This window comes from Triticum aestivum, chromosome 6A (genome assembly GCF_018294505.1).
Source record: "Triticum aestivum cultivar Chinese Spring chromosome 6A, IWGSC CS RefSeq v2.1, whole genome shotgun sequence".
NCBI classification, from domain to species: Eukaryota; Viridiplantae; Streptophyta; class Magnoliopsida; order Poales; family Poaceae; genus Triticum; species Triticum aestivum.
The window spans coordinates 583,432,963-583,505,051 of record NC_057809.1 but is presented as its reverse complement, the minus strand read 5'-3'; the positions used below and the strand labels follow the sequence as shown (position 1 = coordinate 583,505,051).

At 46.5% G+C, this 72,089-nt stretch overlaps 1 protein-coding gene across 1 annotated transcript; it reads left to right on the top strand.

Moving 5' to 3' along the window:
• The first annotated feature begins 41,697 nt into the window (after positions 1–41,697).
• LOC123128700 (amino acid transporter AVT1A) lies at positions 41,698–46,686 on the top strand. Its single transcript, XM_044548776.1, has 12 exons — positions 41,698–42,008; positions 42,751–43,013; positions 43,103–43,317; positions 43,939–43,962; positions 44,117–44,297; positions 44,381–44,600; positions 44,684–44,819; positions 44,906–44,925; positions 45,040–45,185; positions 45,905–45,948; positions 46,229–46,291; positions 46,399–46,686. The coding sequence occupies exons 1-12, from the start codon at positions 41,824–41,826 to the stop codon at positions 46,489–46,491; spliced, it is 1,590 nt and encodes a 529-aa protein (XP_044404711.1). The 5' UTR covers positions 41,698–41,823; the 3' UTR covers positions 46,492–46,686.
• The last annotated feature ends 25,403 nt before the right edge of the window (positions 46,687–72,089 follow it).

The window sequence follows — 72,089 nt, the reverse complement described above, 5'->3', positions numbered from 1 at the left end:
AGGGAGAAAAGCTCAATTGTTGAGCTTGTGCTCAGATTGTCTGATTACAACAATCGCTTGAATCAAGTGGGAGTTGATCTTCCAGATGAAATAGTGATAGTTCTCCGAAGTCATTACCACCAAGCTGCTAGAGCTTCGTGATGAACTATAATATATCAGGGACATATATGATGATCCTTGAGATATTCGCGATGTTTGACACCACAAAAGTAGAAATCAAGAAGGAGCATCAATTGTTGATGGTTGGTGAAACCACTAGTTTCAAGAAGGGCAAGGGCAAGAAGGGATACTTCATGAAACGGCAATTCAGCTGCTGTTCTAGTGAAGAAACCCAAAGTTGAACCCAAGCCCGAGACTAAATGCTTCTGTAATAAGGGGAACAGTCACTGAAGCAGAACCACCCTAGATACTTGCTAGATGAGAAGGCTAGCAAGGTCGACAGAAGTATATTGGATATGCATTACAATGTGTACTTTACTAGTACTCCTGGTAGCACCAGGGTATTAGATACCGGTTCGGTTGCTAAGTGTTAGTAACTCGAAACAAAAGGCTACGGAATAAACGGAGACTAGCTAAAAGGTGAGATGACGATATGTGTTGGAAGTATTTCCAAGGTTGATCAAATATCGTACGCTCCCTCTACCATCGAGATTGGTATTAAAACCTAAATAATTGTTATTTGGTGTTTGCGTTGAGCATAGACATGATTGGATTACGTCTATCGCAATACGGTTATTCATTTAAGGAGAATAATGGTTACTCTGTTTATTTGAATAATACCTTCAATGGTCTTACACCTGAAATGAATGGTTTATGGAATCTCGATCGTAGTGATACACATGTTCATGCCAAAAGATATAAGATAGTAATGATAGTACTACCTACTTGTGGCACTGCCACTTAAGTCATATCAGTATAAAACGCATGAAGAAGCTCCATGTTGATGGATCTTTGAACTCACTCATTTTTGAAAGGATTGAGACATGCGAACCATGTTTGTTGGTAGATATGCATGAAGAAACTCTATACAGATGGATCATTTGGACTCACTTGATTTTGAATCACTTGAGACATGCAAATCATACCACATGGGCAAGATGACTGAAAGCCTCGTTTTCAGTAAAATGGAACAAGAAAGCAACTTGTTGGAAGTAATACATCTTGATGTGCGCAGTCCAATGAGTGCTGAGGCATGTAGTGGATATCGTTATGTTCTTACTTCACAGATGATTTGAGTAGATACTAAGTATATTACTTGATGAAACATAAGTCTGAATTATTGAAAGGTTCAAGTAATTTCATAGTGAAGTTGAACATCGTCGTGACAAGAGGATAAAATGTCTATGATATGATCGTAGAGATGAATATCTGAATTACGAGTTTGGCACAGAATTAAGACATTGTGGAAATTGTTTCACAACCAATACAGCCAGGAACACCATGGTGTGATGGTGTGTCCGTACATCATAACCGCACCCTATTGGATATGATGCATACCATGATGTCTCTTATCGAATTACCATGATAGTTTATGGGTTAGGCATTAGAGACAACCACATTCACTTTAAAAAGGGCACCACGTAATTCCGATGAGATGACACCGTATGAACTATGGTTTAGAGAAACCTAAGCTGTCATTTCTTAAAAGTTTGGGCCTGCGACGCTTATGTGAAAAAGTTTCAGGCTAATAAGCTCAAACCCAAAGCGGATAAATGCATATTCATAGGACACCCAAAACAGTTGGGTATACCTCCTGTCTCAGATTCGAAAGCAATAAGGGATTGTTTCTAGAATCGGGTCCTTTCTCGAGGAAAAGTTTCTCTCGAAAGAATTGAGTGGGAGGATGGTGGAGACTTGATGAGGTTATTGAACTGTCTCTTCAACTAGTGTGTGGCAGGGCACAGGAAGTTGTTCCTGTGGCACCTACACCAATTGAAGTGGAAGCTTATGATAGTGATCATGAAACTTCAGATCAAGTCACTACCAAACCTCGTAGGATGACAAGGATGCGTACTACTTCAGAGTGGTACATAATCCTGTCTTGGAAGTCATGTTGCTAGACAACAATGAACCTACGAGCTATGGAGAAGCGATGGTGGGCCTGGATTCCAAAATGGCTCGAGGCCATATAATCCGAGAGAGGATCCATATATGAAAACAAAGTGTAGACTTTGGCGGAATGGCTCGATGGTCGTAAGGTTGTTGAGTACAGATGGATTTTTAAAAGGAAGACGGATAATGATGGCAAGTATCACCATTAAGAAAGCTCGACTTGTCGTTAAGATGTTTTCCGACAAGTTCAAGGAGTTGACTACGATGAGACTTTCTCACTCGTAGCGATGCTAAGAGTCTGTTGGAATTATATTAGCAATTACTGCATTATTTATGAAATCTTGCAGATAGGATGTCAAAACATTGTTTCCTCGATGATTTTTGAGGAAAGGTTGTATGTGATACAACCGGAAGCTTTTGTCAATCCTGAAAGATGCTAACAAGTATGCAAAGCTCCAGCAATCCTTCTAAGGACTGGAGTAAGCATCTCGGAGTTGGAATGTATGCTTTGATGAGATGATCAAAGTTTTGGGTGTATACAAAGTTTATGAGAAACTTGTATTTCCAAAGAAGTGAGTGGGAGCACTATAGAATTTCTGATGAGTATATGTTGTTAACATATTGTTGATTGGAAATGATGTAGAATTTCTGGAAAGCATGCAGGGTTATTTGAAAAGTGTTTTTCAATGGAAAGCCTAGATTAAGCTACTTGAACATTGAGCATCAAGATCTATAAGGATAGATCAAAACGCTTAATGGTACTTTCAAATGAGCACATACCTTGACATGATCTTGAAGGTGTTCAAGATGGATCAGTCAAAGAAGGAGTTCTTGCCTGAGTTGTAAGGTATGAAGTTAAGACTTAAAGCTCGACCACGGCAGAAAAAAGAGGAAGGACGAAGGTCGTCCCCTATGCTTTTGTCATAGGCTCTCTACAGTATGCTATGCTGTGTGTCGCACCTGAAGTGTGACTTGCCATGAGTCAGTCAAGGGGTACAAGAGTGATCCAAGAATGGATCACAGGACAGCGGTCAAAGTTATCCTTAGTAACTAGTGGACTAAGGAATTTTCTCGATTATGGAGGTGGTAAAAGAGTTCGTCGTAAAGGGTTACGCCGATGCAAACTTTAACACTAATCCAGATTATTCTGAGTAGTAAACGGGATTCGTATAGTAGAACAGTTATTTGGAATAGCTCCAAATAGAATGTGGTAGCTGCATCTAGGAGATGACATAGAGATTTGTAAAGCACACACGGATCTGAAAGATTCAGACCCGTTGACTATAACATCTCTCACAAGCATAACATGATCAAACCCAGAACTCATCGAGTGTTAATCACATGGTAATGTGAACTAGATTATTGACTCTAGTAAACTCTTTGGGTGTTAGTCACATGGGGATGTGACCTTGAGTGTTAATCACATATCGATGTGAACTGGATTATTGACTCTAGTGCAAGTGGGAGACTGTTGGAAATATGCCCTAGAGGCAATAATAAATTGATTATTATTATATTTCCTTGTTCATGATAATCGTTTATTATCCATGCTAGAATTGTATTGATAGGAAACTCAGATACATGTGTGGATACATAGACAACACCATGTCCCTAGTAAGCCTCTAGCTGACTAGCTCGTTGATCAATAGATGGTTAGGGTTTCCTGACCATGGACATTAGATGTCATTGATAACGGGATCACATCATTAGGAGAATGATGTGATGGACAAGACCCAATCCTAAGCCTAGCACAAGATCATGTAGTTCGTATGCTAAAGCTTTTCTAATGTCAAGTATCATTTCCTTAGACCTTGAGATTGTGCAACTCCCGGATACCGTAGGAGTGCTTTGGGTGTGCAAAACGTCACAACGTAACTGGGTGGCTATAAAGGTACACTACAGGTATCTCCGAAAGTGTCTGTTGGGTTGGCACGAATCGAGACTGGGATTTGTCACTCCGTGTAAACGGAGAGGTATCTCTGGGCCCACTCGGTAGGACATCATCATAATGTGCACAATGTGATCAAGGAGTTGATCACGGGATGATGTGTTACGGAACGAGTAAAGAGACTTGCCGGTAACGAGATTCAACAAGGTATCGGGATACCGTCGATCGAATCTCGGGCAAGTATCGTACCGCCAGACAAAGGGAATTGTATACGGGATTGATTAAGTCCATGACATCGTGGTTCATCCGATGAGATCATCGTTGAGCATGTGGGAGCCAACATGGGTATCCAAATCCCGCTATTGGTTATTGACCAGAGAGTTATCTCGGTCATGTCTGCATGTTTCCCGAACCCGTAGGGTCTACACACTTAAGGTTCGATGACGCTAGGGTTATAGGGAATAGATATACGTGGTTACAGAATATTGTTCGGAGTCCTGGATAAGATCCCGGACGTCACGAGGAGTTCCGGAATGGTCCGGAGGTAAAGATTTATATATGGGAAGTCCTGTTTTGGTCGCCGGAAAAGTTTTGGGGTTTATCGGTAACATACCGGGACCACCGGGAGAGTCCCGGGGGTCCACCAAGTGGGGTCACAAGCCCCGGAGGGCTACATGGGCCAAGTGTGGGAGGGGACCAGCCCCAGGTGGGCTGGTGCGCCCCCCCACAAGGGCCCAAGGCGCCTCCAAGAGGGAAGGGGGGGCAAACCCTAGGGCAGATGGGCCCTAAGGCCCACCCCAGGTGCGCCTCCCCCTCTCCCCCTTGTGGCCGCCACCCAGATGGGATCTGGGGGCTGCCGCCACCCCTAGGGAGGGAACCCTAGGTGGGGTTGCAGCCCCTCCCCTCCCCCTATATATACTTGAGGTTTGGGCTGCCCAACACACATGAGTTCTTGACCTCTCCCTGGCGTAGCCCTACCCCTCTTTCTCCTCATATCTCGCGGTGCTTGGTGAAGCACTGCTGGAGTACGACGCTCCTCCACCACCACCACGCCGTCGTGCTGCTGCTGGATGGAGTCTTCCCCAACCTCTCCTTCTCCCCTTGCTGGATCAAGGCGTAGGAGACGTCACCGGGCTATACGTGTGTTGAACACGGAGGGGCCATCCGTTCGGCACTAGGATCATCAGTGATTTGAATCGCGACGAGTACGACTCCATCAATCCCGTTCACTTGAACGCTTCCGCATAGCGATCTACAAGGGTATGTAGATGCACTCTCCTTCCCCTCGTTGTTGGTTTCTCCATAGATAGATCTTGGTGACACATAGGAAAATTTTGAATGTCTGCTACGTTCCCCAACAAGAACTGCATTCACCTCGCGAGCAAACTGCTTGAAGATGCGATGTGGGGTTGGGGCCTGCACGCCACCCAAGATGCAAGCGATCGCGCGCGGCTCCTGGAAGCCCCCAGCCCCCTCGTCTTGATGTTGGTCTTCGTTCCTCCTTGGCGGTGGCGGCAGAGGAGGAAGGCCTGCGTTGCCGTGCGGGCGATCCTCACGAGGCTAATCTCTCCAGCCTCCCTCGCGAGGCTGGTCCTGCCAGCGATCCTCGCGAGGTCGGTCACGCCATCCTTGGCGAGGGCCATGGTCTTCCCATCGTCCGCCACCTCTTCCTCCTCCTCGGCCATAGCCCCTGTCATTGCACTCGGGGCGTCGGCCGACACGCCCATCTCTCACGGCACTGAGCTCTTGACATTCGTTGGTGTTGTGGGTGTGGAGGTCGTGGTACACGCAATACCGGCTGCCCTTGGATGACTCAGGCTGATCCCTGCCTCGCTTGGTGTCTGGTTCCGCTGCAAGCACGGCAGCCCCCTTGCGCTTCACGTCCTTGGCCTTAGGCTTCTTCTCTTCTGGGTCGGCAGCCGGGAGTTCGAGGAGGGAAAGGCGCCCTTCCTCAGCCCTGGCGCACTTGGTCGCCAAGTTGAACAGCTCCAGGGATGTGCACAGGTCTTCATGGATTGCTAGCTCCTCCTTCATCTTGATGTCACATACGCCATCGGAGAAGGCCGAGATGATGGCTTCTTCAGTCACCTTGGGGATCTTGAGGCAAGCGTTGTTGAAGCGCTGGATGTATTTCTGCAGGGTTTCCCCTTGCTGCTGCTTGATGCGGCGCAGATCGCTCATGGCTGGGGGCCGGTGGCGAGTGCCCTGGAAGTTGGCGATGAAGCGAGTGCGCATCTCGTCCCAGGAGGAGATCGTGCCAGGAACCAGGTTCAGGAGCCAGGTGCGGGCTCCGTCCTTGAGCGCCATGGGAAACCAGTTCGCTATGACCCTTTCGTCTCCGTTGGCGGCTTTGATGCATAGTTCGTAGAGCTGTAGGAACTCCGCGGGGTCCGCCATGCCATCGTAGCGAGGGGGCAGATCAGGCTTGAACTTGCCTGGCCATGCGACGCCGCGTAGCTCGGGGGTGAGGGCGCGGCAGCCTGCTATGGCTACCGGTGCCCTTTGCTGGTACTGGGCTTGCTCCTGGGGATTACCGCGCGCCGCCGCTTGGAGTAGCACGGGGTCTTGGCGTGGAGGTGCAGGGACGCGATCTTGGTGCGCCGGTGCTGGAGCGCGCGAGCACCTTCTTGGGGACGAGGGATCTCTTAGCAGCTCCTTTCTTGTTGCGCAGGCGCCGGACGCGGAGGGTCTCGCCCTGGGGCTGCGCGCCTTGGAGCCAGGGCGCCTTCTTGGGGAGGAGGTGGTGGAGGCACCTCCTGATCCTCGCCTCCTGCGCGGAATGGAGGGCGAGGCAGCGAGAAAGACGGCAAGGGGGAGCCCCCTGCGGCGCTGACGAGCTCGGTGATGCGGGCGAGCCAGTCCTCGTAGAGGTCGTCGACGGGGCGGTAGTGCAGGAGCTCTCTTGCCAGGAGCAGCGCGGCGTGCGCGTCCGTGAGGGTGCGACGGGCGTGGGACGACGAAGCGGCTGGAGTCAGCGATGGTGTGGCGGTGCAGCCCTCTCGCCGCACTGAAGGATGCTGGGACAAGGCCTGGTGCTCGTTCCCTGCCGGGCCGGTGGCAGCGTTGGCGGCACGCGACGGGGAACGACGAGGGCGTCCGCCGATGGGCGCCGTCTGGGCGACGCGGGTGGCGAGAGCAGCCCGGCGCTTGGCGCGAGCCCGACGAGCATCAGCCATGGACACGACGGAAGATCACACGCGAACAGCGGAAGAAAGATTCCGGCACACCCCTACCTGGCGCGCCAAATGTCGGATTTCCGGTTCCGGTAGACCCTTGAGGTTTGAACACTGGGGTGCATGCGGAGATCTCTCCCCTACCGATCTACATCCAATCTCCTCGTGTGATCTAAGCTGGAAACAACGAACAACACAAGGGACACGAGGTTTATACAGGTTCGGGCGACCGTTGTGGTGTAATACCCTACTCCAGTGTGTGGTGTGGTGGATTGCCTTAGGGGCAGATGATGAACAGTACAAGGGAAGAACAGCCTCGCGAGAGGTGTTCTTGAGCTGGTGCGTTGAACTGCTTGGGTGAGTTCAATCGCCTCTCTCTCTCTCTCTGCTAGGGCTCTATCAGATTTCTAGATGTCCATGGATCTCTCTAGGTGTCTCTGGATGTCTCTCTCTCGATCCCCCCTTACTCTGTGGTGACTAGCTCTATTTATAGAGGCCCTGGGCCTCTCTCCAAATAAATGAGCGGGAAGGGCGCCAACAACTGGTCATTTTGAAGGGGAACATCTAGTACAAGTTATCCTGACCAAAGGTGGTCTTCGGCTGCCAAAAGCACTGTGATGACGCCGTCTTGGGCTCCACAGTGACCTCCGTCCTGCCGCTCTGCTGTTCTTGGTCTCGTTGCACCGGAATGGTAACCTTTGCCCGATGCCTTGGCATGTGCTTGCCCCCTTTGCAGCAAAGGGGAAACAAGGACACTGCGCAGGCCGGCACCCGCCTGGTCTCGATCGTCATGGCTTGCGTCACGGGCTCCTCGCGAGGTAACCCTGCCTTGATTTCTCCGCCTCCTCGCGAGCCTGCCTGATGAGGCTGCCTCTGAGGAAGTTTCCGGTCGTCCGACCCGCGAGGCTTGGCCCCTCGCGAGGGTCTTGAGCTTTAGTTGATGAAGATGGGCCGTGTTGGGCCCCCTCAACCTCACCGCGCTGGGCCACGCCGCAGGCCGCAGGCAGGCAAGTCTGGGGACCCCCGTTCCCAGAACGCCGACAATACCGACGGATTATACGCTCGCTGTGTCGACGTATAGCTTCGTATATTGTTTAGTTGACTGGTCAACCAATCCACATGCTGCCTTGTCAGCTCGTGTTCTGTATCTTCGTGTGCTGGCCCATGTGGCAGTGGGTGAAAATAAGTAAACTAGAGGCCCATCTGACACGCGGTGAAGTAAACAAAGTTGAAACCACTCGGGGTAGCACCCCGCACACTAGTAAATTGAGGGTGCATTGAGGACAAACTTCTTGCGTGCGAAGGACGCACTCGCGCACAATTCACCACTGTCCGGCGGCATGCACAGAAGGATGCACTCGCGCACACCCAGCACACGTGTACACCGGCGTCACCGCCCCTTGAGATGGACGGCGAGGCAGCCAACAAGCGGAGGCGGCTTGAGCCAAAACCGCATCCGGCGAGCCTGGACTTCATCAGCAGCCTCCCGACAACATGTTGCTTATCATCATCGGCCTCCTCCCCACATAATCTGCTGTGCGGACCGCCCTGCTCTCCCGGCGGCGGTGCCCCCTCTGGCGCTGCCTCCCCCTCAACCTCACCGTCGACAGCTGCCTCTGTGACGGAGATTGCAAATGCATGGCCGCAGTCTCCAAGATCCTTTCATTGCACCCTGGGCCAGCCAGACGCCTTGACATCCGCATGTTCAGTACCAACTGCAAGGTCCAACCCAAGTTCGACGAGTGGTTCTTATCCCCCGCCCTAGATCAGCTCGAGGAGCTCAGCTTTGAAGCTGGACGATGTCGCTCTCTGCCGCCGTCCGCGCTCCACCTCACGCCAACGTTGCGCCGCGCCAGCTTCAGCTCTTGCTATCTTCCCCAGATTAATGTCGCGCCCTCCCTTCTTCTCCCTCAACTCAAGCAGCTCGACCTCTTCGAAGAAGGCTATGGAGCACCTACTCCGTAGCTGTACTGCGCTCGAGTACCTTCATCTTGAGCAGATCCACGGGTTCATTAGCCTCCACATCGCCTCGACGAATCTCCGATGGATTTATGTGTCTTGCTGGCCCCGCAACAAGACATCAATTGGGAAGAGATCACTCCAACTGTTCCACATTATGGTCATTGAGAATGGGCCTTTCCTTGAGAGATTGCTTGTATCGGATCTAGAAGGTCCAACCAAAATCAGGGTCATTGACGCGCCGAAATTGACAGCGTTGGTGTACTCATCTGCCAAATTCTCCGAACTCTTTATTGAATCCGTAATCGTTCAGGTATAACACTCATCTTCTTCTCCGTCTTCTTGAAATTCACATTTTTTAATTTCTTCTTGATGTATTTACGACCTTCTTCCAGAAAATGATTCCCACAAGCTTGACCCGGTCCATGCGCACAGTGAAGATCTTAGCAATAAAATCTATCGGCCCCAATCTGGATCAAGTTGTTGGATTCCTTACATGCTTTCCGTGCACGGAGAAGCTACTCATCGAGGTGAAACTTCTTTCCTATAAGTAAACGGTAATCACAACGTAGCTCAATTTTTTCGTAATTTTCCCAAATTACGATGACAAGTGTAGTGTTCAAAACTGCATCTACGCACTGCACTGAAAGAAATGTTTTTCAGTATTTTTTCTCACATGATCACCTGCATCGTTTTTATGTTGTACTACTATAGTAGCCTAGGCTAGTCATAGTGGAAAGTAACTTAGACTACTCCAGTAACTCTATGGTTACCCTAAGAGCAAGTACTACCTCCGTCCTGGTTTACTCTTCAAATTTTGTAGTATCAAAATTTGACCATAGATTTAACTGACAAAATGTTAATGCATGTCACTAAGAACTACATCGTTGGATTCGTATTTGAACATAATTTCAAATGGTGTAATTTTTAGTGACATGCATTGGCATTTTCTTAGGTAAATCTATGGTCAAAATTTTATACTAAATACAAGGTAGTATTCCCTCCGTCCCAAATTCCTGTCTTACATTTGTTTAGATACGGATGTATCTAACACTAAAATGTAACTAGATACATCCGTATTTAGACAAATTTAAGACAAGAATTTTGGGACGGAGGGAGTACAAAAGTGGGCTATGTACGCCAAAACATGTACCAAATTCACTTGTGATGCATTTGGCATCGATGCCCCTCCATTCACCGGTGCCCCAATCTGGATCATCTACTTTGCTCTGGTGCCAAATTAACTCACGCAATGAAAAAACACTGCGTGGGAGAGAGAGGACTGAGGCAATAAAAAACACTTGTTTGGGAGAGTGAGAGGCTGGTGTAGTTGGTTTGATTGATTTTTTTATACATGTGGGTCTGTGTGCATAGCGGTGCCAACTCTCTCACATCACGAGAGCGGTGCCAAAATCTTTTGATTTGACATCGATGCATATTATGTGGCATACTTTTGTGAAATATGGCATCGACCACATAGTGGAAGGCAACAAATGCCCAAGCTCTTCACGTGCTCCTAGTTAAATGAGAGGAAACAGAGAGAGAGAGAGAGAGAGAGAGAGAAAATATCACTAGCCAGCCAACCCTATCGTATGAGCGAATGATATCAGTACCTCTTGATGACATGAGAATCTTATGCAGCCAGCTGCTCTAATATGTTCTCTTCTTTTGCAGATAAAAAAAGACCCGGAAGTGAAAAATGTGTTGCACTATAACAATCTCATCGAATGCCTTGATCTCTATCTTTCAGAAATTGATTTGACCGACTATCGAGCCAGCACATCCGAGATTAAATTGGCCAGGTTCTTTGTTCTGGAGGCAAGTGTGCTCAAGGTAATGAGGTTTGGCATTCTCTGGCGCAACAATGAATGGCGTGCTGATCACCGCAAGTGTCTAAGCCTAAATGACAAAGTCTCCGCAGAAGCTGAATTTGTTTTTGAAACATCAAGTGGCCAGAGACTCGAAAACTTATTTACCCATTAGTGACTTGTTAGGGCGGTGGATTTTAGTTTGTACGATAATGTTGCATCCACCTAAAGTAACGAAAGTTCTTACGTAAACTTCCTAGTAATTCCCTCTTCGTAGGTGCAGCATTACACCTAACATTTGTAATATCAGTTTGAAACTTGTAATATTGCCGTGTCCTATTCCTACGTTTTCAAAATCATGCGAATCAAACAGGTCCTGAGTTGGTGATGATGTTGTGCCTCCCATCTTTCACCAATAGCCATCGGATCTAGATCTGACACATACAAACCAAGGTTCTCCATTTTTGCAAAAAGATGCCCGCACTTGTTCTCTATTTACAAACAACTCCTTGTCTCTCACAATCAGACTTATGTCCTCCCCACCACATCTAGGAGGCCGTGAAAAAATCTGGCGCGATGGCCACTGCCGGAGCCGTCCACCCCCAATCTTGGTGTTCCGTGCAATGCACGGGCATCTACGCACGGGAAATTATGTCGAACATGGCTAGTTGTAAGCAGGCTAGCTCTACAGCCATGATGATAGTGACTGCAGACGGTGAGGCTGACTATGGTATGCCGAACACGGCGCCTATACTTAGGTGTCATCTCCGGCGCAGGGTCTTGTCACTTCACTGTGAGGAGCAGCACGTAATAATTTGACCAACGGGCAGTACAGTGCTAGTACTCATACTACTACATTGGTAGTACTACTACTAGTACTAGTAGCACCACCGTCTGGATTTAGGAGTACTACCACGTCCATCTGGATTTTAGTATTTGACTAGCAATATCTAGTAATGCATGTCACAAAAAATGTACTACTCCCTCTGTAAATAAATACATGGTGTTTTATTCCTATCGGCGAGAGAACTTAATGTTTTTTGCTAACTAGAGTACTAATAGGATTACATGCAATGAACTAAACACTGCATGTCATGTTTGGTGGTCTCAAGTCATTGAAAGCATGCATGACCCACATCTCTCATTGGTTGATATGTCACGAAATAAGAAACAAGGAGGGAGTTAATGCACTATGCCTAAGTATTTTGGGATTATTTGGTTTTCGTAAGGTGACTTACACAACATTTTTGTTTACATGCATTAACATTTTATTAGTTAAATCAAAGGTCAAAACTTGGCGTAAAATTCAAAGGGGGCCAATAAACTAGTAAACATCAAACTTCTCTCATTTGGCCCTAACTAGAGGTCCAGTGAGATGACTATACTGCACCGGCACGGAGGGGGACGCAGCTTCATTGACTTACGGCAACTGCCTTTGGGTGAATGACACGTGGGCCCAGGGGGTGGCTGGCCCACCTATCATACAGCCAAAGGCAGGTGCAGTAGAGGGCCAAGGAGTAGTATGAAATCCTACGCACCTACGCACGCTAACCAAGGGCAAGAGTGATCACTCGAATCGCAAGATCAGTTGACTAGAAGCTAAGCTAGACCCATGGAGGCGATGAGCAAGAGCATCAGCCGGCTATGCCAGATGGTCCACGACGCCGGCCTGCGGCCCGGCACTAAGGAACGTCTCCAGGTAGTATTGCTTGAGGCCGCCAGGGCGAGGGGCCGCTTGGACGACAGCTTCGTCTCCTTGTTCGACGAGGTCCTCGTCGGTTTCCTTGACAAGTTCACCGTCGTCAAGAAGCTTGCGGACGACTTTGATGTAAGCCTCCAACTGACGCACCCAGGCTCTGCGATGCCCGCCACCCTCAACGGCCAATATGGTGACAACCTCTTTGACGCACTGGTGGCCCTGCGACTGCCCGCCGTCGCGCCGGAGAATGTCCACCTCGAGGTCGTGCTTGCCGCGCAGCGCCTGGCGCAGCAAGACACCAGCGACATAATCACCCACGGCTGCGCGCAAATCCTCCACAAGGACTACTACATGCAAGAGGAGGACGATAGGACACTGGCCTTCTTGGACCGCAGGGCAACCTCGGACGGCACTGTTCAGAAGCACGTTGAGCTCACCGCCAACGTCGCTACTCCTCACACGTCGGTTGGTGACCCGGCGCACTAGGGCGTGAGGATGTCGTTGATGGATCCATATGTATTTTTATCTTTCTGTCAAATCCATGTAGTAGTATATGATACTACGGTAATTATCTTACCTTTCGCATCAACTACATAATTTTCGTATGTACTCCATGCATGAACGGTGCCAGAACGAAACTTCTCATTACTCTAGGCAAAATCGTTATTTTCTATCTATCGGTCGCGCCATGGAGCAGAACCAAATTTTACAAGTTACGAGTTCAAAAGGAAAAGCCTGCCGTGTTCGCTCGCACCCCCACACGGTTGGTCTGGCACGCCGCTCAAGCGGGAATGCGTGCGGTGTTGCATTTTCACTTACAAGTGGGACCGTAGTTGAGCAAACTGACTATCAGCAAACCCCCACCCCACCCACCGCGCGATGGCTGAGGAAACAGGAGGGAGAAGAGATGGCTGTAGCACGGACTCCAAGAAAATTGGTGTCGGATGGGACTCATGTGGGTGGCGTGTGTCGTACTACTAGACATGAATGCTGCCCATGCCACCCCACTATATCGAGGTACGTAAAACAAATTTCCTGCAGTCCGTGCTCAACCCTCCTCTATCTCTCTTCTCAGCCAGCCAGCGGATGCGCGGAGCCCATCATCTGTTTGCTCACATGCGGCCCAACATGTCAGTGAAAATGCAAGAGGCCCCACTGAACCTGCACATCTTTCACCTCGATGTGCTGGTGATGAAAAACAAATCCAATAAAGATCTTCGGTGGCCGCTTTTGGAGTTACTCAAGAATAGTAAGATTCTATTTACAGTTTAACACAAGATGCACCTCTCGTGGCTTCAACTAACACTCTATTTTCTTTCATGACACGACCTGGATGCTGGATGTCCCACGTGTCGGCAAAAGGAGGAAGAACCCGACCAAATCTTCGGTTGTGCTCTCAGATTAGACTAGTTGTGCTAACTTAAAAAATTTATTGTGTACTCCCTCCGTTCCAAAATACTTGACTTCCATTTGTCCAAAAATGGATGTACCTATATACTAAAACATGTCTAGATACATATATATTTTGAGAAATAGAAGGCATGTATTGTGCAACGGAGAGAGTAGAATGGATGCAAGTTTTTGTATTGGGAAGAAGAGTACATCCATATATTGATAGAGCGCAATTTAGTAGATGTTCTATCACTTTTAGCTAGCATAGAGGCTAGAGATGAGATTAGTGCACTTGTTGATACTCCTACTAGAATAGAGGCTAGACATGAGACTAGATGCGAGGAAGCAACGTCTACTTCTTTAAACTCGAAGAAGAAAGAAGCACGCAAGATCGAGCCTCCGCAGATCAACAATGAATGCATCGAGAAGGCACTAATACATCTTACGGGAATAGTAAAATGTATTCTTGTGGTTCTTGTTTTCTTTGGTCTTGCTTTTCTAGTCAAAATTATCGTTGGAGTTCATGCAAAATGGAGGTCCATTTGGGGTCGTGCGTTGGAGTTGGCCTTACAAGTGGGACCGCAGTTAAGGAAACTAACTATCGGCAAACCCCCACCTCGCCCGCCGCGCGATGGCCGAAGTTAGAGAAACAACAAGGTTGAAGAGATTGCTCTAGCACGGACTCCAAGAAATAATATGGTGTCAGATGGATGTCGTAGTGGTGGCGTGTGCCGTACTCCTGGACGTGAATACTTATTCTGGCCCATGCCACCCTACTACTCCTACTACTTACTCCTACTATATAGTACTAGTATCAAGGATTCGAGGTGCTAGTTACATACAGCGAACACATTAACATATGGCTACAGAAAAACACCCACCCGACGCGCGAAGCATGTAAAGCTAGTACAAATAGTGTGCTACTATTGTTGATTGGCCTCATGCGATAACCTGTTGCAATGCACGTACAATTATGTATTCAGAAAATATTTTTTGCCTCGTCGCACCACTCACTCAGAGAAGCGACTCGAAAGCCATTCATAAATTTAGTAACTTTATCACAGGCATATCATTTTATTACATACAACAGGTCATCAACCCACATTGACAACGAGGATACATTATAAATACTAAAGTTTTCACCACACAACAAATAACAAGCAATGAAATGAACTTCAGCTCAACCATTCCTCGGTGTTAGAAATGCTTGCTTTGAACCACAAGTGATTCTCTAGGATGGGCCATCGATTGTCGATCTGGAAACCAACGCAGGACTGATCATCCAGGCTGAAGCGGCCTACTATATCACTACCAGGGTAGGGAACCACCCAAATGTCCGAGGTATAGACACAGTTGCTTCTCATAAATGGTATTGTTAACGTTGTGTCAACGGCAGTTGGATCGCCTTTCACCATCATCGGATAGTTTTGTCCAAGGAAGAGCGAGTGTCCGCAATTCTGTACCAGGGAGAAGGAGTTGGCGCTAGCACACTAGTACCCATCCCGAATACCATGCAACGGGTGTTGGAATAGGTCTGGAGAGTGTGACTGAGGGAGTCCTGGATTAGGGGGTATCCGGACAGCCGGACTATATCCTTTGGCCGGACTGTTGGACTATGAAGATACAAGATTGAAGACTTCGTCCCGTGTCCGGATGGGACTCTCCTTGGCGTGGAAGGCAAGCTTGGCAGTACGGATATGTACATCTCCTTCCTTGTAACCGACTCTGTGTAACCCTAGCCCCCTCCGGTGTCTATATAAACCGGAGGGTTTAGTCCATAGGACCAACAACAACAATCATACCATAGGCCAGCTTCTAGGGTTTAGCCTCTTCGATATTGTGGTAGATCAACTCTTGTACTACTCATATTATCAAGAACAATCAAGAAGGACGTAGGGTGTTACATCCATTAAGAGGGCCCGAACCTGGGTGAAACATCATGTCCCTTGCCTCCTGTTACCATCCTCCTAGACGCACAGTTCGGAACCCCCTACCCGAGATCTGCCGGTTTTGACACCGACATTGGTGCTTTCATTGAGAGTTCCTCTGTGTCGTCATCGTTAGGCTTGATGGCTCCTTCGATCATCGATAGCGATGTAGTCCAGGGTGAGACTTTTCTCCCCGGACAGATCTTTGTATTCGGCGACTTCGCGCTGTAGGCCAACTCGCTTGGCCATCTGGAGCAGATCGAGAGTTATGCCCCTGGCCACCAGGTTAGGTTTGGAAGCTTAAACTACATGGCCTACATCCGCGGAGACTTGATCTTCGATGGATTCGAGCCCTTGCCGAGTGTGCCGCATGGTCACGATGAGCATGATTTAGCTCTACCATCGGACAGTGTTCGGGTGATCACACCGGCGGCCGCTCCGACCCTCAATTCGGAGCCAATTGCGCCATCCATGGACGGGTGGATAGACCCCACCACGGAGGCCGCATTCTCAGCGGCAATCGAGCCGAGTATCGACCTTACCCTTCACGAGAGTCGTGATGCCAAACTGTCATATTCTCCCCCGGCCACGGACTCCGAACCGCATGCGCCCGTGCCTATCGAATCCGACTGGGTGCCGATCATGGAGTTCACCTCCGCGGATATCTTTCAGCACTCGCCCTTCAGCGACATACTGAATTCATTAAGGTCTCTCTCCTTGTCAGGAGAGTCCTGGCCGAACTATGTCCGGCGGGATTGGGATGCGGATGACGAAGAAATTCGCCACCCACCCACCACCCACTTAGTAGCCACTGTCGACGATTTGACCGACATGCTCAACTTCGACTCCGAAGACATCGACGGTATGGATGACGATGCAGGAGATGAACAGGAACCACTGCCCGCAGGGCATTGGACAACCACCTCATCATATGATACATATATGGTGGACACACCCAAAGAAGGCAATGGCGACGGGACAGCGGAGGATGACCCCTCCAAGAAGCAACCCAAGCACCGACATCAGCGGCGCCGCTCTAAGTCTCGCCAAGGAAAAAGCGGTGATACCCGCACAGGAGATAATAGCACTCCGGACAGTGCCGAAGATGATGACAATCCCCTCCAGCAAGATTTAGAGCAGGAGGATGGAGAAGCCAGCCCTCCCGAGAGAGCGGCAGATGGAGAGGCGGAGGTTGATAATTTCATGCCTCCCTCCGAAGATGAGGCAAGCCTCGACGATGACGAATTTGTCGTGCCTGAGGATCCCGTCGAACAAGAGTGCTTCAAGCACTGGCTTATAGCCACGGCAAATAGCCTTAAGAAAAAGCAACAGCAGCTTCGAGCTGATCAAGATTTGCTAGCTGACAGATGGACTGAAGTCCTTGCGGCCAAGGAATATGAACTCGAACGCCCCTCCAAGAGTTACCCAAAGCACAGGTTGCTACCCCGACTGGAGGAGGATGCGTTAAAACCTACACCTCCAGTGTATGACGCGGCTGATCGACCACCTCATGGCCGTGACAGAGAGGCATTTCAGCCAAAAGCTCAGCCCGCACCCCGATGCCACTCAAATAAAAATGTCAAGGCACGGGGAAATACGCTAGACCTGTGAAACGTATTGGAGGACAAAGCAAAACACGCAAGATCGATCTATAGATCATGAGGGCGCGCCACTACGCGAGACGATAACCGTCACGCCGGATACATCAAAAGTAAATCCGGCCAGGCCGAACACAGCGGACAAGACTCACTTGAGCTGCGTTGCGATATAGCCCAGTACAGAGGCGCCGCACACCCCCTATGCTTCACAGACGAAGTAATGGATCATCAAATCCCAGAGGGTTTCAAACCCGTAAACATCGAATCATACGATGGTACAACAGATCCTGCGGTATGGATCGAGGACTTCCTCCTGCACATCCACAAGGCTCGCGGTGACGATCTACATGCCATCAAATACCTCCCACTCAAACTCAAAGGACCAGCTCGGCATTGGCTCAACAGCCTGCCAGCGGAATCCATTGACTGTTGGGAAGATCTGGAAGCCGCATTCCTCGACAACTTCCAGGGCACTTATGTGCGACCACCAGATGCCGATGACTTGAGCCACATAATTCAGCAGCCAGAGGAATCGGCCAGGCAATTCTGGACATGGTTCCTGACAAAGAAAAATCAAATCGTCGAATGTCCGGATGCAGAGGTCCTAGCAGCTTTTAAGCACAACATCCGCGATGAGTGGCTCGCCCGGCACCTTGGCCAGGAAAAGCCGAAATCTATGGCAGCCCTCATGACACTCATGACCTGCTTTTGCGCGGGAGAGGACAGGTGGCTGGCTCGCAGCAATAACATATCAAAGAACCATGGTACTTCGGATACCAAGGATAGCAATGGTAGGTCACGTCGCAACAAACACAAGCACTGCATAAACAACGATAATACTGAGGATACGGCAGTCAATGCCGGATTCGGAGGCTCTAAACCCGGTCAGCGGAAAAAGCCATTCAAAAGAAGCACTCTGGGCCCATCCAGTTTGGACCGTATACTCGATCGCTCGTGTCAAATACACGGCACCCCCGACAGGCCATCCGACCACACCAACAGGGAATGTTGGGCGTTCAAGCAGGCCGGCAAGTTAAATGCCGAAAACAAAGATAAGGGGTTACATAGCAATGACGAGGAGGAGCCCCGGCCGCCGAACACCGGAGGACAGAAGAGGTTCCCCCCACAAGTGCGGACGGTGAACATGATATACGCAACCCACATCCCCAAGAGGGAGTGGAAGCATGCGCTAAGGGACATATATGCGTTGGAGCCAGTCGCCCCAAAGTTCGACCCATGGTCCTCCTGTCCGATCACCTTCGATCGCAGGGACCACCCCACTAGTATTCGTCATGGCGGATTCGCCGCACTGGTCCTAGACCCAATCATCGATGGATTTCACCTCACTCGAGTCCTTATGGACGGCGGCAGCAGCCTGAACCTGCTTTATGAGGACACAGTGCGCAAAATGGATATAGACCCCTCAAGGATCAAACCCACAAAAATGACCTTCAAAGGCGTCATACCAGGTGTAGAGGCCCATTGCACAGGCTCAGTCTCACTGGAAGTGGTCTTCGGATCCCCGGAAAACTTCCGAAGCGAGGAGTTAATCTTCGATATAGTCTCGTTCCGCAGTGGCTATCACGCACTGCTCGGGCGAACCGCATTTGCGAGATTCAATGTGGTACCGCATTATGCATACCTCAAGCTCAAGATGCCAGGACCTCGAGGGGTCATCACAGTCAATGGAAACACAGAGCTCTCTCTCTGCACGAAGGAGCACACTGCGGCCCTTGCAGCAGAAGCACTAAGCAGCCTCTTAAGGCAATCCACCAGTTCGGCGATTAAACACCCGGACACCTTCAAGCGCGCCCGGAGTAATCTGCAACAAGACCCTCTGGCACATTCCGAGCTCGCATAGAAATGCGGCCCCCACCCTAGTCCCAGCCAAACGGTGAAATTCATGCCACGCTTACATAATTACGCATTAAAAATACCATGGGCATAGGTGGGGGCAGGCACGACTACGGCACGCCCCAAAACGCGGCTCAACCGCACTAGGAGCTTCCCACTTTGTTATTTTTTCTCTCTTTCAGGACTTTACTCTCTGGAAAACCCGTCCGGCAGTACGATTGCCGGACACATGATACAACAACCAAGGAGGCAGAAAGCTACGTCGCACCATGGAACTCCCAGGTGGTCTCTGATAACGAGTAAAATACCTGCTTTACTGCTTTAAATATCATTCCGCAGCTTGCCCTTGGAGGGGACATGTCAAATAGTCCTACTTTTTGCTTACCGCACTACTTGTATCATTCTGCTTCGACGCACCTTTTTTTTAAACAATGCATAGCACTAGACTATTACCGCATTCTCTATTCTTTCTTATATATATGTTCATTCATGACATTCGGCACCCGTACACTCTAGTACTGCCAATACGCTAGGGGCTTAAACATACCCCATAATACGGCGTGAGAAGTCTGAACACTTTTGACAGTGCGGCACCCCGAACTTATAGCATTATATGCATCAGCTCCGAATCATGTCTTGGGTCAATAGTTGGGTTTGCCCGGCTCCCATGTTTTGGTACCTTACGTTCCGCTATATTGGCTAAGGTAGCACCGGGAGAACTACTGCGATTGTGCCCCGGTTCATCTCGGCAAGCACCTCAGTAGAGAAAGCTAAAACTGACTGTCATGATAAGGCGAGAGCTGTTCACTGTTCGAGAGGTCTCGAGTCCCTAAAGACTTATGCCGCTTAGAGCGAGGAGTCGGCTTTGTCCGGCTTAGGCGTGTATAGCGCCCTGAATTCGGCCTTCCGAATACTAGGGGCTTCGCCAAAATTTAAAATTGTAGACTTCTATGGCTAAGTGGGAGTGATAAAGCATTATAGTCTGATTGCCTTGTTCGTTGTGCTGAGCACCTCCCTCAAAGGACCCAACAATGGGAAAAAGAGTGCTCAGATTTATCCCAAACACCCCAGCACTCGTGGCATGGGGGCAGAAGCCGATGACTGGCCATCTCTCAGATTTGATAAACAGCCGCACAGAAGGTAATATTTTAAATTCAAACAAGCGTTGCATAGCGCAAATGAACAAGTTTTCATAATACAGGATCACATGAGCAAGTTCATTCAAAAATTACATCCTTCGCACACTCGTCCACCATAAGACGGGCACCCTTCAGGACACCCTCATAATACATTTCAGGGTGCCGATGCGCCTTGCCCTGCGGCGGCCCCTCCTTCACCAGCTTCTCGGCGTCCACCTTGGCCCAGTGCACCTTCTCACGGGCAAAAGCCCGGCATGCACCTTCGATGCAGACAGACCGCTTTATGACTTCTAGCCGTGGGCAGGCATCCACAAGCCGCCTCACCAGGCCGAAGTGGCTGTTGGGAAGGGAGTCGCCAATCCATATCCGGACTATAAGGCCCCTCATGGCCTGTTCGGCCGCCTTGTGCAGCTCGACCAGTTGCTTCAGCTGGTCACTCACAGGCATCGGGTGTTCGGTCCCAGTATACTAAGACCAGAACAACTTCTCCGTCGAGCTTCCCTCCTCGGCCTGGTAGTACTTTGCGGCATCCGACAAGCTGCGGGGCAAATCTGCGAATGCTCCTGGAGAGCTCTGGACTCGGGTAAGTAACAAGTAATTTACTTTCACATGCTTGCTTTGCATAATGAATGCCTTACCCGCCGCTATCTTCCTATCGCCTCAATTTCCTGGAGGGCCTTTTGGGCTTCAGCCTTGGCACACTTTGTGCTCTCGAGGGTCGCGGCAAGCTCGGACTCTCGCGTCTTCGAGTCAAGCTCCAAAGCCTTGTGCTTCTTCACAAGAGCCTGGAGCTCTTGCTGCACCTCGCCCACCTGTGCCTCTTGTTTCTCCTGCTCGGTGCGCTCCTCGGCCGCTTTGTTTTCGGCCTCGGACAACGCTTACTTCAGGGTTGCCACTTCGGTCGTGGCCCCTGGCACATCCATGATGATCCTATCATTTTGCAACCACGTCTTTATATATATATATATATAGAGAGAGAGAGAGAGAGAGACAAGTTATTACTTACCTTTGTTCTCCTCGAGCTGCCTCTTGGCAAGGCCGAGCTCTTTCTCAGACCGCTCGAGGTTCTGCTTAGTGCGGCGACCTCTGCAGTCAGTGTGGCAGAGGTCAGCAGCGACCTCTGCAGTCAGTGCTTAGTGCTCAAGGCCGAGCTCTTGCCTATCATGTTCCGGATACACTTCTAGAGTCCGTCCAGCTCCATCGATGAGCCCCAGGACAGGCCCTTCTCCTTCCAGGAAGTGAGTCGCGTGGGGATTCCGCATGGAAACTCGGGGGCCGCCACCCAGTTGGTGTCAGGCGGCTCGGTGATGTAGAACCACCTTGATTGCCACCCCTTTATGGTCTCCACGAAGGAGCCCTCGAGCCATGTGACGTTGGGCATTTTGCCCACCATGTCTCCATCGCATTCCGCTTGTTGGCCGCCTACTACATTCGGTTTAACATTGAAGGTCTTCAGCCACAGGCCGAAGTGGGGCCGGATGCAGAGGAAAGCCTCGCACACGACGATGAACGCCAAGATGTTGAGGATGAAATTCGGAGCTAGATCATGGAAATCCAGCCCATAATAGAACATAAGGCCGCGGACGAATGGATGGAGGGGAAACTCCAGTCCACGAACGAAGTGGGTGAGGAAAACCACCCTTTCGTAAGGTTCCGGGGTAGGGACGATCTGCCCCGCGGCTGGCAGCCGGTGCGCAATATCTGCGACTAAGTATCCGGCCCCGCACAGCTTTTTGATGTCTCCCTCCGTAATGGAGGAGACCATCCACTTGCCTCCCGCTCCAGACATGTTTGGAGAGGGTTGAGGAGAAGGATGTGGACTTGGGCGCTGGAGCTCGAGTGTGCGAGAATGGATGAGCAAGGAGGAAGAAGGCGTGGGTAGAAAAAGGTGAACCCTTATCCCTTTATAAGGGCGGACGAAACTATGCGCCCCCACCAGCCTGGTAAAACTCGCTTATTCCCCAAGCGCCGTAATTGATGGCGCGGTTGGGTTACCCACGTCTGTATTGATGGGAATCCCGTAATAAGGGGACACGATCTCTGCTTCGACAAGACGTGCCAAGGAAACCGCCTCGCGAAACACGCTGAGGTTGGTTGTGAAAAACGATTCGAATGGTGACCTGGTTGTGGTGTGATGTCACACTGCGGAATGCGTCGGCAGATTAGATCTATGAAAATATTATTCTCTCTACGGTTGTATGTGGAACTTGTTTTGCAGAGCCAGACATGATCCTCGTGTTCAAAATCTTCTATGAAGTATTCGGAGGAGGAACCCGCCTTGCAATGCCGAAAACAATCTGTGCGCCGGACTCATCGTCATTGAAGCCTGGTTCAGGGGCTACTGAGGGAGTCCTGGATTTGGGGGTATCCGGACAGCCGGACTATATCCTTTGGCCGGACTGTTGGACTATGAAGATACAAGATTGAAGACTTCGTCCCGTATCCGGATGGGACTCTCCTTGGCGTGGAAGGCAAGCTTGGTAGTACGGATATGTAGATCTCCTTCCTTGTAACCGACTCTGTGTAACCCTAGCCCCCTCCATGTCTATATAAACCGGAGGGTTTAGTCCGTAAGACCAACAACAACAATCATACCATAGGCTAGCTTCTAGGGTTTAGCTTCTTCGATCTCGTGGTAGATCAACTCTTGTACTACTCATATTATCAAGAACAATCAAGCAGGACGTAGGGTATTACCTCCATCAAGAGGGCCCGAACCTGGGTAAGACATCGTGTCCCCTGTCTCCTGTCACCATCCGCCTAGACGCATAGTTTAGGACCCCCTACCCGAGATCTGACGGTTTTGACACCGACAGCGACCATGGGAGACTACACCTGCTTCCTTAGCAGTAACATCATCAGTGGGCTGTATACACACAAGAAGAGGTGATCCATCGGAATTAGTTGCCAGGCGCCACAGAGTATATGGGCGCTGCTCATCCTCATGCTTGTGATCATCACCATCGTCATATCCCCCTTGGTTATAAAAATTTTCAAGGATAGGTGGTGGGATGTTCATAGGACCATGGAAACACAAGAAGAAGGTTAATTAGTAAAGGGAAACTTGCTAACCCACATGCATGTGGATGAAACAATTGTAACGGTGGAAGACAAATGTACCAAAACTATGAGGATCCCATGCAAAAATAGTGCCATGAGTGGTGGCAGCAAACACAAGGCCCTCGTATTTAATTGCATCATAGTACTCATCCGTGTACAGAAACTGATTTTTGAGCAATATCCATCGAGTCGAACCACCAAGGACGGCAACAAGCTTGTCGAAGATAGCAACAACTCCATAGTTGTTGTAATTCCAAGAGCGGTTGGGAACTCGACAAATTGCTATCTTCCGTAGAAGACAGCCACCATGATCGTATTTGAACGTGCGTACAATACCGGTGTGCTCAACCTCTGGGCAGTCTGCTGAGATTTTTGGAAGTTGAACCCGGTCACGAGTGTACACATTCAATGTAAACAACCCAATCTCCATTTGCGCCCGCCCAAGCCTTGCCCTCAAGCGATGGCATCTTAACATCATATGTATCATTATCAAGCGGCATCAACTGGCACAGGGTGAGGTCTCCGTCGTGCCGGCGCCAGTCATCAGGGTCACGGCAAAGAAGATACGGGAGATCAAACCGCTCCTTGACTCTTGGGTTCTTTGTAATGATGTTATTAGTTGAGTCGAGAATGGGCTTGAATGAACCTGCCATGCTAGCTGAGGTGATGACGTCGCACCGATCAATGAGTTCCTCCACCACGTCATCTTTCAAATCGGGGCAAGAATAACGGGGTCGTTTCCAGCCTGTTCCCTCCATGGAGAAGACGATTGAACAATGGCAGAAGAAAGGGTGAAGGGCTGAAGGAAAATGGAGGAGGGAGAGGAAGAGCGTGCAACAGTAGTTCCAAATCGAAGGGGAAAGGCGAAGAGTCGGTGGACGGTTGAGAGTTTGCCACGGTTCACGAAGAGGCGTCCCGGCCTACATGTCCATTCAGAAATACTCCTACTACTCGCCGTCATCTCACTGATATGTTGGAACGGGACCACATGTCAATGAAACATGGTGTGTAATTTCTCGTGCAAAATGCGATCTGGCCGCGTTGGCCCGAGGTGCCGCATTAGTTATTGACCTTTATTTTTTTAATGGCGTGCCAATCAGTTTTGAAGCACAACTAACTGGTACTGTACGCAGAGAAAATATAAACTACTCTACCACTACTCCACCTCCAATACTAGTAGTATAAAAAAGATATATAGGCTGGAGCTTGAGTGCTTTCTTGCTAAGGGCTGCCCACTTGCTTCTCACACTACCACCCTCTCTCCAGATCTAAAAAAGACGGCCCCTCTCTCCCTCCTCACCGGTGGTCACAGATCCGTCGGGGAAGAAAAGGACGTGCAGCGTTGACGCACTCGTTGTCGGCGAGCGAGGTCACGCACTGACGACAAGGCCGTCCTCTCAGACCTAGCGCCCACGCGGGATGGCCTCCGTCCCCAAGCTCGCTGTCGTAGTGTGTGCGGAGGACGACGACCACGAGCGAAGCCACTTGTAACATCCCAAAATTTCAATTTGGAATGTTATATATTAGATCATCAATGCATATCATATTTTATTTACATTTTGGTTGATCCTAGAAATTCTACGCAACTCAATGACCCACGGAGAGAGTTGGGGATTTCGTTATTTTCATATTTGAGTTTTCTCAAATTTTGAAAATAGGATCATTTGATTTTATTTATTTTATCATCAATTATTTCTATTACAAAAATATGAGAGAGGGAATAAAATGACTTTCCCAAAATAAAGAAATATTGAGGATTTAATAATAGAATCAAATAGGATTTTATTCCGGAGTTTTTCGGTGTTTTATTTGAATTTAGGAAAAAAGTGCGTTTTTCAAAATTGCATTTAGGTCCCAAATAAATGTTCACCTTGTGAGCCTTGATTTTAGAAGCCCGTGAAAATTTATTTCGGAATTTTTGGAGTTTGTTTAGTATTTCTTTTTATTTTTCTTCCGAGCAGAATAAAAAAACGAACCGACCTACGGGTCGTGTCCGACTAGGACTCTGGCCCGAGGGGGCCTTTATAAGCCGGCCCAGCCCCCCGGGAGGAAACCCTAGCCGCCAGCCCCGCCCGCCCTCGATCCCCGCCGCCGCCGCGCCACCGCCGTTGCCGCCCCGCCGCGCCGCCGCCCTGCCGCCGCTGCCTGCCGCCGACGCCGCCGCCGCGCCGCCTGCCGGATGCTGTCGCCGCCGCCGAGGTTCGCCGCCACCCTCGTTTTCTGTGTCGTCTTTAAAAAAGCCGATCGGTTTTCGTCGGTTTTTGCCGGTTTATTAGATTCGGTTTTTTTTAAATAGATCGGTTTTCCGGTTTATTTTTTTAGCGAGCGTCCGTTGTTTTTCTTTTCCTCGGATTAAATCCGCGACTTTTCTGATCACGATTCCTGATCCGATTTTTGTTTTAGTTTAACTTTTCGCTCGTTTATCGGAATCAAGCGATTCAAGCGCCTAGAGTTTCGTCTCGAAACCCTCTATCCGTTTAACCAACTTAAAACAAGATTTTGCTACTGTAAAATTTGCCCTAGATCTAGATTACTAGAACGAAGTTGTTTTCTTTCGCCGTTTGACTTTCGTTGCTTTGTTCGATTTGATTCTTTTTGCTAACCGGAGTTCTTAAGTTGAACCTTCTGGTTAGATCCCTTATTTGAGTTTTACCTGTGCATTAGATGAGTACTTATTGTATGCTCATTTGTTTGTTTGCGATAGAGTATCCGGAGTGCGCCGCCTGTTACTTCGAATCGTTAGGTTTCCCGGATCATCAGCAAGGCAAGTAACACTTTGATCATACTTTTCTACTACCCGGTTTTATTGCATTAGATCAATCCTCACACATTGCATGATTAGGATCTAATTAAATTGTGGGATGGGAAGTAGATGAGGTAGTACCTATTACCAGTTTATTTTCAAACCTTTGGGAGTTATTTCTACGTTTGCTTGTCATGCCATGCTATGCTAGTAGACGTAGATTGGGTGAGTGAAATCCATTGACAGATGTGAGATTGTTAATTAATGGTTTATCTAAGGTGGCAACTTAAACACACATCTGGATGGATTGAGGCACCTGGTTATTCCAGGATTGCCTGTCTAGGCACCTGGGTAGACCAGGATTGCCTGTTTTTATGGACCGCCACCCAGGCTCAAAGGGATCATGAGATTATTCAGGCTAGAAACTTCCGTGTGCAGCCACAAGCTATTATGGGCTCTAGCATAGTTGATTAGGTCATGTGAACTCTTACAGTGGTAGACTAGCAGATGTAGGGGTTGTAGGTGGTACGGTCTACCCATCGTAAGGTGCAAATGCTTCTGAAAGACTATGTCTCGGTCATCCGTTTCTCAAACACCATGTAGTGCGAGAAATCCAACGGAGGAGATCGAGTCTTGTGGGGAAAAGTGCGCAAACCTCTGCAGAGTGTAACAAACTAATCATGATTAGCCGTGTCCCTGGTTATGGACATCTTGAGTATCTAGTACTTGGATTTTCATGTGAATCTCAACATGTTACTCTAAATTAATTTTGTTGGGTTATGTTTAATGATGATGCTTAATTGGGATTGAGAATGCTGTCAACCATTCTCAATGTTTAACAACTACCATGATAGTTAAATAAATTTATTCCTTTGAAGTAGGGAAAAATTGGCTTTACGCAAAAACTGTAACCATAGAGCTTTCCACCAGCCAAATATGCATATAGTGTAGCTGTTTCATTCCATTACTCTCTATGTGTTACCTTGCCAACATATTCCATGTGCTGACCCGTTTCAGGCTGCAACGTTAATGTTGCAGACTTTTCAGACGACGATTAAGGAGTTTTTAGGTCGTGGTTCTATACTCAGTGATGCCGTTGGAGTTGATGGACTAACTTATCTTCCAATCCTTCCGCTGTTATCGTTATTAGATGGCCTTAAGCCATATTTATTGTAATAAGTTCTCTCTTGAGACACTCGATGTAATAAGTGTGCAATTGCTACTCTACTATAAATCCTCCGAGTACTGTGTGGTGTCAGCATTACTGATCCAGGGATGACACCGGAGCACAGAGATCAGACTGTTTGAGGTCTGGTCGCTACACCACTTCCCGCCGACCCTTAGGTATGCTACCTCTTTTCGAACCATAACCTTGTTCTACTGCCCCATTTGCCACGTCATTGCATGTGGATCTTTTTCCACTCCACCATCTTCCCAATTTGCTATCCTCTGCTCCGCTGGCCACACAGACGAAAACCATAATTTGCACTATTAAAGGAAACCCTACTTCATGCAGACTAATCCATGTCTGGGTTGAATAAGGAAAGGAAGGGAGACTGTACTGTCCAAGAGAGTAGGCATCGAACCCACATCTAGGTTGAAAAGGGGAAATCAGTAGCTAAGGAACGAGTCTCGTGTCTCTTGATTGAAGAAGGGTAGAAAGGCATGACAACGCAATAGAGAATGAACAGGTCGATCGGTTTGTTGTCCTTGCATAGGAAAAGGTGTCTAAAGAGAACAAAAATGGGAGGTAATCCACATATGCTGCCTAGATATTTGTTGCTCTGGGAAACCATACCTCCCTCACCACTTTGTGTTCGTGGACGTACATCGTCCTGGTGCGCCCACTGTCCGAATGGGCCTCCCGTGCTCTTATTGCCACTTTTTTTGCTGTTAGTATAACGCCAGCAGTCAAGTCAAGCAATGCTACTGCTAAAGTGATGCCACATTTAACTAATGCCGCTCCCGGTCTAATGCCACCGATAAATTTAAGCAATGCCATTTAATATCACTGGATTATTTCAGGGTTAGCTGTTGATTGTGGATGTATTAAAGATTTTTCAGCTAAGGCATTCTAATGTTGTTGCATAGCCAGTATACCAACGATGAAACTTGTTACTACCTTCAGATTTTTGCACTGTTAATGCTTATAGATTACATACCTCACTTTCATGAGATAAGTTAATTTTTTTGTACAGTGTCACCAAAATGCCAAGGCGTTGATGTCATTTTATTTTGGTTAAACTGCACAGACAATTATGAAGACAAGAGGAAAGGTCAAGAGTGGGCACCTCCTCCTCCGGCTGTCTCTTGATTCGTTTAATCAAGTTTTTATGTTTGATCGATTATCAAGATTGGGGTAGAAATTTTTAAGGTCCCCCCGAGTTCGAAATGATATTTACCTTGGAGGTACATGGTTTACAATTTTTTATACTGTCATTAGTTAATAATGCTAGTTACCTTCAGACTTTTGTATTTGGTTTAATGCTCATGCACAGCTAGTATACAATGATGAAACTTGTTGCCTGTACATTTTGTATTGTTAATTCTTATAGAAACCTTCCAGTGCTAGAGTTTATTGAATCTGTTCAGTAAAACCATTGTACTGTACCCTATAATAAACTAACTACTCTATTGTTGCACTAACCACTGGATTAGTGTATATTTGTAGTATTCGAATGGTGTTGCATTAGCGTATGGACATAAATAAAGTGTGGCAAGCTTTCCCAGATATGTGCTCAAGAAAACTACTACCTGTTTTTCTAAATACTAGACGTTTGGGTACTTTAAATTGAACCGCGAAAATGTCTTATATTAAGGAACAAAGGGTGTAGAGTTCACTCAAATTATCCCGGTAAAGGTAGTCACACCTTTGTTAAAATTAATGTTCATTATGTTATCGGAGGAGGTCTGTTTGTTTGTCTCTAATGCCTGTCGACTACATACCTGACATCATGATGTGATGTTAAGTCATTTCCTTTTGTACAGTGTCACTGAATTGTCAAGGCGGTGATGGCATTTTATTTTAGTAGAACTGCACAAAATTTGCTTAAAAGAAGAGGAAAGGTCAGGAATGGCTCAATTTTTCAGAAAAAAACTATGTATGCCTTCCTGACATCAGCCGTTGTTGCTTTATTTATTCCTTCAAACAGGTGGTTAGAAACAGTCTTGCTACCTTTTCCCATTAAGAAATTGGAATGCTTATATTTGTGAGTCTATGCTTCAACTAGTGTCACTTTTAGAGTAATCACACTTTCAATATCTATGCAAACAGGGATGCTCGATTTTAGTGGAACTGCACAAAAAGTCCAACTGGTTCAACATTAGGAGCATGTTTTTTTCCAAACCTTTATATCCAATTGGTGGCACTATGAGCTGTTCATTACGAAGGTACATGGTTTGCTACTATCTTGCTACTCTTTTTGTACTGACATTAGGTAGTAATACTAGTGGTTTGCATGTGAATTTATTGGCAGGGTGGACCTACATTGGAGGTGCAGGACAGGATTCAATGATTGGATGCTCAATTTCGGTTGTATCGATTTCACCTCTTCCATCACTGCGAACATGGATATCCTTGGTCTGATGAAGAATAGGCGCTATATTTCTGCTCTGAACCAGCAAATCAATTCAGTATGAAATTGTCCAGGGCAAAACATAACTGTATCAGATTGTCTAGTGCAGAACATGACAGATGCTAAGCGGAAGAGACATGTTTAAACCGAAAATACAAGGTGTGGTATATGTTTACTAGCTACTTGATATTTGTGCAGACAGAGATGTATGCCCGTTGCTATTTGGCAAACAAACAAAGTGTCCGCAATTTTGGTTGAACTGCACAAGAGAATAGTATAGTCACTGCATGCAGTGACTTTTGAAAATAGACACAGAAAGATTGGATGGTCACTTCATGGACTGCAGAAAAGTAGTACAGTACTATTTATTGGCCAACACTAGGTGCTTCATTGCTTTGGTCTGATTATACAATGGGCATCATTTTACCTAAGTTAAAGTTTGTATTCCGAAAATAGTCTCGCGGTGTGATCAAAAGAAGACCAAATCATATTGCAGTGGATGTTCCTCCATCATGTGTGGTTCATTCTCATGGTTCCAGCTGTTGGTGAAACCACTTATGTTTGCAAGAGGAATTGTAGACTTCACAAACAAATTTGTCTTTCGGTCTGTACTGAATGTTGGCAAAGAGAAGCATCCATGTTAGTAGGAAGAATAGATGTTTTTTCTAGATCTTTGCTTTTGGAGCTACATATTTGTATATGATCTGTGAATCATTGAGATGCATTAACATGTTGGTCTTATGTATGGGAATCATACTAGTTAGTTTTAGTTGTGACGCAAGATCCGAAGTGGCTGATCTTTGCTTTTGGAGCTACATATTTGTATATGATCTGTGAATCATTGAGATGCATTAACAGTTACTTATTTCTGTTCGCTCAGTGTTTACAAGTTACTGATCGATCACTAGCTAGCCTACAAATGTGCTCCTGGCAGTTTTATTTGCGACGCAAGATGCAAAGTGGCAGTTTTTTGAATAAAAATTCCTACCTCTGAAGAAACTGACAAGCTACACTATCGATCCTACACAGATAAAAATGCCTACCTCTAAAGAAGTTTAAGCCTAATTAATTCCGTGAGCAAAGCAGCTAGACCAAGGCATGGCAATAATTAACGGCATGCAGAAGTTTAAGCCTAATTAATTCCAGCGATTTAAGTGGCTGCATGCGTACCCTCGGATGCGACTCGTTGCATGCTGCTTCGTGTACTGCCTGTGAGTGATTCTGAGTGCCTGCATGCGGCCGGCCGTAATTAAGGCAGCTAACTAATGCGAAAAAAGATACGCTTTAATTGTTGCGGGCTTTTTAAATCCGTGGAATCATTATTGACAAGGAGGGAGATGATTCGTGTGCACTCATTTGACCGCCATGCCGGCGTGCGACCCAGACGGGACGGGACGGCACAGTCATAATTTCAGTTTCTCTAGTTTTCCACGGCAAGCTGGCGCGCTAAGCCATTATGCATTGAATTCCGATGTCCGTCACGCAACCTTCCGCCTATAAGTACTGCTTCCCGGCCTTCTCCGGTGCCACCATGACCCAACTCGCCATATCCTCATAAGCCCCCACCGGCCCGACGTCGCACGCCACGTCCGCCATGCCCCCGCCCGTCCGCGGTAGGCGACGCCGGAGGCGGTCACCGCCGGAACTAGTGTTCGGGTCTTCACCGTAAAGTAGACGGAGGGAGGAGGCATTCTATCTATCTTTAGATGGCAATGCCGAGATCGAGGAGTTGTTGGAGCGCGACCGCATGGCGGAGGAGCAGGAGTTGTTGGAGCGCGACCGCCTGGCGGAGGAGCAGCGTATCGCCGATTTGCGCCGCCAGCGGGACATGGAGCAGCAGCGCACCGACGCTCTGAGTCGCGAGCAGAGTGCCAGCAACTGGGCCGACTACGTGGAGGCCGGCGCCCAGCAAATAGCCCTGGAGGCTGTCGGGCACGCACACGTTCGCGACGCCGATTTTTACTACCAACTCGTCAAGTGGGTTTCTCGCTTGGAAGCCGAAGCTTCGGTGGACCACGCCGGCAGGGAAAGGGCCAACGCGCGTGAGCAACGCGCCCTATCGCACCTCTTGCAAGTCTGAGGTGAGGCGCACGACGCCGGTTCCAGCGTTTAGCGTGTACCACAGATGGCGGCCGGCATCGTCTAGTTAGCTAAGAGTAAGTTAGTACATGTATGCTACTAGAGTATTAGTGGGAGTAGATAGTTAACTTGGCTATGATGGTTGTCAACGTGGAAGTTCAGTACTCTATATGTGGATCAAACCTGTTACTTTGCCCTGAATGTTGAACTTTCTGTTTGAACGTATGGAATGGGCTGTTATTTTTTTAAATGGGTTGTATTTGTCCTCCACGGGTTTAGAGGCTGACTTGTGGGCCTAGCAAGCTGACGCGTACACAATTAGGAGATGATTGTACGTGGAGAGGATGACAGCAGGGACCTGCCAAGGTCATGGCAGTATGCAAGTGAGTGCCTCCTTATTTCAAGCCAATAAAAAATGGCTCCTCCTAGTGGATTTCTGATATCTAGGTCCCATGCCATTGTCAACGTAGTCAATAAACGAGAGAATTGCACAACGAGCGACTGACACCAGGGACCCAGCAGCTCGCCCAGTTATTTTTGTTTTGGGTTAATTTGATAAATGCCACTCCAAATCTGGTGTATCCGAGAAATGCCATTGCAATTTCCAAACTTTGAAAAATGCCATTTCATGCCATTTCTAGTGGCATTTTTCGAAGTCTGGAGTGGCGTTTTTCAAAGTTTGCAAACTGCAGTGGCGTTTTTCAAAGTTTGCAAAAATTGCAGCGGCATTTTTCAGAGTTTGGAAATTGCAGTGGAATTTTTATGAATCACCATAATTGGAGTGGCATTTATCTATTTTGTTTTTGAGACGGAAGCAGGGTGTCAACTGGTCTGTGCGGGACACTCTGGCCTGTCTAGACAGTCTTTTTCTTTTATGTTTACCACATACTAGCCCAGTAGTTTTTTTCTTTCTGAAAATGGCTAGCCCAGTTTTTTTTGTGATTTGTCAAGTAAGTCGCTTTATCAGACCTGTTGGGCTGCGAATCTTTCAAGACGAGGAGAGCTTCATTCGGCTGGCCGAGAAAATGGCCTATTAGTAATGAGAAATGGGTTGTACATTTTTAAAACACATCAAACCGGCAATTAGTTTCAAATAATTTTTTTCATTTTGAGATTTTAAATTGCATTGATTTTTATGCGTGGATAATTTATTGGATTTTATATTGATATACATTTATTTTTAAAATCATTCTGAATGTGACTCGAAATTTCGGGATTAAAAACAGTTCAGACCGCACCGACATATGCAAAATTTCGTATAATTTTTTAACCGTGTCCACAATATGGGCTGTAATTCTAATAAAAAGAATATGGGCTCCAAAAAACCCGCAAGAATTAGCAAATGGGCTGTAAATTATTTGAAATAATGGCAGATGGGCTCTATGTTGTTTTCAACAGATTTGAGGCTTTCCACAGATGGCTTGTATACTGTTGGATGTCCATCCAACGGCCGTCGTGCTTCTTTAATCTCTCCTCTTCCTGCTCCAGCCGCTCAAACAAGTGTCGGCGGGACTGCCTGCTCCCTCCTCCCCGCGGCCGGCTGTGCTGCCGCACAGGCCTCACCTCCCCACCATACTCCCATCGCTGGCCTAGCCATCCCTCTACTCACCCACACCTATTGTTATTCTCCGGCGACGGCAGACGAACCAGTAAACCCTCGTACAGTCGTACTCCCCTCCGCGTGGGAAACAAAAACAACTGCCGAGTCTTCCCTGCCTCCGTGTCGTTCCCTTCCTAGGCCTCGCCGTCGTCCACCGCCCTGGTGCTCTCGGTGTGGCGTGGTCAACGTGATCAACGACCGACATGCATCTAAAGTGGACTGTATGTGGAGAGGCTGACAGCTGGGTCCACGGCCGCACGCAAGGAAATGCCTCCTTATTACACGAAAAATAATGATTCCTCCACCTGACATCTGGGACCCACCGAAAGGGCCTCTGTATTTCGTGAAAAAAATGTTACCGCCACTGATAGCTCAGACCCACCAGCTATATCTTCGCACGCAAAGAAGTGCCTCCTTATTACGCACAAAAAAAATGAATACTCCCCCTGCTAGCAGGGACCCAGTATAGTGGGCCTACTAAGTTGACGGGGACGAAGGGCTTTGTCAACTTAGTCAATATGCACGATTCTAGCTTGACTGACCGTACGATGTCCATCCAACGGCCGTAGTTCTTCTTCAACCTCTGGTCTTCTTGCTCCAGCCGCCCAAAGCAGTGCCGGCCGTGCCGCCTGCTCCTGCCTCCCGTGGTCGGCTATGCTACTGCGGAGGCCTCACTGCCCCCATACTACTCCCACCACTGGCCAGGCCATCCCTCCACTCCACTCACCCACACCCCCTGTTATTCTGCGGTGACAGCAGCGCAGCCGAACCAGTGAACCATCGTACTCCTCTCCGCGTGGGCATCCACTGCCGCGTCTTCCCTGGCTCCGTGTCGCCGCCTTCCTAGGCCTCGTCGTCGTCCACCACCGTGGTGCTCTCGGTGTGGCGTGGTCAATGTGGTCAACGACCGAATTCCATCGGAAGAATACTGTACGTGGAGAGGCTGACAGCTGGGTCCATGGCAGCCGCAAGGAAGTGCCTCCTTATTACCCGGAAAATAATTATTCCTCCACCTGACAGCAGGGACCCACCGGACGCCCACCAGTATTTTGCGAAAAAAACGTTTGCCCCTGACTGCTAGGACCCACCCGAGGGCCACCGTATTTCGCGAAAAAAATGTTCCCCCTGCTATCAGCTCGGACCCACCAGAAGTGCCTCCTTATTACGCACGAAAAAATGAATACCCCCTGCTAGCTGGGACCCACCTTGGTGGGAGGCTGACTTGTGGGCCTACTAAGTTGACGAGGACGGAGGGCTTTGTCAACTTAGTCAATATAAACGATTCTAGCTCCAGTGACCGTACGATGTCCATCCAACGGCCGTAGTGCTTCTTCAACCTCTGGTCTTCTTGCTCCAGCCGCCCAAAGCAGCGCCAGTCGTGCCGCATGCTCCTGCCTCCCGTGGCCGGCTAAGCTGCCGCGGAGGCCTCACCGCCCCCTACTATTCCCATCACTGGCCAGGCCCTGCGGCGACGGCAGCCTCACACCGCAGCCGAACCAGTGAACCCTCATACTCCTCTCCGCGCGGGCTTCCATTGTCGCGTCTTCCCCGGCTCCCCGTCGTCCCCTTCCTAGGCCTCGCTGTCGTCCACCGCCCTGGTGCTCTCGGCGCGGTGTGGTCAACGTGGTCAAGGAATGGCTTCCATCGGACGTGGACTGTACATGGAGAGGCTGACAGCTGGGTCCACGGCCGCAGCAAGGAAGTGCCTCCTTATTACGTGCAAAATAATTATTCCTCCACCTGACAGCAAGGACCCACCGGACGGGCCACCGTATTTCGCGAAAAAAACATTTGCCCCTAACTGCTCGGACCCACCAGCTACATCTTCGCATGCAAGGAAGTGCGTCCGGGTAAAAAAACGATTCGCCCCCCTGACTGCTAGGACCCACCAGCTACATCTTCACAGGCAAGGAAGTGCCTGACAGTCGGGACCTACCTGGTCGAAGCGTACGTAGCGTTGTCATTCTGGTCGCGAACGTGTACGTACATATATACTGGTGGATGTAGGGGCGCGCACGTGTCGTAGTAGAGGCGCGTACGTGTCGTAGTATAGGCGCGCACGTAGCATGTACACGTACGTACAGCAGCCAGGGTGCAAGAAAGAAAATATGGCCACGTATGTGTACATACGGGCGGGGTGTCGAACGCCTACTCGCGCATACGTACGGTCAGGGCTCGTGTACATGGCTGGGTCGGAACGGAGAAACAGCGTCGTCGTCGTGTTCATGGGGAGGCAACGGAATGCGTGGTGTTCATCGGGAGGCAACGTTACGCGTGGGAGCCAATCGGCTGGGACGGAACGGAATGCATGGTCGTGTTCATCGGGAGGGCTTGGACGGAACAAGCCATGGAAACGAGGCCTGGCGTACCGCACAACGGAGGAAATGGACCTCCTACGTTCGGAACGGGGTCCTGTTGATCGGGAGGGGACTGGCGTACCGCAAAACGGAGGAAACGGACCTCCTACGGTCGAAACGGGGGTCCTGTTGATCGGGAGGGGTGTGGCGTACTGCAAAACGGACGAAACAGACCTCCTACGGTCGAAACGGGGGTCCTGTTGATCGGGAGGGGTGTGGTATACCGCAAAACGGACGAAACGGACCTCCTACGGTCGAAACGGGGGTCATGTTCATCGGGAGGGGTGTGGCGTACCGCAAAACGGGACTCCACGGGATATTGTTCATCTCCACCGTCGACCTCCTCCAGCCTCCACGGGCTACCGTCGACCTCCTCCAGCCTCCACGGGCTCCTGTTCATCTAGCCTCCACCGCGCGCTACTCCACCGACTACTGTTCAACCACCCCTCCATCGTCTACTGTTCATCCAGCCCTCCACACCACGGAGTCCTGTTCAACCACCCCTCCACGGGCACCCCTCCACCGTCTACTGTTCATCCAGCCATCCACCACACCACGGGGTCCTGTTCATCCAGAGGCAATGCCACCGCTCGCTGTTCATCCAAACCCCCCGCAACGCTCACTATTCATCCCAGAGGCAGCATCGATCAGGTTCAGTTAACAACCATCAATCGATCGCTCGGGTTCAGTAACGCGTAACCTGCAGTGCAATCGCTCGGGTTCAGTTAGAGCCCAATGCCTCGCTCGGGTTCAGTTAGAGCCAACGCCTCGCACACACGCGTGTACGTGTACAAGAGAAACACGCATCGCTCGGCCCCCGATCTCCCACCGTAACCGGGAACTCCCTGAAATTTTCCTCCCCCTCGCTTCTACCATGGTTTTTTCCGTCATGGACGGCCCAAAGAATGTCATGCAGCTGCATCTCCGGCCCGCCAAGGATGAAAAGCCCATTTTCTGTCATGATTTTTTGTCATAGAAGTAGGAGCCGACCACATCTATGATGATACCGGGTTTTGTCACAATTATCGTCATAGAAGTATCATATGTATGACATAAAAAAATTCGTTCGGCCCAAAATGTCACGGATGTGTCTTTTTTTGTAGTGTGTGCGTGTCGCCAGCCAAGCTGGTGAACAAGACATAGGCTCCGTTCTCCTCAGGGTATTCTTCTTGTATCGCTCCGACTGGCCGTACCGCCGACTGCTGAGGAGGAGGAGGAGGTGGTGGCGGGCCGGCAGGTGGCGGGGGCTGGAGTCCATCGCCCTTGGCGATCCTGGTGAGCTAGTGGCACTTCCGAGTGGTGTGGTTGGACGGCTTCACGCCACTATGGAACTTGCAGGGTGCATCGAGGGTTTGCTCGTACGAGAAGGTGGGTAACCAGTTGGGCTTGCCACCCTTCTGACGCTTGGGAGGAGGCTGCCCCTCCGGCCGCTGATCTTCGATCGTTGCCACTTGCCGGCTGGTGGAAGCTTGCTGCATGGCCTTGCGCTTGTTGTCATTCGGTTGCTGTCGCCGACTGGAGTCACCAGCCGGGGTGCGCAGGGCCTGAGGGGCCACCTTGCCCGACACATTGACTTGAATTTCCGTCTTCATAGAGGAGTCGGCCATGGCGTATTTGTCTTCTATGACCAGCAGTTCGTCGAGGGTCGCCGGCTCATCGCATAGAAGCTTGTGTTTGAGGAGGGTGCCCTCTCGGCACCCGACGGTGAAGTATTCGATGGCCTGCACCTCGTGCACGTCTTCGCAAGAGTTGCGGAGCTCGGCCCAGCGCGTAAGGTAGTCGCGAGTCGATTCGTTGGGGCCTTGGACGCACAAGGAGAGCTGGCGAGGCTTGGGCGGCCGCTTGTACGTGTTGGTGAAGTTGCGGATGAAGGCTTCGGTGAAGTCGACCCAGCTGTTGATGCTGCGGGGTTTCAGGCTGTTCAGCCATGTCCGGGCCGTGCCTTGGAGCATGAGCGGAACGTACTTCACGGCAACCCGCTTGTTGCCGTTCGCGATGGTGACGGTTGTGGAGTAGTCGACCAGCCAGTCCTCCAGCTTCACGGAGCCGGTGTACTTGGCCATATCTCTCGGGAGCGTGAACCCTTTGGGGAAGGGCTCATCTCGGATGTGGGGGCCAAAACAAGGCGGACCCATCTCATCTTCTTCTTCTAGCATCAGGGATCGGTTGAGACGGTCGATCCGGTGGCGGGCATCATTCTCCCCTACTCCTTCTCGGCGGCCAAGGCGGTCGCCGAGTGTCGGGTGCTCAACAGGCGGCGGGGAGACGTGCCTCTCCCTGCGGGGGAGGGGGGGAGGCAGACAGTCATCCCATCGATCCACTGCTCTTGGGCGGCTGTCTTGGTCACGCTCGATAGTGATGCGAGTCGGCTGCGGCTGGCAGGCGGCTCCTTGTCTCTTCTTCCGTGGACGCCACCAGTCGGTGTCCGAGATGTCGTGCCTTGGTCTCGGCGGGGAGGCGGATCGTCGTTTCGCTGGTTGGGAGCTTCGGTCCGGCAGCCGCGTCGAGGAGCCGCTGAACTCGCTCCGTCATGTGGCAACGCTCGTCGCCCTCGAGCTTGTCTAACTCGTCCGCTGCTTCTTGGGCAGCTCGTATGTTCTCCGCGGGCGTGGCATAGACGGGACGATCTGTGTCAAACAAGCTGGCGATGGTCGCGTCACGCTGCTGGATCTGGCCAATGCGGCTAGGCCCACCAGGAACCGGCGTGCCACCGACGGCACGGTCCATCTCACGCTGGTAGGCCTCCGAAAGGCATCTCATGCTGGCCAGCCGGCTGGCGCTCTCGATGAGCTGGAGGCGGCGTGCCTCCAGCGTCTCGGCGTTAGCGTCTTCCGGGATGGGCACAATCAGGTCTTGTACGGCCACCCGCAACGGATCCTGGCTACCTCCGCCAGAGTGCTCGCCGTGGCTGATGACGAGCAGTTCCGTGACGGTGCTGTCGCAGCTGTCCGCATGAGGAAGCGGCTCGTCGTAGACCGCCACGTTGGAGGGGAACGCGTCGAGCGACGCCATGTCAGAGTCGACCAACATCGGGTCGGTGGAGCCAACTGACTCCAAATCAGCAGCAGACTCGCTGGCGACGTGGAGCTAATCGAGGAGGCTCACGAGGCGGCTCTCGGGGCCATCGGTGCCTGCATCAGACGTGGGCTCGTCGGAGAGGTGGATGTCGCCAACAAGATCGGCGAGGCAGCTCGCCGCGCAGGCGACCTCTGCACCGCGCAGCGTGTCGGCATAGACGTCGTCTGGCGTGCCGGGCTGGCTGTGCTCGCCAGGAAGGAACAAGGTTCCCGTCCAGAGCAGGTCTCCAGACGACGGTGCACCTCGCCCCACGGTGGGCACCAAATGTCGGGGGTTGGGTGCGACATATGCCAAAGGATGGCTTATCATGGTGGGAGCGAGTAGAACGTCGCCGGTGCCTGGAAGCGGGATGAGGCGTAAACACGTACGCCGGCGAACTTTACCCAAGTTCGGGGCTCTCCTAGAAGATAACACCCCTAGTCCTGCTCTGCGGGGTCTCCGCATGATCACTAAGGCACTAGTGATACAATGGTGCTCCTTGAGCTGTTTGCTAGAGGTGGAAGAAAGCTAGGCTAGCTCTCTCCTCTCTCTATGTATGAGTCTAGTTCTAACAACTTGGGAACCCTTTGCATGGGTGCCCTGGGGGGGTTTATATAGGCCAACCCCCAGGGGTACATTGGTAATCTCACCGGGTGTATGGGCCGGCTGTCAGTGTCTCTGGTCTCCGGCTTCTCCGCCGGCTGCTGGGGCCCGCCGTCTGGTGCGGAGCCGACAGGCCGACCCCGTCGCTTGCGGGTCGTGTCGGCTGCTGATCACTGTGGCCGTGATGCTAATGACGCAGGCTTGGTCAGGGGAGCATGGCTACAGTCCCGCCGCCTGGCGAGCGATCACTGTAGCCATTCCGTGTCTTGTCTGGCTAACGGCGCGTGGGCCCCGAGGGAGGGAGTAGGCCGCCTGCTGGAAGCCGGCCTCCCTCGGGTCCGACTGATCTAGCCTCTGCCGTCTTCTGGGCTCTCGCTGACTGGGAGGGCCCGCCGTCTCGGGCCGTACTGTCTGGCGGTCGTGGGAGCAGGGCTCTGCCTGACAGGAACGACGTCAGGGGCGGAGTGGCAACAGTGACGCGCCGTGCGGAGATCTCCGCCTGTACGGTGCACTGTGGTCATGCCCGGCCCTGAATTCGGGGGGATGGGCTACGCTGTAGCCGTACCCTGTCCTGTCTCCTTAATGAGGGTGCAGACTTCGAGGACGCCACAGGCCGGCTGCTAGGGGCCGACTTCTCTGGAAGCCGCCCACTAGGAGTCGACTTGTCTTGATGCCGGCTTCTGGAATTTGGCCGTCTACGGGTAGCCGACTATTCCTCCAGCCGGCCACCAGAAGGCGTCACTTCGCCCTGATGCCTTGAGGGGCACTGCCAGCCCCGATGTCTTGGAAGGTTCAGGGATTCGGGTTAGCCTACCCGTGGCCCATTACTCTGACATGGATGCAGGAACCCAAAAGATCAATTTTCAAGTAATTTATGATTTTTCCTGTAGATTTTCTAGTGCGTTTGTCTCTTCTGGATGTTCCATAGAGAACCCATGTATGTTGGAGAGTGGCTAAATGGCTCCCAAGCTCATCTGCACCTGCGCATGAGCAGTAAAATCAAATGAAATATTAGGAAATTTCAAAAACTTCCAATTTTCTTGCATGGAAGATGGTCTAGCGCGTGAGGTTCGTGTAAAATTTCAGCTCATTTGAACATGTCAGCAGCTCTCAGCAAAAAAAGAACAAAATTACGGTCTGTGAAAAAAGTTTACAGTTTTGCATTGTTCGGGACAATTTTTGTTATTTTTGCTGAGAGCAGCTAGGATATCCAAATAAGTTGAAATTTTGGATGGACCTCAGACAATAAAATATCTTTCACACAAAAAAATCTGGAATTTTTTCAATTTATTTAGTATTTGTTATGATTTGACTGTTCACTGAGATCAGATGAGCTCTGGAGCCGAAATGGATATTCGTGTATGTTGTACTCCCTCTGTTTCAAAATAGATGACTCAACTTTGTACTCTCTCCTTTCATCTATATAGGGCATAATGCGTTTTTTAAGACCACATTTGACTATTGACAAAATTAATAATACATGACATGTACAATGTGAAAATTATATCATTGAAAGATCCTTTCACACATGAATTTAACGATGTGCTTTGTGTAAGTTGCATGTCATATATTGTTGCTCTAATATTTGATCAAAGTTAGCCTCGAAAAACGCATTAGGCCCTATATAGATAGAAAGATGGAGTACTAACTTTATTATAAAGTTAGTACAAAGTTGGGTTATCTATTTTGAAACGGAGGGAGTATGTTTTTACTTTTATGAATGATGAATATATGGTATTTCTCCTAAAAAAGAAAGCCAGGCTTAGTCATGCTCATGCACGTGATAGGCAGTACACGTACGTGCGCTATAATAATTCAGGCAAGTCATTATCACGGCCCCACAGGTCAGAGAGAGACGAGACGTGCACCGCGCGCGGCGCCAGCGCCAGCGCACGCATTCCCGAACATGCCCGGTTTCACCGCCACGCAGGCGACAGACAGACAGGACACACCCTCAAATCGACCAACTACCTCCACCCCCAGCACTCCTCCCCCCACACGTGGAACCACGGCCCACACACCAGCCACAACAGCTACAACACGGCCGCGTGCGGTTCCCGTAAGCAAGCGCAGCTCACGCCGCCTTGTCGCGGCGCGCGCGAGCACATCATCTCCAACTATTTCATCCCCCGCTCCAACCCCGCCGCTCGCTCGTCCAAATAATTTACCTCCGTCCCCTACTATCTCCGTCTCCTCTGGAAGCGTCGCGTGTGGTCCTACCCAAATCCGCCACGCAACCCGGCATTTGCGCCACTTGTGATGGCGGCGGCGAGGCACCGGAAGGAGGAGGAGGACGAGATGCTGCTGGACGACGGCGACATCGAGGAGAGCCCCCGCGACAGCTTCCGCGACTCCGACGACGACGAGGCGGAGGAGGATGGGCGGGGCGAGGACGGCGACGGGATCGGCTCCTTCGAGTCGCACCAGTGGCCGCAGAGTTACCGGTACGTGCGCATTCTCTCCCGCTATTCAGTCAGATGGCTGTGTTATCAGAGTGGATTTGGTTGACTTCGGTGATTCGGAATGGCCGACAGAGCACTAGTTTGTTCTGCATGTGGATTCACTGGATTGGCACTGACGAGTCTGGTTGCACATCTGGGGCTAGCTGTCCATGTTTAATCGATTTTCGGGAGTGGCCTCGAGTTCACTGACACTTGGGGAATGGTCTGATCTGTTCGATCAGATGACCAAGGTTGACTGAAACCACTGACAATGATGAAAAAAGGGGTAGGAAATAGAGTATGTTTTCTCTAGCTTCTCCTAGCATCAGTACGATAATGTTGTAATAATTTATAAAATTTATAGTATTATTAAAGTGCAGCATTCAATGTTTGACACTACCTGTACACCTGGCAGCAGCAGTACTCTACTGTATTACCAGTATGTCATAAGTACGTTTTTGTACTGATTGTACACAAAAAGGAGTAGTATTATTTTGCTTCATCAATGGCTACCGCTTTTGTACTGATTGGTGTAACAGGAAATAAAGCATCATTAGTGGATGCCTTTGCTGGCATATCTCAGTATAGCTGTCCGTACTCAAGAATGCCAGCAGCTTTCCTTCTTGTGTACAGATTGCAGTTTTCCTTTTTGTGCACAAGACTACAGATGGCAGTTTTCCTGTTTGTGTGTGTACAGATACAGACGGCATGACCATGACGTGGTGTTTTTTTTTTTTTTTTGCAGGGAAACAACTGACACCTACACAATTGCTGCGTCTCCCATCTTCGGTTACCTGGGTCCTTCAACCAGCAAATACTCAATCGATGGTGGCCGCAGTGGCCTGGCTTCTGACATCAAGCTACCTTTCATCTCGGATAAGCTAGAGTCTGTCAAGAGCCTGAGGCGACATCTTCTTGGTTCAGTCAGAGATGAGAAGCTCTCATTTCAGTATACTGGAGAGATTTACGTCGGTCAAGGGTGCAGCGTGACACAGACAGTCTTCAATGGTAACTACAAATGTGGAAATGTAGAACAGGGGATGCTCAGTAACTTCCTTGCTAGTTGATCTTGATCAACCTATGTTTCTTTTCTGTAGGTATTAACGTACTCGCTGGTGTTGGCCTTCTTTCCGCTCCGTTCACGATTCATGAAGCTGGATGGGCTGGTCTTGCAGTTCTGTCTGTTTTTGCAATTATTTGCTGTTATACTGGAGTTCTTCTCAAACATTGCTTCGAGAGCAAAGACGGCATTGCAACCTATCCAGACATCGGGGAGGCCGCCTTTGGAAGAATTGGCCGCTTGATCATATCTGTAAGCCCTGCCTCCTGTAGAATATTCTACTGTGTTTGGCTATAAGGTTGTGTCCTCGATGCTATACTCACTTGATTAGTGAAAATGCATACATTTTTCTAGGTCGGGTATTATTCACTTTGTCGTAATAAACAAACTTAAATTATTTGACAAGTTTCACTTGGGAAAAACACAGACATATCTGCTGTGCCCGCTCCTCTTTTGCCATTTTGTTATGTGCTTGGTGTTAGTTTGACAAACTAATCCTTGCTGGCTCACTGCCACATCTGAAAAATTCACAAGCTAGCATAAACCTTTTCCTTGCTAGATCATTGCCGTATCTGAAAATTCACAAGCTATCATAAAAACCTGCTGATTCGATCTAATCTCTAGATCCCTATTCCTATTTTTAAATGATCGCTACCCACTTCAGATTTGTAAGGCAGAAGTTTCAGTCTTACTTTTTTTTAAAGGAGGGAATGCCTCCGGCCTCTGTCTATTTTCACTATTAACTACCCCTACCTCTAGGCTGAGAAGATGCGCATCTAAGTATATAACCCATTTGTCTTACCTTCATGCATAAATTGTTTTTTCTTTGGTAAGCGAAAAAACACTAACTGATCTTTAATCTCTTTTTTGCAGATTATTTTGTATACTGAATTATATGTAAGTGGCTTATTTCAATGTGACTTGTATTTTCCAAAGTTTTCCATCTAATAGCTTGATTATTGAGCAAATTACTGAACTGTTTTAGAAACTTATCTCATGTATACTTCTTGGGAAAGCAACATTTGTCTCATGCATAGTTTTTTGGATGCAGTCATACTGCGTGGAATTCATTATACTGGAAGGTGATAATATGACATCAATCTTTCCTGACGTCAATATTAATTTGTTTGGGATTCATGTCGACAGTAAACATTTCTTTGGAGTGTTAACTGCTCTGGTAGTTCTGCCCACAGTATGGCTGCGAGATCTTCGAGTGCTATCATATCTTTCAGGTCTCACTACTCCTAACCTGCTTAATTAATTCTGTTATGGCCATCGTTAGTTAGCTATTAACATGATTTAATTACTTGCACAGCGGGTGGTGTGATTGCAACTCTTGTGGTGTTTATATCTGTCACTTTAGTCGGTACTACTGAAGGTGTAGGGTTTCATCAGACCGGGGAAGCAGTAAAGTGGAGTGGCATGCCCTTTGCTATCGGTATTTATGGTTTCTGCTACTCTGGGCATTCGGTATTTCCTAATATCTACCAGTCAATGTCTGATCGCACAAAATTCCCTAAGGCACTTTTTATATGGTATGCATGAACAAATGTCTTACCTTGGCTAGTTTGATGTGTAATGGTCAAATTCCTCAAGTATGCATAATTGTATTTTGCAGCTTTGTAATTTGCACAGCGATATATGGCTCGTTTGCTATTATTGGCTATCTCATGTTTGGTGACAAGACTCTGTCGCAAATAACTTTGAATCTTCCGAAAGAGTCATTTGCCTCGAAAGTTGCTCTGTGGACCACGGTAACAATTATGCTCAACTTTATCTTAGTTCCTGGTACTGTAACTGTCTTTCCTTAATATTGATCTTTAAATTTTTGGTGTTTCAGGTGATCAACCCGTTCACCAAGTATCCTTTGGAATTTCTATCGTCAAACTTCGTAATGTCAAGGCTTCTAGGATTATGTTGATTTTCACTGTGCCTAACTCCATATAGAACAGCTTCATCCTTAACCATAAACAGATTTGCCTTGTTGTTAAACCCATTGGCTCGGAGTTTAGAAGAGTTGCGCCCTGAAGGATTTTTGAACGAAACAATCGTCTCTATTATACTGAGGACGAGCCTTGTGGCGTCAACTGTTGTCATTGCATTTGTTCTTCCATTCTTCGGTATGCTTATACCTTTGTTCAGCACTGATTATTTTTGCTATGCATTTTTTTAAGATTGTCAAATCTTATGCACATAGAATGCGTACTTACCATCCTTAGTTTTGTTGTCTTCTGCGAATGCAGTCTTCACTGTCAATTCATTGTACTTCTTGTAGTACATTTTATTTCCTTTGTTTTTCTTGAAAACCCAGTAAATTTCCTATGGACACACATTACTTTGGAATGATGGATGGCGCATAAACTTTACACGCAATTGTTTCCCTCAGAAATAGCTAAATGCAAAGTGGCTCATTACAAATAATGTAGTACCAAGATTAGTAGTTGAAAACAGCATCTAGATTCATTGCATTTTCAAGATTTTTTAACTCCATGCTCCTGGAAAATTAACACTTTCATAGTGTTAGGACTTGAGATCAATAATGGGCAGTGACCTGCTCAGATCGGTGTTTAGTTGAGGACTGGGTTATCTTCCTTTTAGGAAAAAATAATTGGGGACTGCTTGTAGGCTCCGTTACAAATCCAAATATTCCTAAAACACTTCCTTCTTTTAGGGAACTCCTAAAACACCTCTGCTTACTATAGTACTATGCACTTCAGCTGCTTAAGCTAATTATCTGCTTTGTAATCTTTATTATTGGCGACTCACAGAAGACTTCTTTGAGAACACATTACAGAAGAATTATACTGTGCATTCCTGATTTGCATGTTGCATATTTCAGGTTTGGTGATGGCTCTGATTGGATCCCTGCTCAGTATACTTGTGGTATGCCATTCTTTCCCCCACTTAATGGCCTATATAGCTGTACTAAGCTGCGCATAATAAGAAAATCTGTAAAAAGATCAAACTCGTCAAACAACATTTTTTGGTGTGCTAAAATTGACTACATCCATGTGGGCTGTTGATGAGAATAATAGTCTCATCCTCTAAAAACCAAAAACTACAGTTTCGTAAGAAATACAGATGACAAAGTAACAGATGTGCTCTTTTTTTTTTCCTTTTTTTTTGCGGGGGTGCTCCTTTTGACTTCATTGTACGATTACAGGCAGTCATAATGCCCGCCTTGTGCTTCTTGAAGATCACACAGAATAAAGCCACACGTACCCAGGTACGATATAATTCACCATAAGCTTTCCAAGCTTCCTTCTCTTCTGGAGATGATTTCTGGACATTCAAGATTTCTCTGTGCATACCCTGTGGGTACTCCAATTTCAGGTGATTGCAAGCGTCGCTATAATAGTGGTTGGAGTCGTCAGTGCTGCCCTCGGAACGTACTCCTCGTTGGCCAGCATAATCGGATACTACTGATTCTTCCAAAGCAATCTCTTAGACAGCTCTCAGCACCGTCACTCTTGCCAAGAGTTTTTGCTGTGTATCATCGAATTTTACAGTGCTCTATGTACATCCTTCGACCTAGTATAGTCGATTTATAAAGACTGCATCACTAGCAACAATGCATTATTGTTACCATTTAGCTGCTGCTATATCATTTTGTGTACCATATTTCTGCCAAGCCCTGCGGTTTAAATATTGCCTGTTTCTTTTAAGGGGAAAAGCCAACTTTATTAACCGGAAATATTGATTGTTGCTATTGAGGGGAAAAGCCAACTTTTTTTAGGGGAAAAGCCAGCTTTATTAACCCGAAATATTGCATGTTGCTCCGCTATTTATTTTTCTGAGTCGAAGTTGCTCCACTAGTTTTGCGGCCGAAATGGACACAGTAAAATGGGCCAGGATGCACTCTAAGGGCTTATGCCAGGTGGTTTCAGTAGGTGGGCTGGAATTTAGGGCTTGCGCCAGCTGGTGATATCTGTACGTGGGTTGGACCTTATTTTGTTTCTGCCTCCTGTGCACTTTGAACAACCAGTCGTGCAGACCATTCTGATTTCTGAGTTTCTAAAAAGCTGGAAAAAATCATGCAAAATCTTATAAAAATACGACCATTTGCGGTATGTACAATAAATCTCTATTATTAAAGAGGAGTTTGTTGGTTTTGCTTCTATCCCTCTAAGCATTTTTTTCTCAAACCATGCGATAACTTTCATTATTTATTTTTTCAAACCGACTCCACCTCCTTATTTCTGGGGCAAGAAATCTCTTGTAAGGCAATCAACAGAAATCAAATAAACCGCCAATCTATATCTATATTTATATCTATATCTATACCAATATAAAAAGACTCAAAGGGGCAGATCCGACTGATCTCAACCATCGAACTAAGTCAATCCAACGATCTAGACTGCTCCAATGGCGAGAGTTAAACATGTTTAACGTGCAATTAATATCATACCAAATATTGCACTAATTACATGATTAACACACAAATAATAGCATATCTAATATCCGCGCGCAATTAATATATTGCATAAATATTAATGTGTGTTGCACGTACACATTTACTAGTAACAAAAAATCCCTTGCAAGCAAGCCAAAAAAAGAACTCACATAGTTGTATGTATACAATCTCAATCACGTCGTATTTTCCCTTATCTTTTGAGTATGGATTCTCTAATCCTCACAACATATCTCAATCTCAGTCTAATCAAAAAAGTTATATGTTGACCCACTAGAATAAAGTTGCCCCCGTGAAACATGGGTATTTAGCTAGTAAAATTATAAGTGAGCAGTACCATGTCAACAAGATATGGGACAAGTTATATCCATGTTCTTATTTCAACTAGATAACTGTCGCAGCATGAGAATACATATTCTAGGGTAACCGGGGAACATTCCTGGTTAGGAGGTCCGAGGGAAATGTCCCACAACCATTGAATCCAAATCACGCAGTTGGTAATTTTCTTTAAAAATTGATCCCATTATTTTTTCAATCATATGGCAACTTCCTCTTCTAATCATGGCAATTCCTGTACACTTGCCATGACAAATTTAGTTGAAATTGCATGGCAATTCGAGCGTTCGCTGGGAAAATGGTCTCAAGAAACGTTTATCGAATATTGGCGTATTCTAGTAGGTTAGCTTGTGATTTACCTAACAATTTATTATTAATATGATTATATAAAAGAAATTTACATAGTAACACTTAGTTTTATCTAAAAACCATATTGTTATTTGGTAAATCAATAAGACATGGGGTAGTTGAGGCATTTTTAGAGGAAAACGGTAAAATAAAAACTAGAGAAGGGAGAAGAAAAATCAGAATGGGTAGAGTGAGGAGGGGAACGTACATACATGATGTGCTGGAGGGGGAAACCATCTTCATCATCACCAAACCTCGACTCTCAAGCTCCAAGATGAGTTGTGAGTAGTCAATCCCTTGGACTATGGGTTCATGACACTAGCCAAAGTTGTAAGCTCTCCATCTTGACGTGTTTAGATGTTCAGTACAATAGCTATATGAGCTACCATACATGATTATGGTTAATCTGATGGATTCATAGCAGCGATGTTGATCATGTGATGAATTATTTCTTTATGTTTATATTTATATCCATGCCATCTTGTTTGATTTATAGATGTATATTTCTCTCCGGTTACTTGTTCACTCTTGGTCAGTTCAGATCGGTAATCAGTAGTGAGAGAGGTATGCATTAGTTGGGTTCAACCTTGCAAGTAATCTACCGCGATAGAAAGTGAAAAGGCTTGTATAGAATTGTTGACACTAATGGTTGAGGTTTATCCAAGGGTTCATTGGAATCCCACATATACAAAAATATGTCATTTTGCTGCTCAAAGCAATTAGAATTCACACTTAATGTCTAGATGGTGCAAAGAGAAATAAACAAAAAGTACACAACTCTTGGACTAAGCCTTCAAGAAGGAATGACCGCATGCGTGCGGATAAGTTCAACCATAGGGCGGTCTTTGATTTTCATCCCCAAAGCCGAGCTTCAATCCACCACCTTCATCAAGGACACAACATAGGTGTGCGTCAACATAGTCCGATCAGAATCTTGTGTTTCCAACGTAGTGCATGTACTCATCGTCAAACGCCGCCTATACCATCATCCCTTGTCCAACTACCGGCACCTTGATAACCGGATACCTATGGAAGAGATATTGGAAGACAAAGACGTCTCGTACTGCCTGGCCTCCTCTCACAGTTGCATCACCTTCGACTATAAGGATAACTTGATGTATTATACATACCCTTGTTAGTTATCTTTCCATGTTATATGATTGGTTATGCTATTCATGCCATGTATTGAAGGAAATATGCCCTAGAAGGAATAATAAAGTTGTTATTTTATATTTCCTTATTCATGATAAATGTTTATTATTCATGCTAGAATTGTATTGATCGGAAACCTAAATACACGTGTGAACATATAGACAAACACTGTGTCCCTAGGTGAGCCTATACTTGACTAGCTCGTTGAACAAAGATGGTTTAGGTTTCCTAACCATGGACATGAGTTGTCATTTGATAACGGGATTATATCATTAGGAGAATGATGTGATGGACAAGACACATCTGTTAGCTTAGCATAATGATTGTTCATTTTTATTGCTATTGCTTTCTTCATGACAAATACATATTCCTTCGACTATGAGATTATGCAACTCGCGGACACTAGAGGAATACCTTGTATGCTATCAAACGTCACAACGTAACTGGGTGATTATAAAGATGTTCTACAAGTATTGTTGGGGAACGCAGTATTTCAAAAAAAAATCCTACGATCACACAAGATCTATCTAGGAGATGCATAGCAATGAGAGGGGGAGAGTGTGTCTACGTACCCTCGTGGACCGAAAGCGAAAGCATTTAGTAACGCGATTGATGTAGTCGAACGTCTTCGCGATCCAACCGGTCAAGTACCGAACGCATGACACCTCCACGATCTGCACACGTTCAGCTCGGTGACGTCCCTCGAAATCTTGATCCAGTTGAGGCCGAGGGAGAGTTTCGTCAGCATGATGGCGTGGTGACGGTGATGATGAAGTTACCGACGCAGGGCTTCGCCTAAGCACTACGACAATATGACCGAGGTGTAAAACTGTGGAGGGGGGCACCGCACACGGCTAAAGATCAACTTGTGTGTCTATGGGGTGCCCCCTTCCCCCGTATATAAAGGAGGGGAGGAGGAGGCCGGCCAGCCCTAAGGGGGCGCGCCCAAGGGGGGGAATCCTACTCCAAGTAGGAATAGGTCCCCCCTTTCCTAGTCCAAGTAGGAGAAGAAGGAAGGAGAGGGAAAAAGGGGCCGCGCCCCCTCCCCTAGTCCTATTCAGACTTCCCTTGGGAGGGGGCGCCACCTCCTGGCTGTTGCCCTCTCTCTCCCCTAAGGCCCACTAAGGCCCATTACTTCCCCGGGGGGTTCTGGTAACCTCTCCGGCACTCCAGTTTTATCCGAAACCACCCGGAACACTTCCGGTGTCTGAATGTAACCTTCCAATATATCAATCTTTATGTCTCAACCATTTCGAGACTCCTCGTCACGTCCGTGATCTCATCCGGGACTCCGAACAACCTTCGGTATATCAAATCACATAACTCATAATACAAATCGTCATCAAACGTTAAGCGTGCGGACCCTACGGGTTCGAGAACTATGTAGACATGACCGAGACACATCTCCGGTCAATAACCAATAGCGGAACCTGGATGCTCATATTGGCTCTTGCATATTATACGAAGATCTTTATCGGTCAAACTGCATAACAACATACATTGTTCCCTTTGTCATCGGTATGTTACTTACCCGAGATTCGATCGTCGGTATCATCATACCTAGTTCAATCTCGTTATCGGCAAGTCTCTTTACTCATTCCGTAATGCATCATCCCGTGGCTAACTCATTAGGCACATTGCTTGCAAGGCTCATAGTGATGTGCATTACCAAGAGGGCCCAGAGATACCTCTCCAAAACACTGAGTGACAAATCCTAATATCGATCTATGCCAACTCAACAAACACCATCGGATACACTTGTAGAGCATCTTTATAATCACCCAGTTACGTTGTGACACTTGATAGCCCACTAAGTGTTCCTCCGGTATTCGGGAGTTGCATAATCTCATAGTCATAGGAACATGTATAAGTCATGAAGAAAGCAATAGCAATAAACTAAGCGATCATAGTGCTAAGCTAACGGATGGGTCTTGTCCATCACATCATTCTCTAATGATGTGATCTCGTTCATAAAATGACAACACATGTCCATGGATAGGAAAATTAACCATCTTTGATTAATTAGCTAGTCAATTAGAGGCATACTAGGGACACTCTGTTTGTCTATGTACTCACACATGTACTAAGTTTCTGGTTAATACAATTCTAGCATGAGTAATAAACATTTATCATGATATAAGGAAATATAAATAACAACTTTATTATTGCCTCCAGGGCATATTTCCTTCAGGTATCTCTGAAGGTGTTTGTTGGGTTGGCATAGATTGAGATTAGGATTTGTCACTCCGAGTATCAAAGAGGTATCTCTGGGCCCTCTCGGTAATACACATCATAAGAAAGCCTTGCAAGCAAAGTGACTAATGAGTTAGTTGCAGGATGATGTATTATGGAACGAGTAAAGAGACTTGTCGGTAAGGAGATTGAACTAGGTATATGATACGTCTCCAACGTACCTATAATTTTTTATTGTTTCATGCTATTATATTATCTATCTTGGATGTTTTATATGCATTTATATGCTATTTTATATGATTTTGGGACTAACCTATTAACCTAGAGCCCAGTGCCAGTTTTTGTTTTTTCTTTGTTTTTTGAATTTTGCAGAATAGGAATATCAAACGGAGTCCAATTGACCTGAAAATTTACGGTGATTTTTTATGGACCAGAAGAAGCCCTCGAAGCAAAAGAGTTGGGCCAGAAGATCCACGAGGCCTCCACAAGGGTGGAGGGCGCGCCCTGCTACCTCTTGAGCACTGTGTTGGTTTTCCCTTGAAGAGGAAAGGGTGATGCAGCGAAGTAGCGTAAGTATTTCCCTCAATTTTTTAGAACCAAGGTATCAATCCAGTAGGAGACTACATGCAAGTCCCTCGTACCTGCACAAACAAATAAGAACCTTGCAACCAACGCGATAAAGGGGTTGTCAATCCCTTCACGGGCACTTGCGAGAGTGAGATCTGATAGAGATAATAAGATAAATATTTTTGGTATTTTTATAATATAGATTGAAAGTAAAGATTGCAAAATAGATTGGAAACTTATATGATAAAAGATAGACCCCGGGGCCATAGGTTTCACTAGTGGCTTCTCTCAAGATAGCATGAGTATTACGATGGGTGAACAAATTAGTGTCAAGCAATTGATAGAAATGTGCATAATTACAAGAATATCTAGGCATGATCATGTATATAGGCATCACGTCCACGACAAGTACATCGAAACGATTCTGCATCTACTACTATTACTCCACACATCGACCGCTATCCAACATGCATCTAGAGTATTAAGTTCATAAGAATAGAGTAACGCATTAGGTAAGATGACATGATGTAGATGGATAAACTCAAGCAATATGATATGAACCCCATCTTTTTATCCTCGATGGCAACAATACAATACGTGCCTTGCTGCCCCTGCTGTCACTGGGAAAGGACACCGCAAGATTGAACCCAAAGCTAAGCACTTCTCCCATTGCAAGAAAGATCAATCTAGTAGGCCAAACCAAACTGATAATTCAAAGAGACTTGCAAAGATAATCAATCATACATAAAAGATTTCAGAGAAGAATCAAATATTTTTCATAGATAAACTTGATCATAAACCCATAATTCATCAGATCTCGACAAACACACCGCAAAAAGAATTACATCGAATAGATCTCCAAAAAGATCGAGGAGAACTTTGTATTGAGATCCAAAGAGAGAGAAGAAGCCATCTAGCTAATAACTATGGACCCTAAGGTCTGTGGTAAACTACTCACACATCATCGGAGAGGCTATGGTGTTGATGTAGAAGCCCTACGTGATCTATTCCCCTTCCGGCAGAGCTCCGGAAAAGGCCCCAAGATGGGATCTCTTGGGTACGGAAGGTTGTGGCGGTGGAAATAGGGTTTCGTGGTTCTCCTGGATGTTTTTGAAGGAAATATGCCCTACAGGCAATAATAATGTTATTATTTTATTTCCTTATATCATAATAAATGTTTATTATTGATGCTAGAATTGTATTATCCGAAAACATAATACTTGTGTGAATACATAGACAAACCAAACGTCACTAGTATGCCTCTACTTGACTAGCTCGTTAATCGAAGATGGTTATGTTTCCTAACCATAGACATGTGTTTTCATTTGATTAATGGGATCACATCATTAGGAGAATGATGTGATTGACATGACCCATTCCATTAGCTTAGCACCCGATCATTTAGTATGTTGCTATTGCTTTCTTCATGACTTATACATGTTCCTATGAATATGAGATTATGCAACTCCCGTTTGCCGGAGGAACACTTTGTGTGCTACCAAACGTCACAACATAACTGGGTGATTATAAAGGTGCTCTACAGGTGTCTCCAAAGGTACATGTTGGGTTGGCGTATTTCGAGATTAGGGATTTGTCACTCCGATTGTTGGAGAGGTATCTCTGGGCCCTCTCGGTAATGCACATCACATAAGCCTTGCAAGCATTACAACTAATGAGTTAGTTGCAAGATGATGTATTACGAAACGAGTAAAGAGACTTGCCGGTAACGAGATTGAACTAGGTATTGAGATACCGACGATCGAATCTCGGGCAAGTAACATACCGATGACAAAGGGAACAACGTATGTTGTTATGCGGTCTGACCGATAAAGATCTTCGTAGAATATGTGGGAGCCAATATGAGCATCCAGGTTCCGCTATTGGTTATTGACCGGAGACGTGTCTCGGTCATGTCTACATTGTTCTCGAACCCGTAGGGTCCGCACGCTTAAGGTTTTGATGACAGTTATATTATGAGTTTATGCATTTTGATGTACCGAAGTTTGTTCGGAGTCCCGGATGTGATCACGGACATGACGAGGAGTCTCGAAATGGTCGAGACATAAAGATTGATATATTGGAAGCCTATATTTGGATATTGGAAGTGTTCCGAGTGAAATCAGGATTTTACCGGAGTACCGGGAGGTTACCGGAACCCCCCGGGAGGTATATGGGCCTTAGTGGGCTTTAGTGGAAGAGACGAGAGGTGGCCAGGGCTGGGCCGCGCGCCCCTCCCCCCTAGTCCGAATAGGACAAGGAGAGGGGGGCGGCGCCCCCCTTCCTTCTCTCTCTCCTCTTTCCCCCTTCCCGAATCCTATTCCAACTAGGAAAGGGGGGGGGGGAATCATACTCCCGGTGGGAGTAGGACTCCTCCTGGCGCGCCCTCCTCCTGGCCGGCCGCACCTCCCCCTTGTTCCTTTATATACGGAGGCAGGGGGCACCCCTAGACACACAAGTTGATCCACGTGATCATATTCTTAGCCGTGTGCGGTGCCCCCTTCCACCATAATCCTCGATAATATTGTAGCGGTGCTTAGGCGAAGCCCTGCGACGGTAGTACATCAAGATCGTCACCACGCCGTCGTGCTGACGGAACTCTTCCCCGACACTTTGCTGGATCGGAGTCCGGGGATCGTCATCGAGCTGAACGTGTGCTAGAACTCGGAGGTGCCGTAGTTTCGGTGCTTGATCGGTCGGGCCGTGAAGACGTACGACTACATCAACCGCGTTGTGCTAACGCTTCCGCTGTCGGTCTACAAGGGTACGTAGATCACACTCTCCCCTCTCGTTGCTATGCATCACCATGATCTTGCGTGTGCGTAGGAATTTTTTTGAAATTACTACGTTCCCCAACAGTGGTATCCGAGCCTAGGTTTTATGTGTTGATGTTATATGCACGAGTAGAACACAAGTGAGTTGTGGGCGATATAAGTCATACTGCTTACCAGCATGTCATACTTTGGTTCGGCGGTATTGTTGGACGAAGCGGCCCGGACCGACATTACGCGTACGCTTACGCGAGACCGGTTCTCCCGACGTGCTTTGCACAAAGGTGGCTAGCGGGTGACAGTTTCTCCAACTTTAGTTGAACCGAGTGTGGCTACGCCCGGTCCTTGCGAAGGTTAAAACAGCACCAACTTGACAAACTATCGTTGTGGTTTTGATGCGTAGGTAAGATTGGTTCTTGCTTAAGCCCGTAGCAGCCACATAAAACTTGCAACAACAAAGTAGAGGACGTCTAACTTGTTTTTGCAGGGCATGTTGTGATGTGATATGGTCAAGACATGATGCTAAATTTTATTGTATGAGATGATCATGTTTTGTAACCGAGTTATCGGCAACTGGCAGGAGCCATATGGTTGTCGCTTTATTGTATGCAATGCAATCGCGCTGTAATGCTTTACTTTATCACTAAGCGGTAGCGATAGTCGTGGAAGCATAAGATTGGCGAGACGACAATGCTACGATGGAGATCAAGGTGTCGCGTCGGTGACGATGGTGATCACGACGGTGCTTCGAAGATGGAGATCACAAGGACAAGATGATGATGGCCATATCATATCACTTATATTGATTGCATGTGATGTTTATCTTTTATGCATCTTATCTTGCTTTGATTGACGGTAGCATTATAAGATGATCTCTCACTAATTATCAAGAAGTGTTCTCCCTGAGTATGCACCGTTGCGAAAGTTCTTCGTGCTGAGACACCACGTGATGATCGGGTGTGATAGGCTCTACGTTCAAATACAACGGGTGCAAACAGTTGCACACGCGGAATACTCAGGTTATACTTGACGAGCCAAGCATATACAGATATGGCCTCGGAACACGGAGACCGAAAGGTCGAGTGTGAATCATATAGTAGATATGATCAACATAGTGATGTTCACCAATGAAACTACTCCATCTCACGTGATGATCGGACATGGTTTAGTTGATTTGGATCACGTAATCACTTAGAGGATTAGAGGGATGTCTATCTAAGTGGGAGTTCTTTAAGTAATATGATTAATTGAACCTAAATTTATCATGAAACTTAGTACCTGATAGTATCTTGCTTGTTTATGTTTGATTGTAGATAGATGGCCCGTGCTGTTGTTCCGTTGAATTTTAATGCGTTCCTTGAGAAAGCAAAGTTGAAAGATGATGGTAGCAATTACACGGACTGGGTCCGTAACTTGAGGATTATCCTCATTGCTGCACAGAAGAATTACATCCTGGAAGCACCGTTGGGTGCTAGGCCTGCTGCTGGAGCAACACCAGATGTTATGAACGTCTGGCAGAGCAAAGCTGATGACTACTCGATAGTTCAGTGTGCCATGCTTTACGACTTAGAATCGGGACTTCAACGACGTTTTGAACGTCATGGAGCATATGAGATGTTCCAGGAGTTGAAGTTAATATTTCAAGCAAATGCCCAGATTGAGAGATATGAAGTCTCCAATAAGTTCTATAGATGCAAGATGGAGGAGAATAGTTCTGTCAGTGAGCATATACTCAAAATGTCTGGGTATAATAATCACTTGATTCAATTGGGAGTTAATCTTCCAGATGATTGCGTCATTGACAGAATTCTCCAATCACTGCCACCAAGCTACAAGAGCTTCGTGATGAACTATAATATGCAAGGGATGAATAAGACTATTCCCGAGCTCTTCGCAATGCTGAAAGCTGCGAAGGTAGAAATCAAGAAGGAGCATCAAGTGTTGATGGTCAACAAGACCACTAGTTTCAAGAAAAAGGGCAAAGGGAAGAAGAAGGGGAACTTCAAAAAGAACAACAAGCAAGTTGCTACTCAAGAGAAGAAACCCAAACCTGGACCTAAGCCTGAAACTAAGTGCTTCTACTACAAGCAGACTGGTCACTGGAAGCGGAACTGCCCCAAGTATTTGGCGGATAAGAAGGATGGCAAGGTGAACAAAGGTATATGTGATATACATGTTATTGATGTGTACCTTACTAATGCTCATAGTAGCACCTGGGTATTTGATACTGGTTCTGTTGCTAATATTTGCAACTCAAAACAGGGACTACGGATTAAGCGAAGATTGGCTAAGGACGAGGTGATGATGCGCGTGGGAAATGGTTCCAAAGTCGATGTGATCGCAGTCGGCACGCTACCTCTACATCTACCTTCGGGATTAGTATTAGACCTAAATAATTGTTATTTGGTGCCAGCGTTAAGCATGAACAATATATCTGGATCTTGTTTAATGCGAGATGGTTATTCATTTAAATCAGAGAATAATGGTTGTTCTATTTATATGAGTAATATCTTTTATGGTCATGCACCCTTAAAGAGTGGTCTATTCTTATTAAATCTCGATAGTAGTGACACACATATTCATAGTGTTGAAGCCAAAAGATGCAGAGTTGATAATGATAGTGCAACTTATTTGTGGCACTGCCGTTTAGGTCATATCGGTATAAAGCGCATGAAGAAACTCCATACTGATGGGCTTTTGAAACCACTTGATTATGAATCACTTGGTACTTGCGAACCGTGCCTTATGGGTAAGATGACAAAAACACCGTTCTCCGGTACTATGGAGAGAGCACCGGATTTATTGGAAATCATACATACAGATGTATGTGGTCCGATGAATATTGAAGCTCGTGGCGGATATCGTTATTTTCTCACCTTCACAGATGACTTAAGCAGATATGGGTATATCTACTTAATGAAACATAAGTCTGAAACGTTTGAAAAGTTCAAAGAATTTCAGAGTGAAGTCGAAAATCATCGTAACAAGAAAATAAAATTCCTACGATCTGATCATGGAGGAGAATATTTGAGTTACGAGTTTGGTGTACATTTGAAACAATGTGGAATAGTTTCGCAACTCACGCCACCCGGAACACCACAGCGTAATGGTGTGTCCGAACGTCGTAATCATACTTTACTAGATATGGTGCGATCTATGATGTCTCTTATTGATTTACCGCTATCGTTTTGGGGATATGCTCTAGAGATGGCCGCATTCACGTTAAATAGGGCACCATCAAAATCCGTTGAGACGACGCCTTATGAACTGTGGTTTGGCAAGAAACCAAAGTTGTCGTTTCTAAAAGTTTGGGGCTGCGATGCTTATGTGAAAAAGCTTCAACCTGATAAGCTCGAACTCAAATAGGAGAAATGTGTCTTCCTAGGATATCCAAAGGAAACTATTGGATACACCTTCTATCACAGATCCGAAGGCAAGACTTTTGTTGCTAAATTCGGAAACTTTCTGGAGAAGGAGTTTCTCTCGAAAGAAGTGAGTGGGAGGAAAGTAGAACTTGACGAGGTAACAGTACCTGCTCCCTTATTGGAAAGTAGTGCATCACAGAAACCTGTTTCTGTGACACCTACACCAATTAGTGAGGAAGCTAATGATAATGATCATGAAACTTCAGAACAAGATACTACTGAACCTCGTAGATCAACCAGAGTAAGATCCGTGCCAGAGTGGTAGGGTAATCCTGTTCTGGAAGTCATGCTACTAGATCATGATGAACCTACAAACTATGAAGAAGCGATGGTGAGCCCCGATTCCGCAAACTGGCTTGAAGCCATGAAATCTGAGATGGGATCCATGTATGAAAACAAAGTATGGACTTTGGTTGACTTGCCCAATGATCGGCAAGCAATTGAGAATAAATGGATCTTCAAGAAGAAGACTGACACTGATGGTAATGTTACTGTCTACAAAGCTCAACTTGTCGCAAAAGGTTTTTGGCAAGTTCAAGGGATTGACTACAATGAGACCTTCTCACCCGTAGCGATGCTTAAGTCTATCCGAATCATGTTAGCAATTGCCGCATTTTATGATTATGAAATTTGGCAAATGGATGTCAAAACTGCATTCCTGAATGGATTTCTGCAAGAAGAGTTGCATATGACGCAGCCGGAAGGTTTTGTCGATCCAAAGGGAGCTAACAAAGTGTGCAAGCTCCAGCGATCCATTTATGGACTGGTGCAAGCCTCTCGGAGTTGGAATACACGCTTTGATAGTATGATCAAAGCATTTGGTTTTGTACAGACTTTTGGAGAAGCCTGTATTTACAAGAAAGTGAGTGGGAGCTCTGTAGCATTTCTGATATTATATGTAGATGACATATTACTAATCGGAAATGATATAGAATTTCTGGATAGCATAAAAGGATACTTGAATAAGAGTTTTTCAATGAAAGACCTCGGTGAAGCTGCTTACATATTGGGCATTAAGATCTATAGAGATAGATCAAGACGCTTAATTGGACTTTCACAAAGCACATACCTTGACAAAGTTTTGAAGAAGTTCAAAATGGATCAAGCAAAGAAAGGATTCTTGCTTGTGTTACAAGGTGTGAAATTGAGTAAGACTCAATCCCCGACCAATGCAGAAGATAGAGAGAAAATGAAAGATGTTCCCTATGCTTCAACCATAGGCTCTATCATGTATGCAATGCTGTGTACCAGACCTGATGTGTGTCTTGCTATAAGTCTAGCAGGGAGGTACCAAAGTAATCCAGGAGTGGATCACTGGACAGCGGTCAAGAACATCCTGAAATACTTGAAAAGGACTAAGGATATGTTTCTCATATATGGAGGTGACAAAGAGCTCATCGTAAATGGTTACGTTGATGCAAGCTTTGACACTGATCCGGATGATTCTAAATCGCAAACCGGATACGTGTTTACATTAAACGGTGGAGCTCTCAGTTGGTGCAGTTCTAGACAAAGCGTTGTGGCGGGATCTACATGTGAAGCGGAGTACATAGCTACTTCGGAAGCAGCAAACGAAGGAGTCTGGATGAAGGAGTTCATATCCGATCTAGGTGTCATACCTAGTGCATCGGGTCCAATGAAAATCTTTTGTGACAATACTGGTGCAATTGCCTTGGCAAAGGAATCCAGATTTCACAAGAGAACCAAGCACATCAAGAGACACTTCAATTCCATCCGGGATCTAGTCCAGGTGGGAGACATAGAGATTTGCAAGATACATACGGATCTGAATATAGCAGACCCGTTGACTAAGCCTCTTCCACGAGCAAAACATGATCAGCACCAAAGCTCCATGGGTGTTAGAATCATTACTGTGTAATCTAGATTATTGACTCTAGTGCAAGTGTGAGACTGAAGGAAATATGCCCTAGAGGCAATAATAATGTTATTATTTTATTTCCTTATATCATGATAAATGTTTATTATTCATGCTAGAATTGTATTATCCGGAAACATAATACTTGTGTGAATACATAGACAAACCGAACGTCACTAGTATGCCTCTACTTGACTAGCTCGTTAATCGAAGATGGTTATGTTTCCTAACCATAGACATGTGTTGTCATTTGATTAATGGGATCACATCATTAGGAGAATGATGTGATTGACATGACCCATTCCATTAGCTTAGCACCCAATCGTTTAGTATGTTGCTATTGCTTTCTTCATCACTTATACATGTTCCTATGACTATGAGATTATGCAACTCCCGTTTGCTGGAGGAACACTTTGTGTGCTACCAAACGTCACAACGTAACTGGGTGATTATAAAGGAGCTCTACAGGTGTCTCCAAAGGTACATGTTGGGTTGGCGTATTTCGAGATTGGGATTTGTCACTCCGATTGTCGGAGAGGTATCTCTGGGCCCTCTCGGTAATGCACATCACATAAGCCTTGCAAGCATTACAACTAATGAGTAAGTTGCAAGATGATGTATTACAAAACGAGTAAAGAGACTTGCCGGTAACGAGATTGAACTAGGTATTGAGATACCGACGATCGAATCTCGGGCAAGTAACATACCAATGACAAAGGGAACAACGTATGTTGTTCTGTGGTCTGACCGATAAAGATCTTCGTAGAATATGTGGGCGCCAATATGAGCATCCAGGTTCCGATATTGGTTATTGACCGGAGACGTGTCTCGGTCATGTATACATTGTTGTCGAACCCGTAGGGTCCGCACGCTTAAGGTTTTGATGACAGTTATATTATGAGTTTATGCATTTTGATGTACCAAAGTTTGTTCGGAGTCCCGTATGTGATCACGGACATGACGAGGAGTCTCGAAATGGTCGAGACATAAAGATTGATATATTGGAAGCCTATATTTGGATATCGGAAGTGTTCCGGGTGAAATCGGGATTTTACCGGAGTACCGGGAGGTTACCGGAACCCCCCGGGAGGTATATGGGCCTTAGTGGGCTTTAGTGGAAGAGATGAGAGGTGGCCAGGGCTGGGCCGCGCGCCCCTCCCCCTCTAGTCCGAATAGGACAAGGAGAGGGGGGCGGCGCCCCCCCTTCCTTCTCTCTCTCCTCTTTCCCCCTTCCTGAATCCTATTCCAACTAGGAAAGGGGGGGAATCCTACTCCCGGTGGGAGTAGGACTCCTCCTGGCGCGCCCTCCTCCTGGCCGGCCGCACCTCCCCCTTGTTCCTTTATATACGGAGGCAGGGGGCACCCCTAGACACACAAGTTGATCCACGTGATCATATTCTTAGCCGTGTGCGGTGCCCCCTTCCACCATAATCCTCGATAATATTGTAGCGGTGCTTAGGCGAAGCCCTGCGACGGTAATACATCAAGATCGTCACCACGCCGTCGTGCTGACGGAACTCTTCCCCGACACTTTGCTGGATCGGAGTCCGGGGATCGTCATCGAGCTGAATGTGTGCTAGAACTCGGAGGTGCCGTAGTTTCGGTGCTTGATCGGTCGGGTCGTGAAGACGTACGACTACATCAACCGCGTTGTGCTAACGCTTCTGCTGTCGGTCTACAAGGGTACGTAGATCACACTCTCCCCTCTCGTTGCTATGCATCACCATGATCTTGCGTGTGCGTAGGAATTTTTTTGAAATTACTACGTTCCCCAATAGTTTTCGGGGTATATGGATATATATAGGAGGAAGAAGTAGGTCGGTGGAGCTGTGAGGGGCCCACGAGGGTGGGGGGCGCACCCAAGGGGGCAAGCGCGCCTCCCTGCCTCGTGGTCGCCTTGCTTCTTTCTTGACGTCTACTCCAAGTCCCTTGGATCACGTTTGTTCCAAAAATAACTCTCCCGAAGGTTTCATTCCATTCGGATCCCGTTTGATATTCCTTTTCTGCGAAAGACTAAAATAGGCAAAAAAAACAGCAATTTGCACTGGGCCTTGGGTTAGTAGGTTAGTCCCAAAATAATATAAAAGTGTATAATAAAGCCCATTAAACATCCAAAACAGATAATATAATAGCATGGAATAATAAAAAATTATAGATACGTTGGAGACGTATGAAGCATCCCCAGGCTTAATTCCTGCTCGTCCTCGAGTAGGTAAATGATAAAAATAGAATTTTCGATGTGGAATGCTTCCTAGCATAATTCTCAATGTAATTTTCTTTATTGTGGCATGCTCCATTTTCTCAATGTAAGTTCATCCCTACAAAATCATATAGTTTGGTCATGCTCCATTTTCGTCACACAAGAATGCTCTCATCTTGCACAACCCCGATGACAAGCCAAGCAATTGTTTCATACTTTAGTAATCTCAAACTTTTTCCAATATTCATGCAATACATGAGCGTGAGCCATGGATATAACACTACGGGTGGAATAGAATATGATGACGGGGGTTATGTGGAGAAGACAAAAAAGGAGAAAGTCTCACATCGACGCGGCTAATCAACGGGCTAGGGAGATGCCCATCAATTGATGTCAATGCAAGGAGTAGGGATTGCCACGCAACGGATGCACTAGAGCTATAAATGTATGAAAGCTCAACAAAAGAAACTAAGTGGGTGTGCATCCAACCTGCTTGCTCACGAAGACCTAGGGCATTTGAGGAAGCCCATTGTTGGAATATACAAGCCAAGTTCTATAATGAAAAATTCCCACTAGTATATGAAAGTGACAAAACAAGAGACTCTCTATCATAAAGATCATGGTGCTACTTTGAAGCACAAGTATGGAAAAAAGGATAGTAGCATTGTCCCTTTTTATTTCTTTTTTGGGCCTTTCTTTTTTTATTTGGCCTATCTCTTTTTTTATTTGGGACAATGCTCTATTAATGATGACCATCACACTTCTATTTATTTACAACTCAATGATTACAACTCGATACTAGAACAAAATATGACTCTATATGAATGCCTCCGGCGGTGTACCGGGAAGGGCAATGAATCAAGAGTGACATGTATGAAAAATTATGCGTGGTGGCTTTGCCACAAATACGATGTCAACTACATGATCATGCAAGGCAATATGCCAATGATGAAGCATGTCATAAATGAAACGGTGGAAAGTTGCATGGTAATATATCTCGGAATGGCTATGGAAATGCCATAATAGGTAGGTATGGTGGCTGTTTTGAGGAAGATATAAGGAGGTTTATGTGTGATAGAGCATATCATATCACGGGGTTTGGATGCACCGGCGAAGTTTGCACCAACTCTCAAGGTGAGAAAGGGCAATGCACGGTATCGAAGAGGCTAGCAATGATGGAAATGTGAGAGTGTGTATAATCCATGTACTTAACATTAGTCATAAAGAACTCACATACTTATTGCAAAAATCTACAAGTCATCAAAAACCAAGCATTACGCGCATGCTCCTAGGGGGATAGATTGGTAGGAAAAGACCATCACTCGTCCCCGACCGCCACTCATAAGGAAGACAATCAAAGAACACCTCATGTTTCAAATTTGTTACACAATGGTTACCATACGTGCATGTTACGGGACTTGCAATATTCAACACAAGTATTTCTCAAATTCACAACTACTCAACTAGCACACTCTAATATCACCATCTTCATATCTCAAAACAATTATCAAGTATCAAACTTCTCATAGTATTCAATGCACTTTCTATGATAGTATTTATTATACCAATCTTGGATGCCTATCATATTAGGACTAATTTCATAACAAAAGCAAATTACCATGATGTTCTAAAGGACTCTCAAAATAATATAAGTGAAGCATGAGAGATCAATAATTTCTATAAAATAAAACCACCACTGTGCTCTAAAAGATATAAGTGAAGCACTAGAGCAAAATTATCTAGCTCAAAAGATATAAGTGAAGCACATAGAGTATTCTAATAAATTCCGATTCATGTGTGTCTCTCCTAAAAGGTGTGTACAGCAAGGATGATTGTGGTAAAATAAAAAGCAAAGACTCAAATCATACAAGACGCTCCAAGCAAAACACATATCATGTGGTGAATAAAAATATAGCCTCAAGTAAAGTTACCGATGGACGAAGACGAAAGAGGGGATGCCTTCCGGGGCATCCCCAAGCTTAGGCTTTTGGTTGTCCTTGAATTTTACCTTGGGGTGCCTTGGGCATCCCCAAGATTAGGATCTTGCCACTCCTTATTCCAAAATCCATCAAATCTTTACCCAAAACTTGAAAACTTCACAACACAAAACTCAACAGAAAATCTCATGAGCTCCGTTAGTAAAAGAAAACAAACCACCACTTAAGGTACTATAATGAACTCATTCTTTATTTATATTGGTGTTAAACCTACTGTATTACAACTTCTATATGGTTCATACTCTCTGATACTAGCCATAGATTCATCAAAATAAGCAAACAAACACAAAAAACAAAATCTATCAAAAACAGAACAGTCTGTAGTAATCTGTAGGTTTAGAATACTTCTGTAACCCCAAAAATTCTGAAATAAATTGGTGGACGTGAGGAATTTGTCTATTAATCATCTTAAAAAAGAATAAACCTAATCACACTCTCCAGTAAAAAAATGGCAGCAAATCTCGTGAGCAGTAAAGTTTCTGTTTTTTACAGCAAGATCGTAAAAACTCCCCCCAAGTCTTCTCGAAGGTTCTACTTGGCACAAACACTAATTAAAAGCATAAAACCACATCTAAATAGAGGCTAGATAAATTATTTATTACTAAACTGAGCCAAAAAGCAAGACACAAAAATAAAATTGGGTTGCCTCCCAACAAGCGCTATTGTTTAACGCCCCTAGCTAGGCATAAAAGCAAGAAAAGATCTAGGTATTGCCATGATAATGATAGGGCAAATCGCGAAAACTCATCTCATACTCCCTACATTCAGTGGCAAGTTTTCTTTGTGGCAAGCAAAAGTAATCAAAAGGGCTAAATTTAATGGGACAAAAGTCCCCAAGATCAAGCTCGGGAGGTATTGGTTCCTCCTTTGGCCCCTCATATTGCACAACCAATTCATCATTATAAGCATTCTTTTGGCAAAAAGTCATGAGCCTTTGTTCAAGAGAAAAACCTAACCATTTATTCTGGATGGAAAAATTATTATTAAGTTCAGAAATCCTGTCAACTAGAACGTTGGTAGGAACCTTTTTTCTAAGCTTTTCATTAAAAGCAACACGATCTAAAGATCGTAAGCGCATTATGTCTTCTTGATAAAAAAGGATTGCTTCTATGGGAGGACGGCCAGCGTCAACCCTATAATGCGCAAAAATTTCATTGGCTTCTTTTATTATGAATCTGAACTCATGAGCTAAAAAGATGGTAGCTGCTCGCTTAACAGAAGAATGCTCAATATTAGAAAATTCTAGAAAAATCCTTTGGATGCAAGGGTGCATATGAATAAATTGTCTTTCAAGTTCAACTATGAGCAAAGATATAGCATCCGCAAAACTACTAGTTCTATGGAGAATAGACCCTCCCATAGTAGGTAAAGCACTGACACAAGTAAAGAAATCTTGAATAATTCCTTTTCCAATAATATGACCACTACCAATCCGAAACATTTTAGTGTGTAAAATAGTAGGTTCTTCATGAGGATCAACAAAAGCATTAAAGTTTTCCATGTTATTACCACTATCCTTATCAATGATAACCTCCCAAATTTTAGACATGATGGCAGCAAGAGGCAAACAAAAAGAGGCGAACAGAAAAAGAGGGCGAATAAAACGGCAAGGGTGAAGTGGGGGAGAGGAAAATGCCAAATAATGTAATGCGAGGGATAAGAGTTTGTGATAGGTACTTGGTATGTCTTAACTTGTGCGTAGATCTCCCCGGCAATGGCCCCAGAAATCCTTCTTGCTACCTCTTGAGCACTGCGTTAGTTTTCCCTTGAAGAGGAAAGGGTGATGCAGCAAAGTAGTGTAAGTATTTCCCTCAGTTTTTGAGAACCAAGGTATCAATCCAGTAGGAGACTACACACAAGTCCCTCGTACCTGCACAAACAAATAAGAACCTCGCAACCAATGCGATAAAGGGGTTGTCAATCCCTTCACGGTCACTTACGAGAGTGAGATCTGATAGAGATAATAAGATAAATATTTTTGGTATTTTTATAATATAGATTGAAAGTAAAGATTGCAAAATAGATTGGAAACTTATATGATAAAATATAGACCCGAGGGCCATAGGTTTCACTAGTGGGTTCTCAAGATAACATAAGTATTACGATGGGTGAACAAATTACTGTCGAGCAATTGATAGAAAAGTGCATAATTATGAGAATATCTAGGCATTATCATGTATATACGCATCACGTCCACGACAAGTAGACCGAAATGATTCTGCATCTACTACTATTACTCCACACATCGACCGCTATCCAGCATGCATCTAGAGTATTAAGTTCATAAGAACAGAGTAACGCATTAGGTAAGATGACATGATGTAGAGGGATAAACTCAAGCAATATGATATAAACCCCATCTTTTAATACTTGATGGCAACAATACAATACGTGCCTTGCTGCCCCTGCTATCACTGGGAAAGGACACCGCAAGATTGAACCCAAAGCTAAGCACTTCTCCCATTGCACGAAAGATCAATCTAGTAGGCCAAACCAAACTGATAATTCGAAGAGACTTGCAAAGATAACCAATCATACATAAAAGATTTCAGAGAAGAATCAAATATTGTTCATAGATAAACTTGATCATAAACCCACAATTCATCGGATCTCGATAAACACACTGCAAAAAGAATTACATCGAATAGATCTACAAGAAGATCGAGGAGAACTTTGTATTGAGATCCAAAGAGAGAGAAGAAGCCATCTAGCTAATAACTATGGACCCGAAGGTCTATGGTAAACTACTCACACATCATCAGAGAGGCTATGGTGTTGATGTAGAAGCCCTCCGTGATCGATTCCCCTTTCGGCGGAGCTCCGGAAAAGGCTCCAAGATGGGATCTCTTGGGTATAGAAGGTTGCGGCGGTGGAAATAGGGTTTCGTGGTGCTCTTGGATGTTTTCGGGGTATATGGATATATATAGGAGGAAGAAGTAGGCTGGTGGAGCTGCGAGGAGCCCACGAGGGTGGGGGGCGCGCCCAGGGGGCAGCCGTGCCTCCCTGCCTCGTGGCCGCCTCGCTTCTCTTGATGTCTACTCCAAGTCCACTGGATCACGTTTGTTCAAAAAATAACTCTCCCGAAGGTTTCATTCCGTTTGGATTCTGTTTGATATTCCTTTTCTGTGAAACACTGAAATAGGCAAAAAAACAACAATTTGCACTGGGCTTTGGGTTAGTATGTTAGTCCCAAAAATAATATAGAAGTGTATAAGAAAGCCCATTAAACATCAAAAACAGATAATATAACAGCATGGAACAATCAAAAATTATAGATACGTTGGAGGCCTATCACGCCCTACCCCCGGGCTCGCCCTCCGACATTGTGGTTGACTCGTGGACCCCCTTGACTTGTTCTCGATGCCAAAAATTCCTATAAATATAGAAACCCGCAAAAATAAACCTAGATCATGAGTTCCGCCGCCGCAAGCCTCTGTAGCCACAAAAAACCAACCGACACCCTGTTCCGGCACCCTGCCGGAGGGGGGAATCATCACCGGTGGCCATCTTCATCATCCTGGTGATCTCCATGACGAGGAGGGAGTAGTTCACCCTCGGGGATGAGGGTATGTACTAGTATCTATGCATTTGATCTCTCTCTCTCGTGTTCTTGATATGGCATGATCTTGATGTACCACGAGCTTTGCTATTATAGTTGGATCTTATGATGTTTCTCCCCCTCTACTCTCTTGTAATGGATTGAGTTTTCCCTTTGAAGTTATCTTATCAGATTGAGTCTTTAAGGATTTGAGAACACTTGATGTATGTCTTGCATGTGCTTATCTGTGGTGACAATGGGATATTCACGTGATTAACATGACGTATGTTTTGGTGATCAACTTGCGGCTTATGTGACCTTGTGAACTTATGCATAGGGGTTGGCACACGTTTTCATCTTGACTCTCCGGTAGAAACTTTGGGTCACTCTTTGAAGTTCTTTGTGTTGGTTTGAATAGATGAATCTGAGATTGTGTGATGCATATCGTATAATCAAACCCGCGGATACTTGTGGTGACATTGGAGTATCTAGGTGACATTAGGGTTTTGGTTGATGTGTGTCTTAAGGTGTTATTTTAGTACGAACACTAGGGCTGCTTGTGACACTTGAATAGCCCAATAGATCGATCAGAAAAAATAACTTTGAGGTGGTTTCGTACCCTACAATAATCTCTTCGTTTGTTCTCCGCTATTAGTGACTTCGGAGTGACTCTTTGTTGCACGTCGAGGGATTGTTATATGATCCAATTATGTTATCAGTGTTGAGAGAACTTGCACTAGTGAAAGTATGAACCCTAGGCCTTGTTTCTAAGCATTGCAATACTGTTTCGCTCACTTTTGTTACTAGCTGCCTTGCTGTTTTTATATTTTCAGATCATAAAAACCTATATCTACCATCCATATTGCACTTGTATCACCATCTCTTCACCGAACTAGTGCACCTGTACAATTTATCATTGTATTGGGTGTGTTGGGGACACAAGAGACTCTTTGTTATTTGGTTGCAGGGTTGTTTGAGAGAGACCATCTTCAGTCTATGCTTCCCACGGATTGATAAACCTCAGGTCATCCACTTGAGGGAAATTTACAAATGTCCTACAAAACTCTGCACTTGGAGGCCCAACAACGTCTACAAGGATAAAGTTTCATAGTAGACATCAGTATAAAGATACCGACGATCGAATCTGGGGCAAGTAACATACCGATGGACAAAGACAATTGTGTATGTTGTCATTACGGTTCGACCGATAAAGATCTTCGTAGAATATGTAGGAGCCAATATGATCATGCAAGTTCCGCTATTGGTTATTGACCGGAGAGGTGTCTCGGTCATGTCTACATAGTTCTCGAACCCGTAGGGTCCGCACGCTTAACGTTCGATGACGGTATATTATTATATGAGTTATGTGATTTGGTGACCGGATGTTGTTCGGAGTCCCGGATGAGATCACGGACATGACGAGGAGTCTCGAAATGGTCGAGAGGTAAAGATTGATATATAGGACGATGGTATTCGGACAATAGAAGTGTTCCGAGGGGTATCGGGTACATATAGGGTCACCGGAAGGGGTTCCGGGCACCCCCCGGAAAAGATATGGACTTCATGGGCCAAGGGAGGCACAGACCAGCCCACAAGGGGCTGGTGCGCCCCTCCACCAGGACGACCAGCCCTAGGTAAAGAAAAGGGGGGAGAGCAAGTCCCTCCTTCCTTCTCCTCCTCAAGGGAGAAAGGAAAGGAGGGGGCGCCACCTCCCCCTTCCTTCCCCTGGCGCCTATACAAGGAAGGGGAACCAGGGCAGGAGCCCAAGTGGGATTCAGCCCCGCTTGGGGTGCCCCTTGGCCTCTCGCCTCTCCCTCCCACCTATATATATACATATACATATATATATATATATATATATATATATATATATATATATATATATATATATATATATATATGAGGAGGGGGGCGCCTAGAACACACAACATCAATTGTTAGCCGTGTGCGACGTCCCCCTCCATAGTATACACCCCGGTCATATTCTCGCGGTGCTTAGACGAAGCCCTGCGCAGATCACTTCACCATCATCGTCACCACGCCATTGTGCTGACAGAACTCATCTACTACCTCGACACCTTGTTGGATCAAGAAGGCGAGGGACCTCACCGAGCTGAATGTGTGCAGAACTCGGAGGTGCCGTACGTTCGGTTGGAGCTAGAAGAAGTTCGACTACATCAACCGCGTTGTCAAACGCTTCCGCTTTCGGTCTACGAGGGTACGTAGACACACTCTCCCCCTCGTTGCTATGCATCTCCTAGATAGATCTTGCGTGAGCGTAGGAATTTTTTTGAAATTGCATGCTACGTTTCCCAACATGTATTGCTTTGCTTAATAATATATGTTATTTGATTATCAAGTGAGTGCTTTCAAAATACTCACTAACTCGATCTTTGGCCAAATGCGAAGTGAGGATCCCTCTGCCTACCTATGCAAAGATGTTGATCGAGAGTCTAGTAGGAGAGTGGTCCAACCTGATCCCTGTGGAGTGCAACCCAGTCAGATTCCTTGGTGCCTGTCTTCTGTTGTAGCCTAATAAATTATTTTGTAACCTTATGATGACGTTACATACAAGCATTGCCATAAGAGCCTGACAAAACCATGTACTATCTATCTCTATGTTGTGATACCATTTCGCAAGGCACACGCTAAGTTTATTCTTGAGTTGGCATATGCAGCGTGCCAATTAGTGAATTGGTTACAAATTTCCTCAATGTTCTTCGCGTATCCTCTCAAATTCACCTTCAATTCTTGAAGATTGAGCCACCCCTACTTCACTGTATTAGGCTATGGTTAGGGTTTGGATGGCACGGGGAAGGAGGCTTTGTAGGATCAGTGGTGTTCCGGGCCAACGTGGCAAACATGTCCAGACCGCTCTAGATATGCGACACATTTGAGCTTGGTTTGGGGCGGTCTGGCCTGGCCACATATTTGGGGACGGTTTGGAGGCCTCCGCTCATATAGTGTTCAAACTATCCTCTCGAACATACTATAAAGGGACGGTTTGGACGGCTTTGGGGCCTCCTTTGAAGATGCTTTATGCACAAGCGTAATAATTAAGTCATGTCGTTATAATGGTCGTCCCACTGGTGTAGCATGTGTGTTTGGTGTGGTGGGTGTGCATAGTGGACATGGATTCTTAGTCATGTGGTCTTGGTTCCGGGAGACCACAATTGCGACATGTGTGCTCGAATTGTCCCTATGGACATATGAAGGAAATAGAGGTTTGAGGCCTCCCTTGAGGTCATCTCCAATGCTAGTCACCAAACAAACGAACCTCGACGAATGCCCGTGGACATGTCCAAACATGTTCACAGACATTCGGCAAGTCGCTGACCATTCAATGTTATACCCTTAAAATCCCCCCATTTGTTCGTCCCTTGTGTCGGTGTCAAAATCGGCCGATCTCGGGTAAGGGGTCCCAAACTGTGCGTCTGAGGATTGAAGGTAATAGGAGGCAGGGGACACGATGTTTACCCAAGTTTGGGCCCTCTTGATGGAGGTAATACCCTACTTCCTGCTTGATTGACTTTGATGAGTATAGGGGTTACAAGACTTGATCTACCTTGAGATCGTAATGGCTAAACCCTAGATGTCTAGCTTGTATGATTGTGATTGCCTATACAGACTAAACCCTCAGGTTTATATAGACACCGGAGGGGCCTAGGGTTGTACAGAGTCGGTTTACAGAGAAAGGAATCTTCATATCCGAACGCCAAGCTTGCCATCCACGCAAAGGAGAGTCCTATCTGGACACGGGGGAAGTCTTCTTTCTTGTATCTTCACGGCCCACCAGTCCGACCCATATCACATAGCCCGAACACCTGGGGACCCCCTAATCCAGTACCCCCTCAGTAGCCCCCAAACCAGGCTTCAATGACGATGTGTCCGGCGTGCAGATTGTCTTCGGCATTGCAAGGCGGGTTCCTCCTCCGAATACTTCAAAGCAATTTGATCAAAAGAACTGTATTCGACTTTTCGGCGACGACGCAGTATCCGGCTCCTATATCTACGGCTTCATAAAGTGTGCTCCCCTTGGTACTTTGGAAAGCTTCATCTTCACATTGAATATAATACCCTTCGGCTTCTGCGCCACCGTCGCCTCGGCTTCCACGTGTCAGACGAATATGAAGGGTCCAAGTGTTTTTACAGATAATACCCTGACTTCATAGGGAAGGCGTCTATTTAAAGAGATTGGATCTCAGATGCCATT

What these genes read in the sequence shown, in the direction of transcription:
- LOC123128700 (XM_044548776.1), top strand. Translation starts at nt 41,824, where the DNA reads ATGGCGGCGGCGAGGCACCGGAAGGAGGAGGAGGACGAGATGCTGCTG. An exon ending in TTGGCCGCTTGATCATATCT is followed by an intron (nt 43,318 to 43,938) that starts GTAAGCCCTGCC and finishes TCTTTTTTGCAG; the next exon opens with ATTATTTTGTATACTGAATT. An exon ending in ATAAAGCCACACGTACCCAG is followed by an intron (nt 46,292 to 46,398) that starts GTACGATATAAT and finishes CTCCAATTTCAG; the next exon opens with GTGATTGCAAGCGTCGCTAT.